General features: G+C 37.8%; 1 protein-coding gene across 4 annotated transcripts; it reads left to right on the forward strand.

Annotated features, from left to right (window-relative positions):
* The first annotated feature begins 2,991 nt into the window (after positions 1–2,991).
* On the forward strand, positions 2,992–57,206 carry LOC111866545 (probable phospholipid-transporting ATPase VD). 4 transcript variants are annotated; one of them, XM_023855593.2, is made up of 20 exons: positions 2,992–3,186; positions 5,919–6,123; positions 7,517–7,709; positions 9,659–9,915; positions 10,322–10,471; positions 11,450–11,563; positions 13,299–13,502; positions 15,351–16,017; positions 18,305–18,460; positions 20,172–20,393; positions 23,727–23,979; positions 25,155–25,301; positions 26,802–26,956; positions 28,874–29,076; positions 30,627–30,750; positions 33,203–33,360; positions 34,676–34,780; positions 35,837–36,024; positions 36,401–36,541; positions 54,103–57,206. In XM_023855593.2, exons 1-20 carry the CDS (start codon positions 3,158–3,160, stop codon positions 54,158–54,160), a joined length of 3,729 nt encoding a protein of 1,242 aa, XP_023711361.1. In that variant the 5' UTR covers positions 2,992–3,157; the 3' UTR covers positions 54,161–57,206. The 4 variants fall into 4 exon arrangements, with proteins under 4 accessions (XP_023711361.1, XP_023711363.1, XP_023711362.1 ...); XM_023855595.2 differs by lacking the exon at positions 2,992–3,186 and adding an exon at positions 3,249–3,348 and having other exon boundaries at positions 36,401–36,486; XM_023855594.2 differs by lacking the exons at positions 2,992–3,186; positions 54,103–57,206 and adding exons at positions 3,249–3,348; positions 49,765–54,096.
* Positions 57,207–64,597: the final 7,391 nt, after the last annotated feature.

The raw sequence follows: 64,597 nt of genomic DNA on the forward strand, positions 1-64,597 counted from the left end.
GGTAATGCTGTATTTCTGTTGTTTTATTACCCAGATTTATCATTAACAATACAGCGGCGTTGCCAGATTTCAGCATTCTTGCACTTCCGTTACTACCATAGTAGTACTATGGCTAGCTGGCTCATGTATGGAGCATAGTTCTTTAGAAGCCAACAGTCGCTCAACTAGTCACGAAATTTTTATGGAACCCGAAGAAGTTTCTTTATCGTGTTCACAAGAGCTAACCACTGGTCCCCATACATAGCTCTCTGAATGAAGTCCATACTCTAGTATCCCATTTCTTTAAGATCCATTTTAATATTATCTTCTCATCTGTTCTTAGGTCTCCCATGCGGTCTCTTCCTTTTAGGGTTTCCTATCAAAATTTTGTATTATTTTCCTCTTCCTTTGACCTAGTGGACCTTCCAGGGTTTCCCAGTTCAGAATTACGCAGAAACTACGAATCTTACGTGCAGTTGGTAGGACTCCTTGGACGGGGATCAGCCTGTCACAAGGCCATTACCTACACAGGACAACACAAACAGAGAAAAGCATTGGTGCTTCGGATGGTATTCGAACCCATGAGCCCAGTGTTCGAACGGGCAAATATTTCGTACCTCAGATCGAAGGTCACTGATCGGTTACGTTATTCTCTTGAAATAAAAATTAAGTGTGCTGGAATAGATAGGCAGTAATATGTGTACGAAATCTTTGTTGTGGACTGTATCCATGTTAGTTCGTTTCAGAACAAACTATACAATTTGAGATCAACAGCAAATATTTAATTTTCATCGAAGAATCCAGTTTGCATAGAAGCATTGCGTAGCGGGTCTACACCCTGTGACGGTTAATGCAGTCGCGGCCAAAAATAGATTCCAGTGCAGTCGTATTTTTTCAAGACAACTTCAGCATTTAGATCAATACAGAACCGGTCAATAAAAGTGTCCACCTTTTGGTCCCGTCACTGATTAAGCTACTTATGTACCATGTATTGTCATTTGCTTCTTATTGTCCATTGTAATTCAGTCTCTTTTTGAAGTCACTTTACTACTAATCACTTTTAAAGACAAAGGACTGACACTTCAGGGCACTGTAGGCCTTAGCCTTCGTGTGTAGCTTCAGCCCATCCTAACTTTCAGCACTAGAGAGAGGCAGTGGTCAGCTTCTGGGCGCACCTCCTGGGGCGAGAGCCCGTGCTATCCATTGGATTGGAGGCTGGGTTGACCCCAGAACCCATCTGGACACAGGGAAGGAAAAGAGACTCTTCGCCTTGCCGGCGATCGAATCCGGATCGTCGAGCCCACAGCCTAGTCATTATGCAGACAAAATTTCCGTGTCACTGATGACTTGTACGATCATAAAACCTAAGAAGGTAGTACAAGATATAAAAGCGTTTGTAGTCTGGCCTGTTCCAGCTCAGAATTAATTTTGAAACAATCTATTTAGACGCCCTCTGAATGGAAGATTAATCCATTTCAGGGCCTGTAAGAGACGCCGCCGGTCACGGTAGCTGAGCAGTCTAAGGCATGCACTGTCTTCGCTCATTTGGAAGCCTGCATCGTGGGTTCGAGTCCCACGCAAGGCATGGATGTTTGGTGTGTATGCGCGTTTATTCTGTGTTTGTATAGTCCTGTGTTTAGGTAGAGGCCTTGTGACGAGCTGATCACCCGTCAAAGGAGACCTACTGTTTGTAAAAATGTTCAGTGAAACTGAGAAATCAGCCCTATGCCCCAAAGTGGGAGCAAGAGGAGAAACAAATTAGACACCCCGAAAAATGGTGGAAGACATCGGAATTCGAATGCAAAGTCATAGAATGCTGGCTATCTAAACATTTGGATGCTCAATTGGGTTTCTGTCGAGCTGTATGGGAGACAGTTTTTCTATGCAGCAATGAAGTACTGATTGGTGCATAGGAGACTTTTAAACATGTGTTTTATTTATGATTTAACCTAAAATAGGTGTGCTATGGTGTGCCTTTCCCAGACTAGGGTGTGCTGCGTGCAGTGAAAGGTTGGGGAGCATATGCTTTCATAGTATCCCACCATACAGATTGTTACATTTTCCTATAACATTGCCGTAATAAAGACTGCATACCATTTCAGTTATCTATCAACATAACAAAATTAACCATCCTTGTGGGAGCTGGGGTAGCTCATTTAGTGTACCTATTAACTACAGGCTGGACAAGCGATTCCAGGCAGGGGCAAGAGATTGTTTCTTCACAGTGTTCAGACTGGCTGGCCGTTGTACCCGGCCTTCTGTGCAGGGGATGCCAAGGTTTCTTGCTCTGGAAGTAAAAGTGTTGTGGCGTGAAGTTGATCACCCAGATCCATCTAATGCTGAAGTTAAGAATAGTGGAGCCATACTTCCACTCCCCCCAGCATTTTAGCTTGGTACTTCCTTAAGCACAAGGACAGCTTTACCTTAATTTTTACATTGAATGACACTAGTTTTGCCCTGATGTCACATCTTGTATGTTCACCATGATGGGAAAACAACCAAGATGAGATTGCTTCCAGTGACATGGCATTCAAACCCAGTTTCACGCATGTTTTTCGCAATTTTCATTGTTTCATAATCTGAAGTCTGTTAGGTGACAAGAGGGGAGGACAGACAAATGCTGCTTGCTTCAGTGACTCTGAAGCAGTAAGTATATTACTTTGGAACCCTAAAAATGTAACGCAACGCTTTAAACATTTGACTGCTGCCTTCACATGCCTAACATAAGTGAGCTAATGCATGCAGAGGAACTGTCACATATGTTTTGCAGAATACTGTTTAAAACTTGCACATAAATCTTTCATTCTTGTAATTTACTGCCACTCATTGTAGTTGAACCCTCCATTATCATAAATTATTTATTTTTATCACATAGACACTTAAAGATACTTCAAGAACATTATCTCTCATATTAAAGTTTTCAAAAACACTAATCAGAAGAATTTCATTTTTTAAACAAAGCGAGCACATATTAAAGGTTTGCCGTGTACATGGTATTTTCAGTAAGAAACAAATTTAGATGCAGGAGATGAAAAATTAAACTTCTGAATTTCAATAACTACACATAATATTGTGTGCAATTTAACAGATTCTGTGGAGCAGAGTCCTTGTGAAGCTAATTGTTGCTGAGCTAGTTAAGGATTTTATAGCATTACACGGAACCCAAAAGTCCGTCACCATGTTCACAAGCACTCACTGTGTCAGGAAGTATGCTGCTTGCTGCTTACATGTTCAGTTGCTCTGGTTCCTTCAGAACCTCAACACTTCTATCAGACTAAACAGTGTATACTCTTCATGTTTGTTCGTGTTGCTATTTCACATGTCTAGTTGCAATGTTACAGTCTTTATTTCTGTCAAATGCAAAGCTAGGTAGGTACAGATGTAATGTGAGTGATGGGATGCAGATGTGGTAGTTTGCATCCTACACTTCCCCTGAAGAATAACACATTATTCTAGTAAAAAACAAGTGTGTTTTGAAGTTTTATGACCTCATAAAATTTCAGAGCCCAACCTGCACTGCTCCATAATGATGTTATTGAAGATGGCCTTCAGTAGCATGAAGACATACCAGGTTTACAAAATTTTAAATAGGGTCAGGTAAACGATTGAATTGTAAATACAGATTTACATATAAATCATGGTAATCTCTCCTTATACAGCAAGGAAAGTAAGCGAAAATAAGAGTTGGGTAGTAGAATGATGGATGAAGATTACCATTATCTGGAATGTGTTGCTGTATAGAATGGCAGAAACATACCAGAGATTCAGAAGAAATTGCTGGCTCAGTCTTCAGGGTAGAAGAGCAAAGGTGGAAAGAGCAGATTGCTCTCAAATGGTTGGAACTTTCTACCAGACTTCACAGCATCACATCTCTGAAGACAGTAATCTTCGTATTCACTGCCATGGTAACCTCAGATCTCTCACAGAATGGTGTATTTTCCAAAGACATTCTTTGCAATTTTTAGATCGCTGACTGATCTGTTGAAAAATCTGATCAGTAACAATAATATTCCAGAGCATAGGGGCAGATATTATATGTTCCTTTTGTGTAGTTAAACTATTAATGATGTTTAAATAAATTGCATAATCCCAGTCATGTTTTATGTTACACATTATATTTTTTAATTCAATATTTTCTCAGAAGTTTGATAAATTTATCAGATTTGAAGTAGTCACAGCAGTTGCTCTGAAGAGTTCTGTCTCTTGAGATGCTATGCTGTGTAGTCCAATGAAAGTCAACCAGTTGTTCACCAAAACATTGGTTGACTTTCACTGGACTGTGTGGCGTTATACTGCACGAGATAGAATTCTTCTTTGGTATATCTGAGGTAAATATTGAGTAAGGATTGTAGCGGACTAATACAAATCAAAATGCAGTTTGAGTAATTTTAATATAAAACCCCTGAGTGTTAAATCTTATCACAGTCCATTAAATGGTTTTAAAGGTGAAACATGGGCTAGCAAACCCGACAAAACTCTTGGGTGCGCATATTTTATGAAATCTGTGGAAAGCGCATGTGAAATACATAAGTGTAAGTTGCCTTCTGGATGCTAATGAGAAATATGCTGTGACCATTACAGATTCAATCAATAGTTCTTGGCAAAATTCAATATGGATGCATATAATAATTTTCGAGAGGCCTCCACTGCAATTATGTGCCTGCTTATCTGCCATCTGTTTCCTCTGTATGAACAGCTGTTTAGAGTTTGAAGTGCCTTGCAGTAAAGAGTATAGAGGGAATGAATGTGAACTCACATTGAAGCATTGGAGGTACATTTAGATCTGTGACGATGATTACTGATGAATCATTCAACTTGACATGTGGAATTCCTGCAGCATGTTATAAACGCAGCAGCAGCTAGTGGTATGAAAACTTCCAATGTAAAATTATTGGGGTCCCTAAGATGTACCATGCCATTAGCATACGCTTTTAATTATTTTATACAATTAGTAGTAGGTGTGAGCTTCTAAGTGGCACATAATGTATATATGGAGTATAGATCACCCAGGCAGTTGGATATTGTGTTAGTCTTGTGTGCTATATAAACTTTATGTTATTAGATGCGACATAACCCTCATTTTTCCTATCAACAATATCAGTATAGTGTCAGATTTTTTATGTGGAATCAGTACTGGAACTGTCCAGTGCCAAGCACCAAGATGCTACGATGTTAGAGCTCTGAAGAATATACTGATATTGATAAATCCACTTGTGTGTAAGATGAAGTAAGAGTTATGCATATTTAATATTTACTTTGAGGTGTTAAAATGGTAACTGACAAACCATTGTATGTACATTTGATTTGAATTATGAAGATATATACAAACATTGTGTGAAATTAAATTTTGTATTGAAAGCTGCAAGTATGGCAACATGAGGTTATGTCAGAAATGGGCAAAATGGGAGTTGTGTATTGGTAGGACTGCTTGTATACAACCTCTAAGTTTCTGTTATGGGTAAATAGAGCTTTGGCCAGGTGTATCATATTCAGACATGTGGTCACCGATTTTTAAAGTCCAAACCCATTTTTTATTAAAGTATGAAATACTTTTATTGGATTAGTCTCTCTGCCTTTACTAGTTCTATGTAGTTTAGGTATAGCAAGATTGCAGACTTATCTTCAGAAATCATTATGTATGCTGGAGATTAAACAGAATTATTATGATGCTATATAATAAATTACCTCATCAATAGGTTTGCTGTCTTGTTACTCCATAAATATACATAGAGTAATTCTCAACAGTGGATTCAAACATGACACAATACCAAAAATGCTGATGTTCTTTCTAAGAATTTACCTGAATTTTTCAAGTATAGCACCTCCTTATTTTACTGTCATTTGAACAGTGAGTTGTTACAGTTGGTGTTTCTGACAGTATCATGCTTGATCTAATTAAAAATAGTAGTACTTTTAATTTTTACTGTTTGATTTTGCAGTGATGAAGAACGTTATAAGAAAGTCCTATGGAAGGATGTGAAAGTTGGTGATCTCATTCATCTGTCCAACAATGAAGTGATTCCAGCTGATATTCTCTTGCTGCGATCACGTGATCCCCAGGGGCTGTGCTATATTGACACATGTAATTTGGACGGAGAAACCAACCTCAAACAGCGAGAGGTGGCCAGAGGATTCACTGAACGAGTAGGGATCAGCGTTTGTTTTATTGTATTGTTTTTGTCTTAAAATTACTCGTATATTAAGATTCTCGTAGTTTGTACATACATGCATGAACTTATACACACACAAGCGCACACACTGAACATTGTGATCAAGTAGTTAGTACTCATATTTAGGAGGTTCTGACTTCAAATCCTGTCCTCAAGGTTTGCTGTTCTCGATCATTAGTTCTCCCTTCCACATCCTTTCCAGTCTGTTATTCAGTGGTATATAATTTGACGTCGTTAAATAAACCACATGTGAATGAATCACGTGCACATGCAGACACAAATACAGACATTGACACAAAAATATTAATCAAAGATAAAACTATTCATTGTTTCCATTGAATAACTGACAATGCTCCAGTGAATTAAGAAGGATTTTCTCACATATGCAACTGAATGTCTCAATTGAGTTGTTAGCGCACCCGCCTCATATATGGGCTTCCATTCTGTGCCTGGAGACTACCTATCATAAGTAAGGCTTTTCATTCATGGGTATCTTGAGTTCTACCAAGAGAATGTTGGGAGTGTACCCCATTGCATAATCCCAGTCATCCTGCCATTTGATGCAATATAACATATGCAATTGAGAAAACATTAAATTACCCAAAATACAGTAAGTGTGGCATATGCAGGTAGGTCCTAGACATTTGTTGTTTATTCTGAGGTGGGAATACTTTATATGAATTGATGTATGCCAGTTGTAATATTTGATTTTATGTGGGATGTTGGTTATCAGTTACGATTGGGTGCTGAATTGTAGGAAGAATTACCTTCAAAATATCATTAGTAGTGAAATACACTTTTGTTATATCTAGATATGTTTCAGAATATCAGAAATTCATTTTTTCTAAGCAGTTTTGTCCCACTGTTCAGCAAAACCGGGTCAGTAGGCAGAAAAAACAAGAAGTTTGGAGGGAAGGAGTGATCATAAAAGAAAGAAGAAAACAGCATTAGAGTTGAGGTTATCACGGCAGTGAAGATTTTTATATATGTGGTCTTGTCATACATGGCACAGTGTGGTCTCATAGGTGGTTATCAAGCAGTTTGTGAGGAAATGTTGCTTCCATATTCAGGGTAAAAGGCTGTATGGTTCATAACCCAGAATATCATGATCTGTGAGTTTGAAGGGGTGCTAGGACAATGGCCACAGACTAAAGTGCAGATCCGTGAAATTATTGAAGCATATGAAGAAATGAAGCAGCCTGTGTGTCTGTAATCATTTTGGTGGTTTTCCAAAGAATCATGTTTAATTTGTATTGACTAGTTTGCATGTATGTAATTGATAGTCTGTTGTATAATGATTAAGTGATATTTGTTTTAGCAGCAAGTTACGGTTATTATATGCCGGTTCCCATGTCATATTCTTACAGCAAGATATGTTTGAGCCAAGAAAGTTCAAGTCAGTCGTGGAGGTTGATGGCCCAACAACAAAGATCTACAGGTTTCATGGTGCTATTGTTCATCCATCTGGTGAAAGAATCCCTGTTGGTACTGAGAATTTGCTACTTCGAGAATGTGTTCTTAAGAACACAGATTTTGTTGAAGGAATTGTTGTGTATGCAGGTAGGATTCAACATTTTTTGCCAGTATAGTCATGGTTTAGCTTTTATTCTGAATGGGTGTGAAACTGTTTCTCACTGTGAAGGAACAGAGTGTTCAGGAGAGGGTGCTGAACACGACAGTTGTACGAAGGAGAAGGGAAGTTACAAAGGTTGGAGAAAATTGTATTTATAATGTGGAGTTTCATAATTTGTGTTTACCAAATATTATTGAGCCAGGATAGCTCAGTTGGTGTAGTATCGGGCTGCAGGCTCTACAACCGAGGGGTGGGAGTTTGAGTCACAGTAATGTCAAGAACTTACTCCATGTCGTCCAGACTGCCTCTTGGGTCAACCGAGTTTTATATCCAATGGGTAGCACGGGCTCTTCTCCCCGGGGTAAAGCGGTCGGGGCGTGAAGCTGACTGCTGACCTCTGACTAGTGCCAAGGCCCAGAAAATATGGCTCTATACATCCACGTCCCATGTGCCTTCATGGTGTAGTGCTTGATTAGTTAAGCACAGGGTCAGCTTTACCTTTTACCAGATATTATGGTGGTAAAAGTGGTAAGATTCAAATTGGTGGTGTGTTAATAGGGATATTAATAAGGCATGCAGAGTTTTAGTCAAAGAATGTGAAGAGGGATGGGAGAATAATGTTAAAGTAGATTTAAAGATGAATAGTCTTAGGATATGAATTGGATTTGTCTGGCTCAGGATACTATCCAGTTATGTCTTTCTGTGAACATGCAGTTAACCTCTGGCTTTCCATAAAGGGAAGGAATATTTTGGCTAGCTGATCAAATGTTATCATTTAAAAAATTTGGAGTTATAATAAGAATAAATTTTGGGTACACAGTGATTGATTTGCATTACCCTGGCATGTTGAAAGGGTTTTTTTTTTCAGTCACTCCTTAGCCATCCCTGTTCTGTATTTCTTGCTGCTTACTCCATGAGACTAGTTTTCCTAGCCTTTCAAAATAGAGAAGGATTCTTTATTCCTTTCTCAACAAGGCTAGAGGCTGACTATGGTAGAATAACGGTCAAATGAAAGTTTTTTCCTGTACAAAAGTCTCCACAAAAAATTGGAAGTGAAATAATTATAATTTTTATAAACTTGTTTCATAATATTTTTGGATGTTAAGACTCTTTAGGGTTTCATTTTTGAACGGAAGTTGTTAAGAATAACATTATGGCATTTTACAGTTAACCCCAAGAAAATTTATAATAAAATTCACAAGTATTGGTACCAGCCTTAGACTATGTTGCCTCTGATGAAAAATAAATCCAAACAAAGTGCCCCTTATATTCAGTGCAGGAAAAATGCTATAATTGGTAATTCCCAAAGTATGGTAAAGTTACTGGTGCCATAATGAAATATTTCTTGTGGCATATGAAACGTTAAATGTTTAATGGTGTGCCGAGGCCCTGTTTTGCACACTCTACACCAAACAAGTATTGCATTTGTAAGATACCTCGCTTGAATTCCGGTTGAGGATTGACTGCCTTGACAGGATTCTGTTGTTTTTTTCTTTACAATGTATGTAGAGATATTCTGGTTTAAGAGACATGATGTTCGTACACCAGTGACTATGAAGATCACTGTCCCCTGCGATGTAATGTTGTGTACTCCTGTAGATTGTTGCCAGCAATTCAGAGGCACCTGCTTTCTATATCTCCAGGATAGCCTGAAGACAGTAATCTTAAACTTCCATTGTACTGCCTGTAAATAGTTCATGCCCAGTATCTCCCACAGTCCACCCAACTTGTCATATCTTATTCAGCACTGCATTGTCTTAATAGTTAATGAAGCATGGTAAATTAACCAAGTGACCGTCCATCTCCCAACATAATTCTGAATTTTATGTGGTTATGCATCTTACTCTCATACTGAAGGTGTCAGCTGTGCTTTGCCTAACCTTCAGAAAATGTTCATTTCTTGTTATATATTCATATTCTCATCTTGTGTTGGTAGGTCATGAGACCAAGGCAATGCTTAATAATGGTGGCCCTCGCTACAAGCGTTCAAACCTGGAACGGCAGATGAATTTGGATGTCATATGGTGTGTCTTGATCCTGTTTGTGCTTTGTGTGATTGGTGCTGTTGGCTGCAAGCTCTGGCTGTCTTCCTATGAAAACTATGATAACCACTCAGTGCCTTTTATTCCTCTTGCGGAGAGTCCCATTACAGAGGGATTCTTGGGGTTCTGGACGTTTATAATAATCTTACAGGTATGTTTAAACATGGAAAGTGGTACTAGTCCAAATTTACGATTTTAAAGGTTCTCATGGTAGTGACTATTACAGTTATTGTCTTCTGGGATGTAACACCATATAGTCTGGTAGACGTTTACTGACGTCCCCCAGAAGTTTCAGTAAACATTTATCAGAGTACACAATGTCGTTTGCCAGAGGGCAATAATTTCTCTGAATGTAGATATTTGTTGTACAGTGATATTGTTTGTTTGTAATTAAAGGTAAAATTTTGTATAGTTTCATGAATGTTAGACAGTGTCTACAATACTGGCATAGTAGCAAGCCCCTTTTTTACAGGTCAGTAAGAGAAATTCTCCTGATCGTTATAGGTTATGTATCATTGCTTTGGAAGGAATGGACAAGTGCCTTTTCTCTGTTTTAGGTTATGATTCCTCTGTCTCTGTACGTGACATTAGAGATGGCAAAACTGATGCAGGTGTACCACATTCACAACGATGTTGATATGTATGATCCTGAAACTAACAAGCAAATTGAATGTCGTGCTCTCAATATCTCTGAAGAATTGGGACAGGTAAGAGTCTCTCCTGTAAGCAGATTATTGTGTTCAGGAAAGTTTCATTTGTCAGAAAATGGAAAAGATATATTTATGTTGGTTATCTAGTTTAGCTGACGACACAGAGAAGGGTGCCACATTTTTGTGAATCACAAGTGAACGTCATATGCATGTTCTTGTTTTTTTAAGTTCACCATTCCTGAAACACGAAAATCTTAAAATTGTACAAGTATATTTCCTCTGCAGTAGATTTATTGTTCATGATCGAATATATGCCAGTTTCTAAAGCAGGTTCCACTTATATTCTTCCCCAGACAAGAGAGCATAATGTTTGTAAGAGTGTAAGAAATGTTTATTGTCAGAGCAGAGTTATCTGGATTTTGTTGAGATAAGGGTGATGTTATCCTTTTGCTTAATTTGGCACCGTACCATGATATGATCTTGAGAGTATAACACCATGCCTTCTTAACCCCATTAATAGACTGAGGTGAGTGATCAGCACTTCATGTCCCAGTTGCCTTACTTGTGGTGAAAAAATCCCAGTACCCATGGGATAAGAGGCTGAGTGGGCCCCAGAGCTGGTCTGAATGCTGTAGAGGAGAGAAAAATATCTCCTCCTGCTAGAAATTGAATGCTGATTCCATGGTTCTCCAGCCTGTAGCCTAGTCACAGTACTGGCTGAACTATTGTGACTCCTGGATTGTGCACAGAAACTTGCTATAAATGTGACATTGTTTCAAATTTTTGTGTTCTCTGCATTATTTAATTACCATAAAGCATTGTTACTTACTCCACAAAGCAGAATCCTCCTTGAGAATCTGATAGATATTTTGCTGGTCAAGAAAATCCATTTGTTTTGTGGAACCAAAATTTCATTACTGTGCTTACTAGAGTCCATCACACACTGGATCCTACCCTGAGCCATTTAATTCGGTTGAATCCCTAACACATATTTATTTACTGTTACATAAATTGATGCTTCTTTATTTTTTGTAGGTGCAATATATTTTTTCTGACAAGACTGGTACACTCACAGAGAACAAGATGATTTTCAGAAGGTGTTCAATAGCTGGGGTTGACTATAACCATCCACCTCCTGAAAATGTCCAGGTGAGTATTCCAAAGTCTGAAAACATGCACATTGACATTTCTTATATGTTAATTAAATGCAGGGATTGAAGTTGTACAAACACTAAGGAAAACAAGTATGAGAAAATGAATTCTGTGAAATATGGGACAGAAGTAAAGTTGTCTCTGTGCCTAATTCATTAAGCACCGCACTATGAAGATGTATGGGGAGTGGCGGTAGGTCCAATATTCTCGACCTTGCAGTGGATGGAGGTGAGTTGTCAGATTCACGTCCCTGCCTCTTTACCTTTGGGGGCAGCTGTGAGATGCCATAAAGAAGACAAACAATTGGCTTTCATGCAGTTTATTTACTGTGTATCAAAATATTACTCATCAGTACTCTTACCTGATTTGATTTTTAATGATCATAAAGACTCGATGGCCTGTAGTCTGCCAGCAAACTATACTGTCCGAGCTAGTGCCACTTGTCAGCAAAGTTAGTGCCAATTTTTGTGGATAGAGGGTGTCACATGGTCAGTGCAACAAATCCTGATGGTCGTAAATTTTCGGTTTTCTAAACCAGAGCCACTATTTCCTTGAAGTAGCACCTCAGTTGTCCTCATGAGGATGAGTGGATCCCCATTTCAGACCTGCTGCTTCTCATAGGGATATGAAAATTGTTGTTTCGCGGTATGTTGAGTGTACTTAATGCAGTATTTTTCAAGATGTTTCTTAGGCCAAGAATGCCAGTCTCAGAAATATTTTTGAACACATTATCATTTATTTAATGCTTCACTGTTCACTCTTATTATGTACATATGCTGAATAAAAATTATGAAGTCTCTAAAGACTTTTTTTTTTTTTCTGCCTTAAGTGTGATTGCATTGAGGAGGCCATAGTTGGTAGCTGAATACGCAAGTCTGAAAATTATCTCAAAATCCTTAAGATATGTATGTGGAGAAGTTATACTTGACATTAAGATATCATTTTTCTCTGATGAATGTTTAGTGAGATGTGCACAGACATGCACATAGGTCTACATGTAATGTGGTCATTAAATATATCAGATTTAAATGAAAATTGAAAACACTTCATAATTTTTCCTGTTCTTGAATATCAAATTTTACGAAAGTCTACCCAGAATTTCTGTAGTTGTAGGCTTGATTGGTGCTCTGCAGCATCTTAGACATGGATCAAAGCTTTTAATTTGCAGCCCAAAGTTATACTTTGGCACTGTATACCTGAGACCGAGTAAGTCTGTGGAAAATGTCACTCAAGACATTTCAAGCAGCTGTTCTCTCACTATGTAGCAGTGAAAGGATTACTGTGCCTATATTGTCACATGTACGGGGTTCTGTGACAAATCATTAATGGATTGCGGCTTTAGACGATGCTGTTTATTGGAGAATTACTCGTTTACCCTCACAGTTTCTCTCAAATAACGCCCTTTCTGACGAAGTGACCTGATTAGTCCATCATCTCTTTCGTTTCCTCTTCAATGGAGTGTGTTTGCTCTTTGTTCTTCTCTTATCTCGCATCAGATCTGAACTCCTATCTCCTGTAGCTCTTTGCGTACCGCTGTGAGAACACCTTGTCGAAAGGTTCTGTTTCGCATGTTAGCTAGAATATTCGTTAGCAGATCTGTTCGTTGATTAGGAAATGCTAGCTGTTGATTGCAATGAACGCTAGTTGTCAGCGCCTTGTCTTGACATTGTGTTACCTAGGCAGTGACATTTCTCTATGCAGTGGGTTCACCTGTCACAATATTTTTGTGCAGAATCTGAAATTGCGACCAGGAGCCCCAATGCCACTCCTTGTGAACACACAGCTGCAGGAGGACTTGTGTCAGGTTGACCTACGGCAAGCACCTGAACGAAGTGACTTGCGACAAATCCTCCATGCGCAGCGCATCCAGGAGTTCCTCTTGCTGCTATCAGTGTGCAACACTGTAGTTGTCTCTCGGCACCCACATCATGATATGGTGAGCAATAGCCAGATAATCCATACACCACCAATATGGTGCAGAAGAGTCTCGTTTCAACTAAGCGTATGATTTGCTTATTGATCTATAAAAAGTATGTGATTGCCAAGGAACACCATTTTCAAGTGTCAGATCTTATTGGCTCTATTAGTTGGTACTGAATGGTTCAAGATATGTATTTTGTTATGAACATATGGCCATAAGCAGTTGAATAGGAATTTTTTCATATGGGTGTCACCTCTTCCTTGAGTACATTGCCATATGTTTTTTTTCTGTTGTTAATTTTTGATAGCTGTAAGAATAGTCTATCAGTGTCATAGAGCCATTATGTTTTGTTAAGAGCAAAAATTATACATTTTCACTGAGGAAGAAAGATAACTTTATGGGAATTAGTATATAGTTGATATTATTATTTTAAAACTTTAACAGTAGTTTAAGTTATTTGTGTTCATCTTAAAACAAGTTTGCTTTTAGTAAACAGTTCGAATAAAGTAGATGTAACTACTATTGCCATGGCTGAACAGCTGCTGTGACAGTTATGGACATATATGCACCATGATAATTTCACAGAATATCTTTAAAAACTAATATCTGTCAACTGCCCAATAATACGTAGGTCGTACTGAAACTCATGAGCAACAATTTTTTGTAAAGTAACATGTTTTATTATTGACAAACCAAATACACCACCTTGATCTACAGACCTTTCTTTATTTTTCCACATAATCGCCACTTCTTTGTACACATTTCTCCCAGCGTTCTGGGAGTTTGAAAATTCCCCTTCTGGAAAATTCTGTTCCAGCCATCCAAAGACACTGATGCACTGCTTTCTGAATTCACTGTGCTTATGGAAGTGTGTCCATGGGTGCGCACAGTGTTTGAAGATGGCTGAAACATTTTAAAGATGGGAACACCAGCCTCAGAGTGGTCGTCCTCGAACAGCCTCAACTGAACACAACAAGGAAAGAGTGGATGAGATCATTGAAGATGACACGCATGTTGCTGTGGACACAATAGCCCGAAAACTTGGAATAGGGCACAGTGCAGTACAGGAGATGATTGAAAGCTTGGGCTATAGGAAAGTTTGTGCTCGTTGGGTCCCGCGGTTATTGAGCGAAGACCACAAAGGTCACATTGGAAGCAATTGCAAAGATGGGGTGGGAAGTTCTTCCACATCCCTCCTATAGCCCTGATCTGGCACCTTCCGACTACCATCTTTTCGGATTTGTGAAGGATCAGCTGCGTGGACAAAGTTTTGAGACAAGGGAGGCAACTCAGAAAGCAGTGCGTCAGTGTCTTCGGATGGCTGGAATGGAATTTTATGGAAGGGGAATTTTCAAACTCGCAGAATGCTGGGAGATATGTGTACAAAGAAGTGGCGATTATGTGGAAAAATAAAGAAAGGTCTGTAGATTGAGGTGGTGTATTTGGTTTGTCAATAATAAAGCATGTTATTTTACAAAAAATTGTTGCTCATGACTTTCAGTATGACCCTCGTATATACATGGTTAATTAATTAGTTGTTTAGTTTGTTTCTGAGTTAGGATGTTGTATTTCAGTTGGAATGAAGGTATATGTAAGACAACATTTTTTTCAGAACGTTTTTCTGCCTTCACTGAGTCCTGAAAATTGCTTTCCTGCACTCTTTAGTAGCCTGCAGAGAACGCTATCCCATGGTAGAATCTTCATGTACGGATGACTTTGTCTAAGATTAGGATGACAAATGCACAAATATTCTTGTGTTACACTCTGCACTGTATCATGTGAACCTGTAATGCATGGCCATTGCCATCAATTTGATTAAATGAAATTACTTACCTCACTCCAGTTTATTTATTTGACTTCCAGATGGATGCTAGTGGTGTGATAGAGTCAGTTCCAAGTGTGCTTGGCAGCCACTCAGGAGCCAGTGTTAATGTGGCATCTTCACATGCTCATCGTGATAATAACTTAAGCTCCATCACAGCAAGGCAGTCGGTCGTTATGGCTGTTGGGAGCACACAGACTGACAAGTATTCTCGCCTCTCAGAGTCCCGGTCTGTAACCCCTTCCCCTCCTCCTCCTCATGCTCATTCCTATCCTCCGCACACATCTATCAACTTTCCCACTTCTGATGCAACACCTTTTGGTAGGCGGGCACTAAATTATCCTGGAAGTGGGAAACCCCCAATGGAGTTCCCTCATCAGCCCATTTTGTCTCCTATTAACTCTTCTTCTGAATCAACTCCAACTGCTGACTCACCCACAGCGTCCCAAGCAATCAAACAAGTTAGTCGACCAAAGCTTCTAAATGTACCATCTCTGCTGTCAGTTTGCTCAAGTAAAAAATCTTCAATTAGTAAATCAGGAAACTCCCAGAATTCACAGCAGAGGTCAGCCACGCCTTCCCCATGTGAACTGAAGCCAATTTTTGAGGCAGAGAGTCCAGATGAATTAGCATTGGTGGATGCTGCCTACAGTTACAATTGCCGCCTGGTGAAGAGAACGCCACAGTTTGCTACAGTTGCATTACCAGGTTAGTATATTTCTGCAGAATGAAGCAGTGCAGCGTGTTCTTGTCGGAAAGTCGTTGACACTGATCAACATACAAGGGTAGGGACAGATGGTAATGATACTGACATGTCAGCTATGCAACTTATGAAGCAGAACTACCACTATCACCACATAATATATCTTGAAATTGTGTGCTGTAGCATACCTTTAAGAACTCTGCAACATTTGTTACAGCAACTCTTGTAGAATGCAAGAGAAGAACATGGAGCCTGCGTGAAATCTGTATTTATCTTATGGTTTGATGGCAGTGACTAATGAAGCATTGAAGCTAAATGTGCAAGGTATTGAGTGGAGATGGAACATAACTATACCTACAAATTCTATATGAAACATTTTTCTAATGTTGATAATTCCCAGCAGGGACAGAGTTCTTCTCTCCACCACCTTGTTCAGATTGGCTCTGGGACTTATCCAGCCTCCAGTCCAATAGGTACAGCGGAGTCTTTCCCCTGTGACACACAAACCTCTATCTAGCACTGAAGTTAAGAAAGTATCGAACTTTATCACCTTTCCTCCATATGTCTTCATGGCATGATGCTTAAGCACATATTCAACAATATGTTCTTGATACGTAGTTATAAACATGGCAGCAGTGGAGTACTTAATGGATGTATTTGACAAATTTCAAGTAGTTATATAGGGGGCTCATGGTAGCGTAGTTGGTTGAGGCACTATGCTACAAGCGGGGAGGTCACAGGTTCGAGCCCCAGTGAGGTGTATTTCTTCAGTTTACCTAATCCTTCCAGCTGCACTATGGCACTATGGTTGACTCAGCCTCTAACAGAAATGAATACCAGGGATCTTCCTGGGGGGTAAAGGGAGCCCGGCACATAAGGCTGACAACCTTACCACCATCTGTGAGCCAATTGTTTAGAGACTATGTGGGAGCCTCAGTGTCACAATCCAGTGGGCCTTCATGGCTTATTACAGCGATAGCTTTACCTTACCTTTACCATGTAGTTGTATTTGGTAGTGTCTGACGTATTTCTCTTCTAACTGATAATATATAAATTAAGGACTGCCAGGGTGCAAAGTTTCAAATCATGGTTAATTGCTTTTCATATCAGTTCAGTGAAAAATTTGTGGCTAAAAGTCAGATTTAAAAATATGATATTTCATTTTTTCTTAAATTTCTTGTCTTAAAGTATGAGTAAAAAAGTAAAAAGTGAAGGTTTCCCTGTAACAGGCTGTGGAAGCCCATGGGGTGTGAGATGTTGAAGCTCTCACATTTTCTAGACATTCGGCTTGCAGATGGCGGTGAGGTTGTCAGCCTTATGCGCTTGCCACCCTTTACCCCCGGGAATATTCCTGATATTAATTTCTGTTAGAGGCTGAGTTGACCCCAGGGCCATAGTGCGCCTAGAAGGATTAGGTAAATTAAAAAAATCGACCTCATTGGGATTCAATCCTGCGACCTTCCAGCTTGTAGCATAGTGCCTCAACCAACTATGCTACCGTGTGCCCCCCTTAAAGTATGGGTTCTAAAGTTATGTGGAGTTCAAAACTATGCAAGTAAATATGGTAATGTAGTCTTAAGGGATGCACATGGATCAGACTGCATATGATCCAGATGGTCCAAATGGAATACTTCTAATGCAGTTTATAAGTTAATTTTTCTTGGATATGTACAAGTACATTTTGTCACAGTTTCACAAATTTTTATTGCAAAATACATAACTGAAACATTTTCAGAAATTTTGAAACTTGGTTACAGATGTGTAGCAAACTTCTTTATAATGTATGGAAAGTGTGGTCAACTAGGAATTACTAGACGATTTACACAGATAATGTTTTGCACCTGGGCAATCAGAGGTATGGATCTTGAAATTGAAGGTTGGCTAGACTGTGCATTGTCATCTGTTCTCCCATTTGTAAAATGAGCCATTTATAGTTAATTATTTAACTGGAGAGATCATCGCTGTAAGCTTCATGCAACAAGATGTTGGTTTCTGGAGCTGCTTTTCCCTACTTTGAAACAGAATTTAATACAAATACTTCGCTCCTTTACTTAGTCCATGCTGATTGCTACAACACAGCAACACGCTTGATCATAAAAAAAGATTATAAAAACTAAACAGAATATCTGATCTACTTGGAACAAAATGGTTTGCATAACTAACAACAGGTTGCAAGGTCACATGAGCAACATATAATGTGACTGATTCGCTTCTGGTCCACACCACAATTTTGAGAACTTTCTGAACACATCTTGTATATGTGTATTTTTTTGATGTTGTGTTTCCTTTCAGGTGAAGGTGTTCTTGAATTCGAAATCTTACAAGTGTTTCCATTTGATTCAGCACGAAAATGCATGTCTGTGGTACTCAGTCATCCAATTACAAGAGAGAAAATCCTCTACTGCAAAGGAGCAGATTCAACAATTCTGCCTCAACTTGCTCCATCAGGTTAGTTCCCAAGGGTGCAAGGAAGCAACTTGTGATCAATCATAGAAATAGTTTTTTCTTGCAAGTTGCTTGTGGTAATAATATGCGCAGGACATGATAATTCCATGATCGAGTTGCTGGAGAATGCTGGTGCAATTTGGAGGAAAGAAAGAACTTTGACATTCTTTCAGTGACTTGTGTCATGGGGATGAGCAGCACACTGATCAGAGAAGTGAAATCTTCCTCTTTTGGGAACTCATTTTGACATCTAATGCCCTTAAATAGTAAAGCTGGCCTGTGTAACCCATGCTTTTCTGTTGGCTACACGTTTTTTGAGAAACTTTTTGACATTCTTGAAGTGGAAAAGGTTATCATCCTAATAATTAATGGTGGAGTTGTCAGCCCCATCAGCACTGCAGGATAACAGAACAGTTATCCTCTGCTTGGAATTATTTCCCCCATTACAGGGAACCCCTCCTTTCAGATTCGATGTCTTATTAGGTGGATACCTGAAGAACAGCCCAGTCTCATCAGCATTGTAAATATTCTTAGGTTTGTAACCCTCAGTAATTTTGAGTAACTGTTCCATTCATCATTCCCCACTGTTGAAGAGTCTATGCTTTTGCGTTCTCCCACTACAGTTTTGTGCACAGTGCACATGTGCTGCTTGAGACCAATGAACCAGCCATCAGTGCCCAACCTTGTGGCAACGTGTAGAGCCTTTCCCTCATCAACGTGCCACTGATACTGTGTTGCTCTCTCTGGCTTCTTTAAACCACATGGCCTAGACTTCTCCTATTTCAGGTTCTTCTTTTGATTAAAGAACCTGTAGCATTGTAACACACTGATGGACGTGAATGAATTGTGTGACTGGATTGGTTTGGAGTTAGCAAGTGAAATATTTATTCACAACTCAACTCCAAACAGCAGTCAGAATTCAAATTTGGAAACCGATCTAACCTAAGGTTTTTGTAGTAGCAATTACTCCGCCTGAAATGCTATATTTATAGCGTTTAGACTGCTATGACCAAATACAAATATTATGATTGAGAGGTTTGAACTTCTGCTTCATATTCTGGAGTTCCTGACCCAGATACTGACCATTCCACCTGAAGTTTTTATGGCTTTCTACAGTCCCTCAGGGCACATTCCAGAGTGGTACCTCAAATTATGCCATGATCACTTCCTTTCACATACTTTTCAATTCATTATTCACTAACCTTATCATTCATTGCCATTGGTAGTTGGAAGTTTCATCAAGCAAACTGAAACTGACTATTAGCATACACCTAACTAACTTTTGAAGGTCCAAGGATTATTCAGCCTAACTGATATTTTTGTAATTTTCTCACTTCTTTTCCCATGCATTCTTCTTTAATTGTAAGCCTGGCAGAGAGTTGTATGTTTAGAAACATAAATGCAAGCGGCATTGCTAGATATGGCAGGGAGTTTGTATGAAGGATTGTTTTAATGTAAGTGTTGATATGATTTATGCAAGCACCTTTTTGTGGAATTTGTTGTACATATTGGGAATTCATTCATGAAGCCTTTTGACTATTGGAGAGCCGTGTTAAGCAAAATGTTATGCTTTGTTCGAAGTGCATGTCTGCTAAGAGGCTAAGGAAAGGGGTTGTATGATAGATCATGAATGGTCATTGCTGGGATCAGTGAAGACCCCAATTTCTGCCTCATATAATTGAACTGAGTCATTGAACACATTGGTTTGTTCCAGATGACTTCATGATGCAGCAGCTCATATTCCGAACTCAGCAGCATCTCAACTCTTATGCCCGTCAAGGTCTCAGGGTTTTAGTAATGGCCAGAAGAACCCTGTCAGATGTGGAATATAATGATTGGCTGCGTAAACATGGTGAAGCAACTCTAATGATTGAGAATAGAGAGAGGAGGTTAAGAGAGAGCTATTCTAGGCTTGAAACAAATCTGACATTGCTTGGTGAGTATGTTAAACAGGTTTAATATTTAACATTGTGATTCTGTTCAAAATGATCTTTTCTGTCATGAGATTGCTGCTTGTGTTCATGCTGAAAGCATATTCTTTCATTACCAACACATCATCATGATATAGGAATTAGGTTAACCATCAACACAACAAATGTACTCACTTTTTAATGTTTTACAATTTGACTTATTTAGCATTAGAACCTTAGTTAAGTTGGCATACATATTTCTTAACCTCCCATGCTAAATTTTTAAATACATTTTTTTACATTTTAAAAATAGTTTTAATATTTTTAATATACCATAATATATTCAACACTATAAATTTTGATATATGGTATATTTTTTATCTTTTATCTTATTTTGTATCTTCTACTTTAATTGTAACACCAACTTGAGGCAAAAAAAAATATGTTACTGTATAACGCAACACGTTGCACTGGTATGGATCCATATCGGTAGTTCAATAACTATATGTATTCCTATATATAACTGCCTGATATGACCGGAACATGTATCAGGAGTGTTGACAGTTAAGCTAATTCCTATATATATCTGGAAGACACAACAGGATGCAACCAATGAAAATTACATCATCAGGATGTTAATTAATATTTAATTTTTTACATCCTTCCTTACTCAATGGATCTACAATCATCTAAGAATTTGACATCCTTTATGACATGCCCATTCTTTTCTGTCATTTGTATTTTGCCTCCATCTATTCAGTTTCAGCTCTTGCAAATCATTCTCTAGTCATTTCCCCAAATTAACTGTTCATTATCCATCATTAGTTTCCTTAACATGCATTGCCATCTGAGGGACGGTTGTTTGCCTCTGTCTCCCCTCCCCCCACTTGAAATGTCTAGCGTGGGTATTTGTACAAGGAACTTAGCCCCTTCTAGTGTGGCTCTCCATATAATCAGGGCGTTCATCCCTCTCCACCATGGTAACAGAATAGCCTGGAGAGAAATTATTATAGAATAATTAAAACATATGTTGTTTGCAAACCATGTTTTGACTATTCTGTAACTGTTACTTGTCATTACACATGCTTATGTTGCACTTGTTGTGTTGGCAGTGTTAATTCAAGTTGATGAATTTCTTGTGTTTATTTTCACATCTTCTGTTTAGTGTTCTAAACAACTCTGTTCCATTTTAAGGATGCCATTGTTTATACTGACTACACTACATTTTTGTGACATAATTATAATGGGACATAAAATATTTTCACTGAATTAAAATATTTTATGGGAAAAGTCCTGTGGTGGTGTTTAGTCTGTATTATTAACTTACTGGTGTAGTTATGTATGATAATTTCAGTGAGGTTTTTAATGATCTTGATTGTGATATCATTAACAATGGTTTGTAAGGTTTTCTGTCATCTGTCAGTCCCTTTGGAGTGAGCTTTCTTTCTTTTATTTCTAGTAATTATAATAAATATTAATAATCACTGTCTTCATTACTTACTAGCTGTCTGGACAGCCAGCTAACCAATTGACTGACGGACCAATGAATGAACCAGTTAACAAACAAGCAAACCAACAAATGAACAAATCAATTCCGTGGATCTGAGTTCTTCTTGAAAACCTAATAATTTCTAAGTTACTCAAAATATTGCCAGCAATTTATAGAACTGAAAGGCTCAGGCACATACTCATATGTGGATATTCATGTAGAAAGTCATTCATCGAGAGGGGTGCTGCTTAATTCAGTACCCTGTGGTAATAATATATTCAGAATTTTTCATATTTAGATGAGGTGTTTACATCCTAAATTGTATGATAAAGTTGGCCTATAAAAGCCTCTGTTCATTGCTGCATTCTTTTCCATGTCCTGTAATCTGCAAATTAATTTATTTATTTATTGTGAAGTTAAGAAATTTACACTTTTGAATGGGTAAATGGCGCTCCCTAATCTTATCTGTATTTAATATTTTAGCTGAGAATTACAACTGGCTCCATAAGGTGAACACACAGTAGGGTGCCCATAATAGTTGTGCCATTTGTGTATTCAAATTTATGCAGCCAGTTAACATATTTGTTTGATTTGTTGATCTCACTGTGGTGGCTTTAAGGACTGTGGTGTTATATACCAGCTGATGAACACTTCAGTTAATGGTATTTGAAAGGCATGAAGTTTCCACTAAATATTATTGGGTGAATTTCAGTTTGGTCCTTGTTGGTCCATTACAGCCAAGTACTCGTACTTTAAATGAAAATCGGGTTAAAATTAATTGATATGTGACATATGTACAGGTATGATTAAGATTTATAGCATTTATTTGAAACATATAAATATTCTGTTGAGCAGCTCCTCTCATCTTCACCCTAACTGAATTTCCAGGAAGTTGCTCACTGCTGTTGTCCCTGATTCAGTCGTGTTCCAAATCCCCCCCCACGAGTAGACTGGGGTGTCCAAGCTAGCAGTGATTCAGAGAAAGGCTCCTCAATTCTGAGTATTTAATGACAATAAGAACAACAGTAACACAAAATTGACTAACATAAACTAAACACTTGTATCAACAAATCCAATATTATTGCACACTTTTGTGCTTGGCTCCTTGTAGAGTACAAAATAAATCACAAACAAAAGTACAATAAGAGTATGCAATTGACAAGAACTCGGCACATTGAACAACTTCTCCTGTAGAAATACCTACTTACCTTCATGACAGCTAGTAACCCACTGAGAGAGGTTCCCACTCTACGTATCCAGACCAAGCTGGCAGAATATACAGGGAGTTCAGTCATTGAAGAAACCGGGGGATCACCATGAGTTGGATACAACATTGCTCACAGATTGCTGTATTTCTATAAATGTGTACATGTACAGAAACTGGTGTGAGGGAATCAGTGACAGGACTGCACTCTCACTAGCAAGAAAGGACACAGTAGTTGCAGAGAAACGATCCATCCACTATATGCTAGCGAGAGTGCGCGCATTTTTCAGCCCTGATGACTCATTCTGCTGTCGGCAGTTACAGCAGCAATCTATGAGAATATTGTATGCGACCCACGCCACTTCCCTGGTTTCCTCAATAGTTGAATGCACTGTACTAGAACAGCTGGAGGAAAAAGGTGGGGGAAATCATGTGATAAACTGGAACACAGAAGGTACAACATAGGAAGTGGGGAGGGTGGGGGGGGAAATAAGGAAGGTGAGCGCCTGGCCGTCCGACAGTAGCAAAACAACTACAAATCAAGTCATACCTAAACATGGCTCACTATATATGTATGTTACACTGCAGAGTCATATATTGTCTTACTGTGCTTGGATGTATGTGTGCTTTAATTAGCTATATGTTTGGATGACTGCTTTAATGCAGGAGCCACTGGTATTGAAGACCGACTTCAGGATGGAGTTCCTGAAACCATCAATGCTCTGATCAGTGCTGGGATAGTCGTGTGGGTGCTTACAGGTGACAAGCCAGAGACTGCCATCAATGTAGCATACTCGGCCAAACTCTTCTCCCCACAGATGGAGTTGCTGAAACTATCAGCCCGATCAAAAGATGCAGCTGAGAGCACAATAATGTTTTATCTGGCTGATATCGAGAGAGAATCTCCTCCAGACATTGGGTGAGAGAGAACATAAGAATTTTCCTGTTACAGAACATTTGTTATACAGAAGTGAAAAATTTATAAATCCATGTATCTTTCGGGGACCTGTTGTGTAATAGTTGGCTAGGTAAAGGTTCCAGTTTATTTATATGAGAATTTTAATGGACAATGAAAACTAATTCATGAAGTTAAAATTGTTGTTAATTTAATTTTCTAATTATTGATATTTTGTTATAATGTTCTATAAAATAGATATTTATGTCATTTATTATTTTACGTACATTTAAATACACTTCAATTTTTTGTCTCTCTGGATTATAACATTATATGTTTTATCAATGGTTATTTTTAAAAACAAAATTTATGCTCCTAGCAAACACTTTCATGACTGCAACTAAGTTGTGGCACCTATTTTTGGGTGACCTCCCATATGAAACATAGCTAGTTTTGTGTTTTGATAAAGAATGAAAAGCAATTATTAAAAATAATCATGGTTTGGGCATGCATTTGTCATTTTATGTGGTTTTGATCATTTGGACTTGAATGGGAGATGAATATCTTTGGTGTGTTGTAATCCAATGTGATAATAAGTACAAAGATAGCAAGCAGCTGATCCCTAGGGCCATGCAGAATCTTAAGACACATGGTTGAATAACGTTTTCAAGTCTGGCATGCCTCTGTTTGTATTGCCATGGGCTATGGGCTGAATGGTTGGGGTGTGATTCCTGGTAGGAGTAAGATTTTTTTTAACCCAGTGTCCAGAATGGCTCTGGGGCCCACCCAGCCTATCCATTGGGTACCAGTGGCTCTTTCCCCGGGTGTAAAGTGGCCGATGTGTGAAGTTGACCACTCACCTCCATCTAGTGCCAGTGTTAAGAATGGTGGAGCCATACCTCCACTTTTCCATATGCCTTCATGGCATGGTGCTTAATTAATTAAGCACAGGGACAGGTTTAACTTTACCTTGAATATGTATGTTCATGTTTTTCACTGTTGTCCTCTGGAGGTATCAGCCTTGAGATCCCTTTTTTAGGCAGTTGTGTGCCTCCCTAAACAAAATTTTACAGAACCTCTGTAACCAGAGGAGCCAAAGCTTAACTTAAGCTACAGCAGCAATGGAAAATTAAGTGTGGATGTTCATACAGTATTCTTAACAACCCATCTGTAAATTATCATAATTATTATTTTTTCAGAATTACAAGTGGGCCCCCGGGTTTGAACCAAGTGGGAGTATTTGCACGAGCTAATGTTTCTTCTGGAGATGCTCCATCACAGCATCAGAGGGGGCCGCTTCATTCCAATAAAAAGAGGGCCTTAGTTATTGATGGCAAGACTCTCACGTAAGTTATGGTGGTATGTTATAATGTGATGTATTTGTGAGAGTTTGATGCCAGCTGTAAGAATGAAAGAAGTTCAAAAACAGTACCTACAAATCACAGATACTCATAGTTTACACAACATAAATTTTTCGTAGATAAAATTGTAACGTAACGGTGAAAAGCTAGCTGAGGGCAATTTGCAGGCAATTAATATATCATTGTTTGAGGTGTGTACCTAGTAATGGTCCCTATGCTACAAGCCGGGAGGTTGCGGGTTCAAGTCCCGATGAGGTCATTGGATTTTTTTCAATTTACCTAATCCTTCCGGCCGCACTAGGCCCTGGGGTTTACTTAGCCTCTAACAGAAATGAATACCAGGAATTAATTAAATAATTTTCCTGGGGAGTGAAGCACGGCTGGCGCATAAGGCTGACAACCTTAGCGCCGTCTTTGAGCCGATTGTCAAGGTAATGTGGGACCCTTAACATCTCACAACCCTATGGGCCTTCACGGCCTGTTACAGGGATAGCTTTACTTTTACTTTTACTTACCTAGTAATGGTCCATAACAAACAGAAATAATGTCACTTGAAGCAACAAAGTACAGTGTTGTTTCTCTTGCCAATGGAAGTGAGCCTCATCAGAGAAACGTGAAGACTCAGAATTTTTTAGTTTTTTCAAATAGCACACCAAATTCATTTGCAAAGGCTTGTTATGTTTATAAAATGTCTTGCAAGTGCTTACTCAATTACTGTGTTCTGCGATGTGATGCAGTGTAAACTGGTGGGATGTCGGTAATGATCTAATAGACTGCATGTCACCTCCCAATCTTTATAGTCGCCTGTAATCTGACAGTGGTAAATCAGCACAACAGACTCTTCATATAGTGCTGTTTGACATAACACTATTGTGAAATGTCAGCAAATTTTTCTCAGACTACTAGTTGTTTCCACCCTTGTCTTTGTCATATCTTTAACATCCTCTGTAAATAAAAGCTGCATTTGTATCCCCTTTGCATATTTATTGCACATCCCCCCCTTTTATTTGCTGTCTGATGGGTTGGTAAACTGCCTGTAGTTGGTATATTGTGAACAGAAGACTCTGTATATTCTCCCTGCACAGCAACACAGTGACTTTGGAAAAAGTTAAATATTTTGAAGGGAAATACTTCCTGATCCCGTGTTTACATCACCATTTTAACATAGAGTTCAGCTTTGCCAACACATTAACAAAATATTCCCTGTATACTCAGTAAGGTCTATAAGGGCTTCATGCTGTTTTGATCACTAATAAAATAGTTAAATAAACATTAAAGTGTCACACTGTATTTTAATTCTGCTTATTTTGTTTGGGAATGATGGAACTCTTACACAATTTATTGTTAGAATATGTCTTCCAAACTTCCATTGTCTGTCTTGAGCAGCTGTTCTATGTTTGTCCAGAGGGAATGAGGTAAAATGCTAAGTAGACAATTGAAATGGGCTATGTAAATGCAATAGATATGGATGTTGTTTTGTTTCAGGTACATTCTAGATCAGCGTTCGAACCTGCAGAAACCATTTCTGCAGCTGACCCGTTATTGTAGTTCTGTACTTTGCTGTCGAGCCACACCCTTACAGAAAGCCTATATTGTGAGGGTTGTCAAGGAACAGCTCAAAATGAGAACTCTTGCAATAGGTGTGTACAACTTGTTCATATCAATTCTGAAGGCCCATGTATATTCAAATGAGATATACTGGGCTGTTTTGTAGCTTAGATGGTTTGTCACAGGCTTCCCACCATGGTGGCCTGGGTTCAGTATGAGATCAGGTCATATGTGATTTATGACGGACAGAGTGGTACAGGGACAGGTTCTCTCCGATTGCTTCAGTTTCCCCCGTCAGTTCTCATTTCACCAGCTGCTCCATGGTCATTAATTATTCTGTCATCAGTACTGTATAGTCTTGATACTGACAGCATTGTTAAACAAGAAATTCTTGGAAGAACCAATTGCCCACTTTGCTTTGATACAACATGAACCGCATAGAAGACACCTCCAACAATCTTTGTTGCCGCAGGAATGTCTTTACTGAAATGTTACATAGCAATGATAGGAGGATACACAGACTGACATACTCTCTTTTAATAAGACATGGACCACATAGAGAATGATGAGTCCAATAATTATTCTATTGTTGCATATATTTGTTGCCATGGGAACATGTTTGCCAAGCCTTTGCCTAGCACCAAATGGAAGGATGCACTGAACTGAGCTGTTGCCTTGCAGTGATAGGAGGAATATGCATACAGACACACAGACTGATGGGAGAGATTCATCATGTTTGCCACTGAGATGGGCTCATTTGCCATGATACCTATACCAAGTTTCATAGAGATGGTTCAGGCATACAAAAGTTGTTGGGAAGGGGAAACAGACACAGACAGGAGGGAGATTTTGTGAGTCTACTTGAGGGAAGTAGGCTAATAACTAACTACAAAAAGACAAAAGATGTGGTGAATCTGTGTCTTTCTGGTTTTATTTGTATAAGTAACTCAGGAAGTTATCATATTTATGTTTTATTTATGGCAGTGTCAATAGCTCAGAGTGTATAGCATCAAATGGTATGACTTAAGGCCACAATTTGAACCTGGGACATTCTTAGTATGAAGTATGAATTCAATGCACTTGACCTCAATGTTTATTAAGTTTTTTACCACTCAGTGCATAAACTGTGGGTTAGTTGTCATATTTTTATATAGATCATATGAGTGAATTACCATATATATATATAAAAACCACATTTTGTAGATACTATAGGGTTCTGATGATGGTGTATAACACACAGAGATACTGGGTTTTTGGACTTTATCCATCGTCTGGATTCTAAATAACTAAGAAAAAACAACATTTCGAAAACTGGATCTGTTTCCGTCCTCATGTGAGGGAAGACACGTACTATGTTGGGTCCCTTAGAAAGAGGTAGCCTCACAATTCACCGCTGTGGAAAGTTCATTCAAGAAAATCTTCAATGAGCAGGGTCCAGTGATTGAGGCTAGCTCTTTCTAAGGGACCCAACAGAGTGGGTGTCTCCCCTCACCTGAGGACGGAAACAGATCCAGTTTCTGAAATGTTGTGTTTTTTTTAGTCATTTAGAATCTGGATGACAGATCACATTTTGTTTTGCTTATTTTCAGTCCAACAACAGAAGTCCTATGTATACACAGGCCCATCCATTCTATCACACTGAAAACCATTTCAAGTGAGAGTGAGACTTGTAGCTTATGTCACAGAGGTTACCAGTGTTTTATGCAGTGAGTCAGTTTTTTGAGAAATTTATTAAAGAGTTGTTTGAGTCTCATGGGTTTGTAACAGAACAGTACAGACCAAAGTGAAATGTTCCTCACTTATATGGATCCACTAATACTATATTTGATTAAAATTTCATAAATTGTTTTGGAGCTGTGGTTGAACGCAGGCATGATTTCCTCACTATGTTGATCTATTGAATGTCCTCAAAATACAGAATTGCACCAAAAGTTATTTCATATGTGGGCATGGAAAGAGCAAAACTAATATTTCACACACTCTGAACTAGAAACAATATGTTGTTGCAGGTGATGGTGCAAATGATGTCTCAATGATTCAGACAGCGGATGTTGGAATTGGAATTTCTGGACAGGAAGGGATGCAGGCTGTGATGGCATCAGATTTTGCACTTTCAAGGTTCAAATATCTGGAAAGGTTCCTCTTGGTTCATGGTCACTGGTGCTATGATCGACTCTCACGCATGGTGCTTTATTTCTTCCATAAGAATGCTGTAAGTAGATTTTTGATTTGCCCACTTGGTGATCATTGAAATTAATTGATAAAATAGATATGCATTTTTTATCGCAAGTGAATAATTATGCTGCGGGCATGTGGGACCATTAATTTTGCTGCTACAGACCCTATCCTTGTAGTTTCAGTTGTGCCGCGATAGGTTAGAGTGCATGGTCGTGAAGCTGAAACCCTCTGAGGAAGAACTCCAGCTTTGTGCCTTTTGTCTGTAGCAGTAATAGGAGATGGAAAGCTGTTAACCCTGCTTTGAGAAAATACCCCCACACAGGGCTTTCAGGTTCACTTATGTTGGTTCTGATTAAGTGTGGTAACCAGCAGAGATAGTCACTCAATAAAGTCATTTTGCAATTCATGACATCAGTGAGGATATCAGGAGCATAAAACCAGTCTGAAATATTTAAGCTCTGAGGACGATGGGCCACACCAAGTGGTATACCATAAAGAATTGGGTTTGAGAGGTCAGATGCAAATTGGTACTCAAGAAAGAAATGTTAAGATTATGGTGGGAGATATAAAAATAATTTATTAGGATGATTTTGTAGATATACCAGTAAGGCTGAAGCTGTTGCACAGCATATGTGTCATAGTGGGAAGCAGTTTCTTGTTGATTCTGTTCTGTTCTCAGTCCCTGCATGAGGTGAAAAAGGATGAAGAGTATCTTCATAGAAACACAAAATACAGTGATAGAGAGATTAATACTTGGTTTTCAAATGTCTATGAATATGATGATTTTGTGCTTTTATAAAATGTCAGTAAATTAAACAGGCTAAAAAGAAAAAAAAATATATATAAAGCTATACCTGTAACAGACCATAGAGGCCTATAGGGTTGTGGGACATCGAGTAAACAGGCTAAAAAGAAAAAAATATATATAAAGCTATACCTGTAACAGACCATAGAGGCCTATAGGGTTGTGGGACATCGAGTAAACAGGCTAAAAAGAAAAAAATATATATAAAGCTATACCTGTAACAGACCATAGAGGCCTATAGGGTTGTGGGACATCGAGGCTCCCACATTCTGTCTAGACACTTGGCTCACAAATGGTGGTGAGGTTGTCAGCCTTACATGCCCACTGCCCTTTGCCCCCAGGAAGATTCCTGGTATTCATTTCTGTTAAGAGGCCGAGTTGACCCCAGGGCCATAGTGCGCTTGGAAGTATTAGGTAATTGAAAAAAAAATCCACTTCATCAGGACTTGAACCTCAACCAACTATCTTACCATGTCAATTAATGACATTAATACTTGGTTTACAAATATCTATGAATTTAAAGAATTCGTGCTTTTATAAATTCAACATGTAATAAGAATTAACAGAAAAAAAAATTGTTTGGATAATCCAGATAATCCATTCAGGAATACTGGAGAGTGAATTGCAGGTAGAAGACTATGTGCTGTAGATTTTTGCTCACTTAAGTTCATACTAGAGCATGCTGCATATTCAAATATGCTGAAGGTGAGAGTATTCTTCGATGATTCTTTTTTATTTTGCATCCATGAATGATTTATTTTTTGTGTTTTGTTTTACAGACTTCTGTATTTCTTGTTTTTTGGTACCAACTGTACTGTGGGTTTTCTGGATCAGTAATGATTGATCAAATGTACCTGATGTTATACAATCTGCTTTTCACATCCCTTCCACCAGTTGTCATAGGTAAGTGGGGCTCAGTTATGGAAATCTGTATTTGCTTGTAACAGAAGATACAGGATCTCAGTGGTTTCATCTGAGATTTGTGGCCTGAAGGTGGAGAGTAAATCAGTTCATTGTGCTAATATATTTGCTTTTGAGGTTCTAAGCTTCAACTGCTTTGGAGATATTGTCAGAACTTCTCTGTGATTCACTCTCTCTCTATTTGTGGCAAACTTTTGGGCTGGGTGAACTGATGGGTTTGTTACATCAGGATGTTCTTATGGACTACAGCAGTTGTACATGGATTTATGTGACCCCAAAGAATACAGAACGATGTGGAATCACTTGTCAGAGTTTTCTTGTTGCAGTAATGATATATTGCATACATTAGGGAACAAATTGGGTTTTAAGTCATCACTGAAGTGGTTTTTAGTTGTCTCCATATGCCTGTTCTGAATGAATTACAGGCATGAATGTCATATACTCTAACTGACAGCTTTCATTTATCTTGGCTGAACCATTGTGTCTGAAGCCTCCTTTATCTTGTTACTTTATGCATTGAATCCCCCTTTTAAGGTTTCTTTGAGAAGCAGTGGGTTTGTTTGTTAAACCAAGGAAAATCTTAGGTGGAAGACATTAAACACTGAAGTTTAGACCCAGGATGAATGAAATTGAATGTTAATTGAGGAGAGAACATTTTAAATGAAGGAGCATTAAATGAGTATTCCGCTGTAATTGTCATCAACAGTACAAGTTTAAATTAAAACATGGGAACAGCTCCATTTTCATTCATTGTAACATCTTAAAACTTTGTTTGATGGTAGATCTTTAAACCGTGTGTAATTTTTAATAAGGCAGTTTTATTAGGAGATTTGAAAGTAATCCTGTGCTTTTCATGCAAAATGCTTTTATGTATTGATGGTGATTTAGAATTAGTGTGTTGGTATGTTTTAACCATGTGTTCTAGTAGTTATATATGCACATGGTATTAAATCTGAAGTTTTATCCTTTAGAACTCTAAAAGTAAACCATGCTAGTGACATGTACTTCCAATCCTTGCTTGGAATGATTAAATAGTAGTAAATACTCTGATTCTTTTATTGTATAGTATTTAGATGAGTATGAAAGACTAGTATTATGACCAGTGCAGATATGCTGTAGCAAGCTGAAATGGAACCCTACCATTTTTCTCCCCCCCCCCTTTTTTGGAGACATTTTATCCCTTTGTATAGAAGTGGAGTGAATATTAACCACTCTTCATGTTTCTAATTTACAACCTGCCATTTTACTGTCACTTTTCTCATGAGTACCTTTGGTAGGATTTTCTCAATTTAAGCAAGAGAAAGCTGCTTTCTGTTGCACTTTTGTTCTTTGAATCAGGATGTAAAATTCAAACATTCATGAACTGTGATAATTTTTATATAATTGTCATTCACATAATGAACAGATTGAACAAACTGTTGTAGAACTGCACTGTATTGAAATGTTGGAATTTTTATCATATAAGCTCTATGTTCTACATAGAAGACAACAGTGAATATGACCAAGCTGGTTGGTATAGTGGCAGTGCTCAGAATTTGTATTCAGGGGGTCCTTGATTTGAATCTTGGCTATGATGCTGGATATCTGGAATTAGGTGTCTCATGGTTCTCCTGAGTTCCTTGATAGGCTGTGTCCATTCTCTTCCAAACCCTTTCCAATTACTTATTCACCATAATCAATCGTTTGATATTTATAGTCTGAGTTGCTGACATCAGCATACAGGTAACCTCAAAAAGAAAATGCAGTTAATGTGGACTGCTGTGAAAATCTTAAGGCTCATGTGGAAATTAGTACTTTCACGAGGTCCAATGTCAGACTCTTATTGTGATGGTTACGATGAAACTGAAGATTATATAATAACTGAAATGTCTGAAAGGCCTAAATGCATTGACTGCTGAAGTAAGCCAGCATCAAGTGTACAGTATTGAAATTGTGACATGACATCACTAGGCAGTGACCAGTAAACATGTTAAACTTATGCAGACTCTTGTTAAGCAATGGATTCACATGCAGCAGTTAGAAGAACTGCTGGCAGTGGTGTTTTTTATGTCGTCCATGCTGGTGCTATATAACCAGACCAGACTGGTAGTTGATAGCCTGTGGTAGCCAGTGAGTGGACAATCATGGCTCAAACATTGACAGTTGGAGCAATGAGATAATTGTGAAACAGTTGTAAGCCAGCAGTCATACATTGAGGATGTGAGCATGGAAGCACAGGGACATCCACCATTGACATGTGCTACCAAGCAACAATTGCTGAAGACTTAGCAAACAGAGAAGATTTAGTTTGTGCTATAATGGGAAGTAGGTTGCATGAAGTAGTGAGAGCATTATCTGTGAGTTCACTAAATCCAAGTAACAATCCAAACACTTTGTCTAGTCACCTGTGACTATATTATGTGGCCTGCATTTTGTACTGTTCTTTTGCTTCTAGGTGTGTATGATCAGGATGCACCAGAAGAGCTGCTGTTAGCACGCCCGAATCTGTATAGACAAGGTCGTTTAGGTCTAGTGTATAAACCACATTCTTTCTGGATCACAATGGCAGATTCGCTGTACCAGAGCATTGTTATATTCTTCCTAGCTGAAGGGGTGAGTCAGTATTGGTTTCTTCTTAACACTAATTCCCATTAGTCTTCATACATAATATATAGCATAACTAATATTCTCAGCTTGGTGGCAATGCCATTAGGTGAGTTAGGTAAGTGCCATTCAACTGTAGGGTTTTGAAATTTATGTCATGACACCTATTAGAAATTAATGTAACTTTTATTAAAATCATATGTTAGAAATATGGAAATTGACACCATGGATGTTGATATGATGGCAGTAGTTTATCAGTCTTTGTAACTTGCAATGTAAAATTTGTATGAGAATGTGATATGATATGCTGACAGTGCAACTGGTATCAGAACCCTCAAAGGCTAATCATTTGAACCCTAAAGGAAACTGTACTGGAGTGCTTTTGAACACTTGTTCTGTGGTTCATGCTCCACATTTTTGTTACTTGATTTGAGTCTAGTGAAGTATAAATTCGTTGGAGGTCTTGTTCAGTATGTTGTGTCACAGCACATCATGTGATGGCAGTGTCATTTTGCTAAAGGGCTTATCCTGTTTAAAGATCAAGACTATTGAGCATGGAGAGAAAGGAATTTGTGGTATATATGGAAAAGTCCACATGTGGTCTCATTCAAAATAAACTTTCTAATCAGTCAATAAGGCTAGAAGCCATAATGGCTCTTTAGCATTATGCAGAGTTTCTTATATCAAATTTTTCCAAATTTTAATGAACAGTTTACAATATACACAAGTTCATTCATGACCTTATGTAAAGTAGGAGTTGTTGTGGATCAGTATGGCTGAAAATTGAAATAGCCCAACAACTTTGTCTATCTACCATCTGAAATTTTAAAAATCTGTCCAGTTGTTTAGACACTTGATACTGTATCACACATAACAGACAGTCCTGACTTTTGTATAATGAGTTCTTCTTCGCTTTGTAAGGAACATCTGCAGACTGAGGCTATTGGATGAGGTGTATAGAAAAGGATGTTATATATGGGAATTAGCGATTAGTACATCCTACACAGCATTGGCTTGCTTTATATACTTTTATGTATGGCCCTGTGAAATATAAATTCATAAAATGTTATAATATATTTGGCACCTTCAGAACATTCTGACACAGAGACAAATACTTCAGTAATGTTTTAAGACATTGTGTGTGACAGCTTCCAGAAATATTGTAAGTGTACGAAAGTTAGCGGAAGTGTACATCTGTAAGGCACTTGGTATTGCTGGATTCCACCTACGGCTCCTGTCCACAACTTTTTGAAGTTGCTGTGTGTAGTGAATAGTCATCTTCAGTGCTATTTTTCGTAATTATAAATTCAATTTTCTGTTGCAGGCTTACCATGACACAGATGTAGGCATCTGGGAATTTGGGACCACAATAGCTACCTCATGTTTGTTTGTGATGCTATTTCATGTCGCCATTGAAACTAGATCATGGGTAAGCTAGTTTTTATTGTTCTTTGTGATTTATGTGTGCATTGTTAGAGGCATTAGACAAGTTACCATGTTTTGGAGCCTTAGGAGCAGATATATTTCATCCACTTCACAGTTGTAGCCAGTTTCTTCAACTAACACATCTAAGCAGTTATAGATATAGTACATTTATTCTAGTAGTGGTTTTTACCATGTCTGCTTTGTGCACCCTACAAGGACAGGAATTCATATTACTATGTGGCCCAAAAACTCCTGTTATTATCTGAAATATTAACCTATAATTTGATGTGATATTTTAGGCTCTCACAGCAGTGAATATTGAAATTACAATCACTCGAGATGTTATGCCGTCTGCAGTTTAATGTAAGAGCAAAGCATGCCTCTAATGCAATGGGGCTCGTAGAGTTTTTAATGCCGTGAAACACACTTGGTGTGTTCATCATGATACCCCAACCTGTCTTCAGTTTGTTCTTCCAAGAACAGTATATTGTTTCAGAATTAAAACCAAGTATCTGATTTCTGTTATATTTGTCAAGAAGCATATTGATTTCCTAACATATCATTTATACAGTATCTAGCACATTTCAGAAGATTACTTCAGTATCTCACATGTGCACTTTAAGTTTTAATTGCAGGCAGTGAAGGTTAAAACTTGAGTATGAGTGGATTTTGACTTATGTACTTTGGGATCCAGTGGCAGGCTCTTGTATACACACTAATGAACCTTCAGCTTCTATGAAAGGCAGGGAGATCTCCTGACCAGCTGAGTGGTTCTGCTTCATGAGTTAGTCATGAGCAGGCTCTGCCACAGCTCAGGTAGTTAGTCAACACTGTCTCACTCAGGAGGTCAGGTTCAGGCCTATGGTACAATAGGCCCACATGAGGCTGCAGTCCCATTCTTATCAAATCAAAAGATAAAATTATGGATAGCTTTTATGTCTAATATTTAAATCATAAAATGTGCCAGAAAAATCAGATAATCTAAAAAACTATTATTTTCTTTCAGCATGTAAGAGTGGTTATATAGCATTTATAATTCTTTGTGTTTTGTTTATTGCAGACAGTAATTCACGTTTTCTCCATTTTCGTATCCATTGGCATTTACTTTGCCTTCTCGTTAGTGTACAACTCTTTATGTGTGCAATGTTTGAACTTACCAAGTAACTACTGGGTTGTGCAGCATGCGGCAAGTTCAACAACGTACTGGTTGGTTGTGTTCTTGTCTGTGGTCATGGCTCTTATACCAAGGTTTGTATATCATTCACGCTCTGAACATATTTCTCATTACATCATAACTTTCAGGCACTGAAAACCGGTGCAGTATGAATGCACAAGGCCTCATAGGAAAGGGAGACTACTTGGAAGACATGGGCATAGATGGGAGGCTAATAGCATAATAGATCTTAAAGAAACAGGATGAAAGGATATGAGCTTGATTTATCTGGTTTAGAATAAGAACCAGTGGCAGGCTCTTATGAACAATGTAATGAATCTTTTGGTTCCATATCTTGAGTGGCTGAGCAACTGTTGCCTCCTTAAGAAGGACTTCACCCCATTTACTCAGTCTCTCACTCAGTAATATCATTAGTGATGATGAAGAACATAAGGTCTGATGTCTGTACAGGTTTGTGTGGCGGACCATAGAGACGTCTCTTTTCCCCCGTGATGTGACGAAGGCTGTCCTGGACAAAAGAAGAGCTGCTCGCCGAGGTGAGGACTTCCTTGTCTCATGGTCGCGCTCTACTTCCACTTCGTCCATATTCAGGTACGTACATGCACACATACACACACACACACACACACTCCTGCTTTATAGTTGCTTGGCCTGCAGCAAATAGTTTTCCGAGCATAAATTGAAAGAGGCACTTTTTAATTTTCTGCAAAAGGTTATGAAACATTATTGTAAAATTTCATGTCAGTGTGTTGTTCTGAACTGTGCCTATTTTTTAGTTAGCTGAAGAGTGTCACCTCTGTACTTGTAACACAGTTTATGTCCATAAAACATCCAGTTCATTTTCACTTACAACCCAGATACAGACATATGTCTGATATTCTTAACCCTTTTGCTGTGGTATTCGACTGAAGTCCAGTGACTATCTGTTACTGTACAGTATGGCAGTCAACTTTGGTTCATGTCAAGAAATAATCCCCTTTCACAGTGTCATTGAACTCCAGTCACTGGGCAGTGAAATTGAGTTTTTGTTGCATTTCCCCTCCATCCATATTTTTACTTTAGAATTGCATTATTCTTTGAAAATGGTTAGTATGTACTCAGAGGGTTAAAATGTGAGCATCAGTGGTTTCACAGTGTTTTTGAAGTTACACATGTCTGAATATGCTTAAGAAAACAGTCAGAGAGAAATGTGAAGGCAGTTCAGCACCAGTGAAAATTCTATGAAGATCTGAGACACTGGAAGTCTCTACTCATAAGTATGAGTGTTTCACAGTCCATATAAGGAGAATTACGAGGGTCGTACTGAAAGTCATGAGCAACAATTTTTTGTAAAGTAACATGCTTTATTATTGACAAATCAAATACACCACCTCAATCTACAGACTTTTCTTTATTTTTCCACATAATCGCCACTTCTTTGTGCACATTTCTTCCAGCGTTCTGGGAGTTTGAAAATTCCACTTCTGTAAAATTCTGTTACAGCCATCCAAAGACACTGACACACTGCTTTCTGAATTGACTCCCTTGTCTCAAAACGTTGCCCATTCAGCTGATCCTTCACAAATCCGAAAAGATGGTAGTCAGAGGGTGCCAGATCATGGCTATAGGAGGGGTGTGAAAGAACTTTCCACCCCATCTTTGCAATTGCTTCCAATGTGACCTCGTGGTCTTCGGTCAATAACCGCAGGACCCAGTGAGCACAAATTGTCCTATAGCCCAAGCTTTCAATCATCTCCTGTACTGCACTGTGCCCTATTCCAAGTTTTCGGGCTATTGTGTCCACAGTCACACGCCTGTCATCTTGAATGATCTCATCCACTCTTTCCTCGTTGCATTCAGTTGAGGCTGTTCGAGGACGACCACTCCGAGGCTCATTTTGAATGCTGGAGTTCCCATCTTTAAAATGTTTCATCCATCTTTGAACACTGCTCACACCCATGCACACACTTCCATAAGCACGCTGAATTCAGAAAGCAGTGCGTCAGTGTCATCGGAGGGCTGGAACAATTTTACAGAAGGGGAATTTTCAAACTCCCAGAATGCTGGGAGAAATGTGTACAAAGAAGTGGAGATTATGTGGGAAAATAACGAAAGGTCTGTAGATTGGGGTGGTGTATTTGGTTTGTCAATAATGAAGCATGTTACTTTACAAGAAATTGTTGCTCATGACTTTCAGTATGACCTATGTATCAAAAGAGGCTGAGCTGGTTACATATGTAAACTTTAGTGCAGTGGATGTAATGTTTGCATAAGAAACTTCTGTTTAAAGCTTGTGTAATGGTACTAGTGCTAACATTGCAGGGATAGAATGTGAAAAAGCTATGCAATGATAAGTCATACCCATTTTGATAGTGAGAAGATATGTTTTTGTGAAACTTGATGTTCTCACAGGTGTGACTATAAGGAATGCACTAATTTTTGGAGGAATATACACTGACTCTATGTTCAGGGTCAAAGCGTGAGTGAATGAGTGACCCCTGACCTTGAAAGTGGAGACCCTAAATTCCTCCAAAACGTCTGTAAATTTGTACCAGATTACATAATGTCACATTCCAAAAGACAGCATTCTTCAGCTGTATTTTTGTTTGTCATGTTTGTAGTATGACACATTTTATTACATAAATTATTGCCCTATTACATGATTCTGTTAAGCATCATATATTTAGAATAATTGGAACACTGTGTTTATGTAAGGGGCCTATGTTTCTTGCAGAACAATTTTTTTTATTTTCAGTTACAGTCATGTGGAAATGTGCATTGTGCAGTTATTTTGTACCTGTTGTGGCATATGTCACTGTGTAAATAGTGTATGTTTAATATAACATTTCACTGTATAGTTAAAAACATTGTGCATGTATTTCAGTTGTATAAATCTGTTCAGAAGAAATTTGACTTGAAAATTAATTTTTTGTAACTATTTTTTAAATTTATTGTGTCATACCATTCATTTCCTGCAGCTGAATGGTAACATGACCATTGAGACTGGTGGGCTGTTTATTGAAATCACATGCCTGAAGGGTATATCACATATTTATGGTGGTCATGAGCTGTCCTATATTTTCAGGCTGAAAATTTTTAAAATTGTTACATATACATGGGTAAATGCAGAACCTCATTAAGTGCTAATATGGCAGTTACATCTCTTCACTTCACCACATACCAATTGCTGTACAGTCCAAAATGAGCCATAACCCTGTCTCTGACTTTGATGAGTCATTCTGTCAGAACAGGTATATTAGAACTATGTTCTCTGTTCAAAACCAAATGGTAGTGCAGGCCCTGTGATTGATACTGCACTTAAGGGACATTGCTTTTGCCTGAAAGTGGGAGGATGAGGAATTGTGCTCCAGATATTGGGAGGATGCCATGAAATATTGCTCCAGTAGCTTCTCTGAACTTCAAGCAGCTTTCAGAGAACATGCCTTATCCTTCATAAGAGCAATTTATGTTGACACAGTATGCAACTAAAACATACCAAGACCATCAGTATCTTCGTAACTTTAATAGTCAATGAAATAATACTTGCTGTGTGGTTTAAATTAGCTTTGCTCCTTGTTCCCTTGATTTCTGGAGCTTCTTTCTTTAATTTTGATGATACTCACTTGCATTTAGTAGTGTATTCACAATTGATTCTTTGTCTACTTTTGTCTGATGATGTTTTCATCCTGTTTTTTAGAATATTTTTGGCATCTGTGTTAATATGATGTAGAAATAAAGTATATTCCTGTTTACTCCTTGATTTAATACAGTTACATTATGTTTTTGTTCTGCAAGAAATATTTATTGTTTCTGGTACAGAATTTGAATACTTTTCATAAATTTTTGTGGTTAGACTCTTCTGCTAAAATACTATAAGGGCTGTTGGGAAAATGACCTCCAGTTAGCTGTCAACAAAACAAGCAGTGAGAAAAAGATATTTTATTATATACAGAAAAATCTAATACTTAAGCTGCTTCTCAACGTAATCACTGCACTTGTCATATCCAGAAATACGTTTTTGTATGCCTCTGTCAAAGAAGTCTGTCTGTGAGCTCAGCCACATTTTGACACCACATAGCCAGGACCCTGGTCTGAGATCACCAGGAGGTACCAGTGAGCTTCATGAATGCTACCCTTCCTGACAAGAAGCTCAAGAAAGGATCTGTGGCACACTGTGAGCCAGTCATGCTGAACAACCACAGGTGTAAAACCCTCCCCCAGAGTTGAAGGACATGATTACAGGACCCAGTCTGAACCTAAGTGACACTGAATCCTGAGAGTTGGAAGAGCTCCTCACCAAGTATGGAGACATCTTTGCTGTGAAGAGTGATGACTATGGACAGACTGACAGTATACCGCTGTATTGATGTGGGAGAGGCCCAACTGATCCACCAACTCTCAAGGAGTGCCCCCCCCCACACACACACACACACAAAGCAGGTAGATGTGGGTGAGATGCTCAAAGACATGCAGTGATGTGGGGTTATCGAAGAGTCAGACAGCCCCTGGTCATCCCATCCTCATCTGTAAGAAGAACTGGGACCTGCCTAGGCTACAGGAAACTGAACAATGTCATAAGGAAAGACCGTTTTCCTCTGCCTCGGATTCACTGGCTGGAGCCAGCTTGACCTGAAGAGCTGTTGTTGGCAGTGGATTTGCATCCTTATGACAAGGATAAAACTGCGTTCTCGATGGATTAAATGCTGTGGCAGTTCAGCCTCTGCAGCATTCCAGCAACATTTGAGCAGTTAATTGATACCACTGTAACAGGCCTCACAAGTCATGTCTCTTATGCCCGAATGATGTGAATGTGGTTGGTGCCAGTGGAAGCCGCTACCAGGCTATACAGCTAGTGAAGACACATCAGTCTTAGAAAACTTAAGTGTGTGAATTAGTGAAACAGTTAAAATTACTTATAGTGATGGACCTGTAAGAGTTCAATAAATCCATTTACTAATCTAAACCCCTCCTGTAGTCACAAAAATCATGACAATATCAACTTTATCAAAAAAAACTTTTTGTCGTCAATAGAGCTGTTTCATATTTTAGGATTAAACATTTGTCTTTTATCTCATAACTGTGTCAGTATAAATAGTTTGCCTTTACAAGGTATCCCTATTATTAACCCAGGTTAGTGTTCTAGCAGTAACATTTTTAGGTTAGTATTCAAGCAGTAACATTTCTGACAGTTTTCTCACTCTTTGGTTCTACATTTCCTTGTATACTATATAACCAGTATTTAAATACAGAAAGTTCTCAGTAATCAGAGCGTTTTTATGTCGCTTATTTTATAAATGGACATTAGTGTTTAACCATGTGTCAAGGATCATACGTACTTCTATGTGACTTTTAGTTTTCCTGTTACATTTTTCAAAAGCTGCTTTAAAATCATTAATTATGAAAGAATCCATGCCTGCTGATGCCTAAATATCTTCTGTAATTTTGTGCATATGGATAGGAGACTGTGTGATGAGTACCTAGAGAGAGTCTCAAGTAACTAGCCAGACATAGTTAAAGTACTGTCATCTAAAAGTATGATGCTATGTAGTCTGAAAAAGTGTACTGACATTTCATTGGAATATATAGTCCCCATCTTCATTGTTTAAGATTGAGCAGGGCAAGCAAAGAGTTTGTTTGCTTCGCTCATTCTTTGGTCCTGAAGATTGAAGCATTTTGTGTCTTCAAAAGTTAGTAAACATCTGTCAGACTACATGGAATCACTTGCCAGAAGATAGTACTCTTCCTGGTTACCACTGATGAGAACCTCAGATCACAGAATCATAATTTCATTACTAGCTACATTTGTAATACTGTCTTTTACATTAAGCTCGGCCAGCTATTTGCTTTGCAGTAATGTACACTGACCTGAATTGTTGGGAGTTACGGAGTGACAAGTGAGTGCTTTACACTAAAGACAACATAGAAATTCCTTTTTGTAGAATCTATGTAATGAAGTTACTTGTATTCTAAGAACAGCAGGTTTCTGTGTATCTTTTGAGGCATTGGTGCTCAGTTGTTATTTCAGCTACCAGTAACTTGCTTGCATTGCTCTAATCCCACTTCCTTATTGAACTCTAAGTATGCTTTTCCTTTACTTCTTGCATGCAAGAGTGTGAAAACAACCCAGAAATGATATCTTCTTAAACTTGATATGAAATCTCAGTTCATTTGAGTTAAATACTTTTGTACCCAGAATTTTCTTCTGCTGACATAGTCACAGCTACAGTGTTGGATGCCACAAGTAGCTATACCCATGTAATGGATATTATACAGATATGATTACAGGGCTATTGTATGGGATGTGTACATAAGATTTGGTAGATGAAACCTGGATCTCAGGGTACACAAGCATTGCTCAAGCAAATATAGGAATAGTGGCAGTGTATGTAGCAGCACAGTCGAAGAATTAACATATTGGATGTAGGTGCCAATGATATCATGAGTTTATATTGTAGTTTAGTTCTTGATTATGAAGTTTACTGGAGATAACAGTTCTTTATGGATTTAGTTAATACAAAAAACTTACAAGTTCATGATCAAACACTGAAAATTTTCACACATCTTACAGAAAAGCCAAGTATGTATCAACTATCATGCTACCAAAATTTGGACTGTGCTAAACAATAAGAATTTATAAGATAGTTATGATTATTTAGTTGCTGGAAATTTTTCTGAGTTCAAATTATTATTCAAGCTGTCGTGGACCTGTTGTTGGAATCCACTCAGCAGTTAATGCTTTGCCTGTCTACAAGTGAAGTATATTCTTATATTTCAATTGATCAAACTCAGAATATGTGATAATGTTTGGTTCCTCCAACCCACATCATGTTTAAGGAGCATGTCACCTCTTCCTTAGATCATTCTAGATCATATTGATAGACATGAGGCCAGTCTTAGCATCACTCCTGAACTCAGCATTCCTGGATAGGAGGGTGAAGTGAAAGGTTCTCTTTCATCAAATTTATAATGACTTCAAGCTGTCAGGCCAAATTTTCCAAAATTTTTGTAAATTTTCAAGCATATCCTAATACTGACCATGCTTAATTGTAGCTGATTTGAAAATTATCACTTTGAATTTTAAAGTTAAATGGTGTATGTATTTTACAGCTGAAGTTTATCTTTGAGGTGAAGTCATGCTTTCATTTTGAACATGTATGTTGCTTCAATCTTACACAGTTCAAGAGAAAATTTAGAATTGCAGTGGTCTCTGTCATAAAGTAAACTAGTCAAGATTCAAACCCACAGCCTGTAGTTGGTACAGTTCCTAAAATTCATTCTTTATGCTAGAATGTTCATTGAACTGTTTGTAGCGCAGAAATGTGGTTAAGTATAATGGTATATAGCCAGCAAATAAAAATTTGCGCCATTTGAGTCAGTCTTATTAAGTTTTTTCTGTTGTTTCATTAAATGTATAACAAATTGAAGAAAAAAAGGTAAAGCTATCCCTGTAACAGGCCATGGAAGCTCATAGGGTTGTGAGATGTCGAGGCTCCCACATTTTGTAGACAGTCGGCTCACAGATGGCAGTGCGGTTGTTAGCCTTATGCACTGGCTGCCCTTTACACCCCAGAAAGATCCCTGGTACTCATTTCCATTAGGGGCTGAGTCTACCCCAGAGTCATAATGCACCTGGAAGGATTAGGTCAATTGAAATATACAGCGATCTTATCAGGAATTGAACCCACGACCATCCAGCTTGTAGAATAGTGCATCAACCAGCTATGCTACTGCGTGATATCAAATTGAAAAATATTTCAAATAAAACTTATGTGGGAAGATTCACTTATAGTCTGTTTTAAAATATTGTTTTAGTATTTGCTTGGAGGAAACGAGCAAAACTCTGAAGAACCAAAGGGTAGCCAGCTTCTGGTCTGAGAATCAAACCCAGGAGTTTCTGAATATGAACCAGAAGTTTGGTTATTCAAGTTTTGTGTCTTTAAATAAATTGTTCTATGTGAACAGAAAAATTTCTTTTGTTTTTATAGATCCTCCAAACAATTGACTTAACCATTGTAGATTTCCAAAATGTAGTCAGTTCAAGTTTTACACTGAAAGAATTTTTTGGTTGTAGTTTATTTAATAGTGCTGTCAGTAGCACAGATTGTACAGGTATACTGTCAGATTATTTGAATGATAGTGAATGTGGTCTAATTTAAGGTACTGTTAGAGCATTTCTGTGGAGTGAGTGACAAAAACCACAAATATGTTAGTGAGTATTCTGTGTTCTGGCCAAGATTGAAACCAGGCACCTCCTAGATTCAAGGCAGGAGTGTTTCTGCTTGAGCCAAGATAAGATAAATTTACACTGTCAGATTTATTACATTTATAACCATTTAAAAGTTACCACAGTTTATTAGTCCCCTATCTTCCACTGCAGGTTTGGTATCGCATTGTAGCTTCTTCAAGTGGAAGTTCGTCTCATTAAAGTAATTTATACAAGAATCAGTGTCACATGTATTTGAAAGTAAGAGATTCTGTATAAAATTTTAATGTGGAAATCTGACTCACGTTTAATTGGTTATGCTGGGAAAGATTTCCACCTGAAGATATTACTGTGTGATGCAGAAATATAATGGAAGACAGTGGACTGATATATTTTACAGAATGTAACATTTTGACAAATCTCAAGAAACAGTACAGAAATGAATCACATTAAAATTTACACTGCATTTTCCTTCACTGCTTTAAGTTCATGCTTTGGTTTGATTGCTAACAATGGCAAAGGTGTTTTCTTTGTCTCTGTATCCATAATGGTGGTGGGGGTCTATGCAGTTTCCTATCCAAAGGTGAAATGGTTATCCTTGCTCAGAGGGTAAATCAGCCAGATTTCCAAAGTATGGAACAAATGGTGCTTTTTATTCCTATGCCCGCTATATGCCCTCATAGTGTGTGGTTGAGGTACAGGGACAACATTTCATTTACCTTAACTGCATGCTAAATAGCAATTTTAATGAAACACTATCAAGGTAGAGGTAAAGGGTAGAGGAATTTGATTGTTTCATTGGCTGGTTTGTCAGTCCGTAGGTCACTCGGAGACTAGTTATCAGCTGCAAAAGGTATATAACATCAGTACAAGGATTTCAGAAATGGAAACGTATTTATCATCATCATCATCATCAAAATATTGTTCAAATGAAGCTGAGATTTTATATCCTTAATAAAGGAAACTGGAATGTTTGTATTGAATACCACATAGCAAATATTTGACATGATTCTACACAGTGGCATAGTATGACCAAAAATTGTACACACACACAAATCTTAATTATTTATGGTTTATTTAATGACACTTTCACGTAGATTGTATAGTGTTGTACAGTAGGATGGTAACGAATAGGAAAGAATAAAGAAGGAAGAACTTGTGGCCTAATTGGAAGTACTCTCCTGGAATTTTTTGAGGAATACTGTGACAGACCTCAGTCAGGACAGTTTGTGTCCTGGCCCCAAGTTCTGCTAAACAGGAACTCTATTGCTTGGGCCAACTTGCTTGGCATGCATGTGTCAAATAAAAGTCGTGTAAAGTACATTGGAGTTTTTGTTAAACATTTCACTATTGAAGGAAAAATTAAGTTTTCAAGTGATAACTATATGAGTATTTGATTATTATGTTAGTTTGCAGTTACACAGTGAATAATGACAGAATTTCCATTGGGGTTAGCTTTTAGCTTGTTTCCTTATACAGAAAGGAAAGCAAGACATGTAAGTTCACTTTGTATGTTCTCTCTATTGAGAAGGCCATCGCAGTAGGATGAATATTGTGGGTTAACATCTGTGGACTTATTGATGATGGAATCTGTACTGACAGAGATTTTGCCCATTTTTACATCACAGAGTCACATAATCTTTGGCCATGCCACAGCTCAAGCGGTTAGTCGCTGGCTTTCCACCATGGCAGCCTGGGTTCGATCCTGGGTCTGGTCAAGTAGGATTTGTGGTGGACAAAGTGGCGCTGGGGCGGGTTTTCTCCAAGTACTTCAGTTTCCCCTGCCAATCATCATTCCACCAAATTCTCCATCATAATCACCCGGGGCAGTTAAATAGGCCAATCAGTGGCTGCCGTGCCAAGTGGACCCAGTTGGGACTCCACTCCCCACTAAGTGAATAAAAAAAGAATTAATTACATAATCTTTCATTTACATGTTTATAGTGCTTCATGGTTTAAATAGGGGTAGTGTTACAACTTTTATAGTATGACCTAAATATTTATGATTTTGGAAATTAACTTTTGCTTGCTGCTCTTTGGATATGGAATATACATATAAGCATAATGATTATGTTTCTGTGACATGGTTTTCTGGAATTTGGTATTGACATTTCCTCCATTACAGATGTAATGTGTATGCTGCCATGACTCAGTTTCCAGACCTTTGTTTGGGAAAGTAGTTTGTGCAATTTGAAGCTGACATCATAGGGCGAGTTCAATTCTATCCCTTACATCCAAGTGTGCTTGGATTTGAGAGGAACATATTTAACTGTCAGGTGTTACTTGTTATATTCTTTTGGCTCTGAGAGAAGTCACAGACTGATTACACACCCATTCAGATATCTCACTGATTAGTAGGGACCGGATTTTAATGCAAATGCATTTTTTTTTTGTAACCAAAAAGTATGCTCATTTGGATATGTGTATGAATTACTTAATTTCTTAAATTTTAGACGTGGTTTGATGGTGCATATAAATGCATATTTTGCTTGTTTTATGAATAAGCATATTATTTTCAAAGATTTCTATTTATGCTACATATTTTCTTTTTAAAATGTTTATCATTGTATATATTTTTAATTTTATGTTCAAATTTTCAATCGTTGTGTGTATACAATTTTTCTTTTTTGTATTAGAATATGCTGAATATTTGACTCTCAAAATTTTGTCATACAAATAACAAGTTGTCTGGATTCATGTTTCTGATTCAGTACCCAGGATGGGACTTCCCCGATCCCTCTACTCATAGCTTGCCTCATCAGCATACCATCAGTGTGGCTGCAAAGGGATTAGTCAGAAGCGTATTCACATATAGTTACTAACAACAGAATACTATTCAACCAATAATGGACTTGATTTATTTATTTCCAACATCTCCATCAGGTTCACTACTCTTCTTCATTTAGAGCTGGGCGTCATCCATATTAGTGGTGACTAGTCTCTGGTTAAGCTTGTTTGGCTTTTTGCAGTCGTGCCAAAAGTGAAAATAAGTCAGAAAACTATATTACAGCTGTATCAGCAGGAGTTTGGAGGAGAGATGATAACTACAGATAACAAAACTCTTTACTGCTGAGCATGTGAAAAGCGGTTGTGAAAACGCTTTCAAATGCTTCAACATTTGAACACTAGTATACACAAAGAGAATATTAAAATTATATCCATGAAAACTGCTCCTGTTCAAAAATTGATTAGCGAATTTTCTAATAATAGCTTTTCACAGTTCTCCTTTGACTTGTGCAAAGCCTTCTTCATGGCAGATATTCCACTGTGGAAACTAATCAGTCCTACTCTGAGAAACTTCATAGAGAAGTATACACAGCGCAGAATGCTGGATGAATCTACTATGTGCAAAAATTACATGAAGCAGTGTTGCGATCTTACAATTGAAGTCATTAGAGATAAGAGTCAAGATAATTATGTGTGGGTATCAACCGACAAAACACAAAAATGTGAGGGACGGTTTATTGCAAATATTATAATTGGATCCCTTAATAAGAATCTTCTTGTGGTAGAGCAGTTTGAAACAACAAATAGCTTCATAGTTCCTGAATTTTGTATCGATTCCATGGCTCTACTGTGGCCAATGGCATTCAGTATGAGCATGTATTGCTCTTTGTGACTGATGCTGCAAGTTCTGTGATCAAAGCCGATACTGCTCTTAAAGTTATATTTCCAGATATGACACATTTGACTTGCATCGCACCATGTTGCAGAAACAATATGTGCAAATGTTACACTTGTTGACAAGTTGGTATCTTCTGTGGAAAAGGTATTTATTAAAGCACCATATAGAAAAGGACCCTTTAAAGCAGTAGCGCCGGACGTTCCACTTCCACCAGAACCAATGCACTGGGGTGCATGGCTGTGTGCAATGAATTACACCGAACATTTAGAAACAGTTAGGAATGTTGTGAATACATTTGATCCAAAAAGTGGAGCATCAGCTCAAAGTGCCCAAGATGTACTAAAAAATATAGAACTAGAAATTAATCTTCCCTACATGTCTGCTCACTTCTCTCATCTTCCACCTGCCATTTCCTCACTAGAGGCAAGCAATGGCAGTACTACTACGTATCACTTGTTAAGTGTATTCAAAACCACTGTTTCCAAATTTAATTTGGTTCCTGGAAAAGTTGGTGAAGTAGTAAAGGAAAAGGTACACAGCATTCTTTCAAGATATGAAGAAATTTTAGCCGTTAAACATGCTGAAGTGCCAAGTAAAAAATCACTAGCAGTGGAGCAAGTAGCAGCTTTTGTACATGTGCCCTTAAGTTTCTGTGAGGTGATAATAATTTTTTCCCACTATAAGGACATCTTACAGGACAATAGGAGGCAACTAACTATGGGAGACCTAAAATATTTAGTAACTGTGAACCGCAACAGAAGAGAAGTTGAAAACTTGGAGATATATGTGTAGCACTAGTTTTTTAACTTGTCAGGAAAAATATTGGATTTGTTGCATGATTTGTATTTAAGTATTGCTTTTTATTGCAAGTGGATCATTCATTGATTACATAAAATCAATTTAAATGTTGTTTTGTTGGTCTTAAAATAATGTAAAATCAGTTTTAATATTTGGTATGTTCTTTTTATGTGCATATTTTACATACATATTTAAGGGATTATTAGGTCATAAAAATCTTGTCCATGCTGATTAGTAAGGGATGCAGTGGGATTGGTCAGTATGCTGGCTGTAGTGGAAATGAAGCAGCTAGTACATTTATGAGACTTGGAGGTCAACAAGGAAATCAGACTAAATTTGCTGTTGTACCAAATGCAACTTGATACTAGCCTAACTGTCATAACACATTATGATACTGTTTTTTTGTCTCAGTCTTACATTTGGAAAATTATGTTGTCCAATGCTGGACTGTGAGTGCCAGATTTAAAATGCAAACGAAATGAAGTTGACATCTTGGGCTGTCATGGTCTCTCAAGAGCTAGTAAATGATGCAGATAATTTTTAAGTTTGAAGAAAGAAAAGTGCTGATGAGAATATTTGGACCTGTGACAGCGGAAATAAAAAGAGAGTGGAAAAGAACTGTGTAACAGGAAGCTTCATAATTTTTACTCTTCACCTTATATTGTTAGTGCCATTAAATCAAGGAGGGTGAGATGGGTGGTACGTATAGTACACGTAGCACATATGGGGGAAGTGAGATCTACATGTACAGTTTAGGCAATGTAACCTGAAGGAAAAGGCCGCTTTTGAGGCTTGAGTATAGATGAGAAGATATAAAATTAATCTTAAAGAAATAGAGTGTGAAGGTGGGTAGCAGATTGAACTGACCTAGCCCAAGAACCGTTGTTAGGACTTTCGGAATTCAATAATGGACTACTGAGTTTGTAGGTTAGAATTATACCATACATGGCGTTCAGAAGTCAGGAACACTGTATGTACTGTTTCCTGTGATACTATGCCACTGAGTGCGTGTACGAGTATGTGGAGAAAAAATATGGTCTGTATTTAATCAGTTTTGTGCTCTCTTAAAATGTCTGAATGTTTTCACATAACTTTAAATAAAACTTAATATTTAGAGAAATTTTATTTTGTTATTGTAATGGGGTTTTCAGTTTTTGCACTCTGCATGCTTTCTATAATGCAGTTAGTCACTATCCATAGCTTTTACAGATGCTAACAGTCACACCTCACTCACAGTTCAAGTTCACCTCATAGCACAAGTGTGTCTTTTCATCGTTTTGCCAAGGTAAGAGCATGAATTTGCTTACTTCCTTTTATAAGCTGTAAAGATATTATGCTGCTTAGTAATCTTGTTATCCTCCCCCACAGATGTGTACATAATTTAGTTGCTGCAGAACACTATTTCAGTCTAGATATTTATCTATGAGCTCATTGAAAGCAGATTGAAAATAATTTGTAGAAGTAAAAATGTGTACCTACAATTTGTAAAATTTCAGTGCAGTCACTTTGTTTAATTTAAAAGGGGCTGTCTGCCATGGTAATGACTTATATGATGTTTTCAAAGTCACAGTGGGAATTGGCTGTGAGCCTGATACTGGGGAAGGCCCTTTGCTAGGGGAAATAAAGTGAAATTTCTGCATCAGTAACTCAGCTGTAGAAGTGTGCATGCAAGTGTGAGCTCATGTAATGTTCTAGAGCAGGTCACCTGCTTGCAGCAGAGTGCATTAATGATTCCTTGCTTGAGGCAGTCTGTTATAAACAAGAACTATGTATTATTGTTGGAATGATGCCATATTATGTTTAGTGAAAGAAAATGTGTGTTTATACCAGGCAGAACAAAAAAGTCAATTTCATTTTGTCCATTTGAACTTACCTATTGTTACCAGAGCAGGTTTTATTGCACACTGCCTTCAAATTTTTTTCTCATTTTCTGTCACACATTTCTCATAGTAGCCACATTACTTCTGGAAGCAGTCATGCAAGACTGTCTTTAATCTCCTTAAATGACAGCATCCTAGACTTTCTCACCTGCTGTGTTGACTGGAGCCTGTAGGACACAGATGACTAGTGCACTGTCTTGGTGCAGCAGCCCATTTCCAGACCCCTAGTTGTTTTATCCCAAGAGAAGTTATGTTTTATATTTTCCATTAAGGTCTGTGGATGATATTTGTAGTACTATAAAACATGTTAATTTTGCATCTTTAACCAATTCCTGATCTGTTTCTTTTGTCACTATGTCATGCCTAGAAAGACATTCAGTTCTGGGAAGATTGGCAGCCAGTAGACAACTGTTGAATTGTTTCTGGTGTTTGCCAAATGTGCATTTATCTGTGCAGTATCTTATTCGAGTGTATAATACTTATAGTTTGTAATTGCTGTTTCTGTATCTTTAAATTGCACAGATGAATCATTGTGTTCCATTGTGCAAGTTGCTGTTTCTTAAGCCAGTACACTTACACTTGTAAATCTAAGTGACCAAGGTGAAGTCTGGAAATTGCACATGCAGCATGTTTTTGTTTCCATTTTCATAAAAATTCAGATCCTGTTGTATACTGGTAATGATTGTGTTACTTAAGCAGGTTCATACTTTCTTTAATTTCATAACGGCAAAGTGGAATGGCTTATTAATATTGTTCTGAAATAGTTTTTGAAATTTTGGATTTGTATGTTACATAGTTCTTAAATTAAAAGTAAACCTCTTTATTCTCTATTTTGGGTACAGGTACTGACATGAAATGGATAATATGGGGTTATATGATTAATATTTTTTTAATGGAATTCATGTTTTTGTGTCCATGTTTTCCAGATTAGTTTGTGACCACTATGTTATTCTAAATGAATAAGACAGTGACTGTATTGTGCATGCATTCCTTGCCTTCATTGACTTGTAGCTGTTAATTCTGTATTTGTCACATGCCCGAGTTTTTAACAAGTGTCTTAACATATCTTATTGTATTTTTGATTTATTATTTTTAGTACATGTTACATGCCTAGTTATTTGTTCTGATACTCACATCATGAATATTCATTACCATTCACTTCATTAATTGGATATTTTCTTATTCATGTAACTGTTCTGATTTCACCTGAATTCTGTGTTTTCATTGTAATTTTTAATTATTTCCAAAAGACTCTTTGACTTATAATTAACTTATTTGACATACAGCACATAACTTTAAATTGTGTGTGTAGAACTGAAGGTTCATTTATTTTGTGCGTTGTTTCTAACACTTTGGTGTTCCTAATACAGTGGTGCATAGTACAATTATTAGGGGACCTGCTTCTTCTGATGTAGTAAAATATAGTAAAATCACATTTAAAACTGATATCATCGTTGGTAAAACAGCCCTCTTTTAGTCTTTGCCTTCTGTAGATTGTACCAGATTTAATCTGGTTTTCACTTCTTTTGATTTTGCAACAGTCATTTTTTACAGAACGAGGTTGTCAGCCTAGCATCCAAAATTGATATTCCAGACAAAAATTAGGCTGATAGCACTACATGCTATTTTTTTTAATGGAACAGGCAAATGGCTAAATAATATCCATATGTTGCTTGTTTGAAGGGTAAGATAAAAGGACAATGGGCCCAGACTGTCTCTGTGAAATATTGCTCCTTTTGTTTTAATGGAACTTGTAGTATATCCCACTGTTCCTTGTTTACATGTAATATTGTTTTTAATGATTCATGAAAGTTTCCAAGAATGAGGTACACACTATAGCATGTGCAGGACAGATGAGAAAACATGCACCATTTTAATCAGAAATCATGAAGGCAAGAGATCACTTGGAGGACCTGGAAAATGAGAGGGTAATTTTAAAATAGATGTGGAGTGGATTTTTCTGGTTCTGGGTAGATACAAGTGCTGATCTCGAGAACATGGTAATGAACCTTCAGGTTCCATGAAAGGCAAAGAATTTCTTGACTGTCTGAGTGACTGTTAGCTTCTCAGTGAAGGCTCCTTCAAGAAATTATTTAGTTTAATGATATTTTTATAATGTGCCTGTTCTGTATGTAAGTCCCTTGTCTTATTCACTACAAAATTGGCTATTACAGAAACACTTTTTATTTGATATTAAACTTGTGGTTATTAAATGCTGAAGAACTTTTGCTAGTAAAATAGGTGTTGATATATAATATAAATTGAGTGAGCATGTTATCAGCTTGTTGTTTTCTGGCTTTGAGATATTACATTGTTTTAGGTTTGATGTAAGCTGTACTTTCAATCATAAAATATAGAACATTTTCATGTTATGTGATAAATATATTGATATAACTCAGTCACTTTCTCATGACAGTTTAAAGAATATTTTATCTAATATTCCACAGTTACTTCAGATTCTGTAATGAAATGCTGAGACTTGACACTGTTTTTTGTCTGTGAAAGCATAGATTATTATACATAATATGTGTAAAATTTTCTGTGGTTTTGGGCAATGTTTTCTAACTCATCTGCTACCCGTGGCCACAGCATTAAGGGACCCTCAGGCTAGGTTCGCCCACCCCAACAATAAAAATATTTAAAAAATGCTCTACTCTCTGAAGCACATCTTCTTGAGCAGAGCTCCATGATTGAGATTAATTTTAGCAATACAAATAAGTACATCAGTCTGATTTTAAAGTATTTCTTTCTCCAAATCATTGGCAATTTTAGAGTTATTTTCACCCATGCTGCTTGAGTCAGAACCAGTTCACTTGTTCTGTCAGTGTTTGCTCCAGTACATTTATTTTAGGTTTTCATTCTGGCTGTGCCAGTACTACTATCATTACTACTATTATTCCTACTGCTGCTGTTGTTATTATTATTTTTATGTAAATATCTAGTACTTTCAACATATGCATGTTTGTTGGAAGATGTCAACAGCAAGCTGACAGCCCAGCTTAACTTCATAACAAAACAGTTTTGTACACATGTTAGTTTATTACACACATTCACCAATCTGAGTATGCTACAACATATATATGTTATATATAGCATGTTGGATGTGATATTGCATAGCTTTAATTTGCTTGTTAATGTTCATACTTTCTTAAATTATTGTAGAATTTCATATCAGATTTAGGAAGAGCAGTCTGGTATTATTACTACCATTGGGGTTTAGCATTTTCTGGTGACATGTCTTGAAACTGTTGCTGAAATGGCCCCAGAAATTTTGCCACAGTTACGTAAATGCTAGGATGCATATATTTTTTAGACTTGAATGCTAACTTTATAAACTGAAATTTGAGATGTGAGCGGTGAAAATGATGGTGACAGTCTACCGAGATGAGAACTCTACTACCAGTGTCTTCAGAGTAGAAGAGGGTCTCTTGTGGATGCAGCAGGTTTTACCTAGCTACCAGGTTACATGGCATCATCTGAGATGACCTTGATCTTGAAATTTGAGATGTTCCCATTGAATATTATACCTGCTATTTATAATGCCTGGAACTTGCACTTACGGAAATATGTTTTGATATTTATCGTTTCCAAATCTGCGATATAGATTTGCACATCTGTATTCTTTAATGCTGCCTATTGTTCATATAATAGTGTAATATCATTTCAGGACCACCGATTATGGAGCCAAGGATGTGAATCCCAGCAATCTGACAGTTGTGGGATAATGAAAAGACATAAGATGTGTAATAAAACTTTATTGGCTGTGAGTTTACTAATGGGACCAACAGGAGCATTTGTTATTAGTAAATGGAACATGTTGCACGCAGTGAAGAGACAAGTGTGCGTTTCTCCCAGTCCTTACATTTAAAATGAGAAGTTCCTGAGTGTCAGATTCGGTTTGATAGTTAAAGCGATTCTGTATCAATAAATAAATAAATATATATGCATATATAAGAGTGTCTGTAATTAATGTAAAGTGATGAAAGTTGCCAATTAATTTATTTTTTTTACCTATGATGCAGAGTAACACATGGTCACATGAGTTAATATTTGGTGAGTTATAATCTTTCACCATTATGCGTGTGTCAAGTTCACAACTAAGTATTGTCACAGTACTGGGTTGGGAATAGTGTTTGATATATAACTTTGTTGAATTCAGACTGTGTCTTCAGGTTGACAACAAGGGCATTTCTGTAGTAATGCTAGTACCAATAGCTCTTGGAATACTGCAGTAACAAGAAGGTCCTGTACTGTGAAGATAGTGAACTCTCATTGTTAAGTATTGTGGAAGGAATGGTTTATGTGTTGAAATTTGGCTAAGTTGCCAGAAATAATCTGGTTCCTGAGCAGAATAGTTTATGCCAAATCAGTGGTAATGTGTTTTATTATTATTATTATTATTATTATTATTATTATTATTATTATTATTAAACATCGTTTGTCAATACTGTTGTGAGTTAAATGGGGTAACTTCATATTTTAAATTAAATTGTATGTACAACATTTGAAATATCATAAATAATTTTGTGTTTGAAAACTCTCACATTCACTTTGTCTTGTCTCTTTAATTAGTTGTAAAAGCTTTTAAATGCTTACATTCTTTCAGTGACAGCTCCATGAGTTAATAATGTGATATGTAATATCCATGGCCTGAAATGGGAACTTTTTTTTTTTATCCACTGTGATAATGATTCTCTTTACAATATATAATATTTTACTTGTGACTGAAATTGTTGTAATAACATAGTGTACTTAAGAAATATCATGGCCTTAACCTGTCTTTGAATCTAAGATTTTGGGAACTTAATTACAGAAATTTTGATTGGATGGGATTTTATTAATATAGGATCAGTTGTTATGGGGCCAGTTATAATCTTGATAAAAATTTCATTAAAACGATGATGAGATTTCTATAAGCACAGCATCTGTAAAGTGCCACGGGTTTAGAGAATCTTATTTCATTTATTGATCTCTCTGTCTCCCTTTCCTTCCCATTTTATCATCACAGAATTTACATTTTTGCCTTCCTTGTGATGTTTTATTGACTAATAATCAAGCCCTTTTATGTTAATGTGATAAATGTGAGTTTTTATAATGAAACTGACTGGGGTTGTAACAGTAAAGGTTGTATTTTTTTGTAATACCTTGCCTCCTCCTTTAACACATTTAGTTCCAGTTTCAGAAACTTCAAGTGTAACTTTTCCTTCATTAAATGTCTGCAATATGAAATGTCCAGTGTGTCACAGTTAGCCTTTCTTGTAATTCTGTTAGTCAGTGCAGGGCTATCACAGTATGGTAGCCTAAAAGAACTACTCAGGTATTTTTTCAAGGTGTGTTCAAAACCTTGATTCCAAAATCTTGCCTGTTGGGAGGAAATGGCCAGGTTACTGGGAAAGTCTGATGAATATTCAAGCTAGGCCTGAATGTGTTAAGTGACCCACTACATGGCTGACTGTCAGGGTTAAGAATAATTTGGAAAGTTCAGTTAGTAGTACCAGTGGTGAAGCTGCTCTTTAGTCTGTCATCTCCAAATGAGACATGATGTTAGCCCTCTGTGCTCCTAAACATGAAAAGAGAGGAAACAAAGCAAGTGTGCTCTATACAGTATTATATTGTGACTCTTCAGACTGCTGGCTTGTGTTTTGTTGTAGAAATCCAATATGGAAATTTGACTCCCATTAGTCCCCCCCCCCAATGGATTGTGAATGATAACATTGCTGGAGCCTTAGAGATGTCTCTGGTTAGGTGATCATTTTATGTCAAACAGAGAGTGCTACATAAGTGCTATTTGCTTTAGAGACATTTTACATGGTTAATTAAAAGTGACATTAATTACATTAAACTAGAAGTTTTAGGTATCATAATTGTAATAATTTCCTATGGTTGAGAGACACAAAACTACTATTTCATGGGACTATTTAATAATTTCAATATTGTATGCATTAATTTATATTTGTGAGAGTTACATAGCTCGTATTTGTTTTAGAGACATTTTACATGGTTAATTAAAAGTGACATTAATTAAATTAAACTGCATATGTTAGGTATCATGATTATAATAATTTTTATGGCATAGAGACACAAAACTACTCTTTCATGGAGCTATTTAATAATTTCAATATTATATGCAGTACATTATATTTGATTATAGTGATTGTATGTCTCAAATAAGGCTCAGCCATTAATAGTAAGTGGGTCTCTGTCATAGAGTAAACAACACAGTAATGGCTTCGATGAAAATTATGCCTATGTGTTTCTAGGCCTGAAGTCTTATATGAAACTAGAAAGCAGCAGAAACAGAAAATAATATAATTTGTTTCCATAAACTGAAAGTGGTAGTTCATACAAAAATTCTTTTCCACTTGTCATACATGATCTCACAGAGACAGTAGCATTGATTATCTTCGTTATATTTACATGTGTTATTTCATGTTTTAATTATTGCCATATCAGTATATTAAGAATGGATGAAGATACCTGTAAAATGAAGGAAATATATTGGAGAGTAATGTACGTATACAGTGGAACCCCTATTTAATGTTCCTTGATTTAATATTTCCCCCAAATTTAATATACAATTTCATTAATCACAAGTTAATATTCTCAGTGTTAAATTACCACCATTCACGATTTTCCTCAGTTAATTGGTGTTATCCACTTCTCTCAGAAGAAACCTTAAACAGAGGTTCACTGTTTTTATTTTTATATCCTGTAGAAAACTTGTTGATGAGTGCTTAGATGTATCTTCAGAATAAAACATAATATAGTGACCATTAATTAGAAAGTTGTGCACCTGGAACAGTTTATTAATTTTGTTAGTTTACCTCATAGCTTTGTAAGCTGTACCCTTGCAGGTACTTCTTACTCTGCAGACTCTTTCATTTCCATTACACTTCTGATCCTTCTGTGTTATGTAATGAAATCACTAAATAGGCATTCTGTTTTGTTTGTCTTTTGTTTGTTGGTTTATTTAATGACACATTATCAAGTGGGTAGTCAGTTTCATATACTTTAACTGAGGAAAACAATCAGGATAAGCTGGTCTCCAGGCCAGAATACAAATTCTGGACTGCTTGGAGTTCAAAACGAGTGCTGAATGCTATGCAGTGACATCAGTTGTAGCCATAACAGTTTTTGTCATTTCTGTATAGTATTCATATCCCCTAACAGTTACTTTGACAGCTGCCATTTTAGTAATTTTAGGAAAGATTTCTGACAAAAATAACAGCTGCTACTGCTGCTGTTCTACCACCACCACCACCACTACATCACTGATGCTTGTTGGCTTTTTCATCACAGACAGATTTTTATACTTTGGATTCTGTTAATGAGGACTCCTCTGTCATCATCTCCATTGCTTTGTTGCAGACTGATCAGAAAACACTGCCACCCCAGCAGTTCCTTGATTTCTGAGCCCATATATGGTGATCAGGGGTTGTTGCTCAGTGTTGTCTAGCAGTGGGATGCCTCTGTTGACATTTCTCTGACTTCAGAGATTCTAACTTTTAGGAGTCTTATTACAGTATCACAGAGCTCTGTACACCTTCAGTGTTGGCCTTAAATATGCCTTTGAACCAGATTTCCAGGTTTTCATATATATATATATCTGTATATTACACTAACCACAAGAAACTTAGCATCATTCTCAAACATAAAGGACATGGTTCATATTAATGCAGAAACTCATACCAGATTCATTATAAATGTTAGCAGTCATTATCTGAAAACTGCCCAACTTATTAAGGAAGCATGTATAATGCACAAGTTTTTCTGTTTTGGTCTAGAAATTCTTCACTGACATTTATTTTCAGAAATGGGTTGGCATAGTGGTAACACTGTTTACATCTGTTTTGGAGATGCTCATTTTCAATCTTGGTAGGATGCAAACTGGCCTGTTATTTCATGATTTTCTTGTCCCTCCAGGCATTCTAGGCTAGCACCTCACATAGACCATGACCACTTCTTCCAAATGCTTTCCAGTTCATCCTACCATTCAGTGCTATATAGTCTAGCTAGTGAGAAAGTAAGCAAATAACCCACTCCCCAAAATTATTTCAATAACTTCTATTTCATTAGCTATTACATATTCTCCTAAGATTGTGTTACACTTCATTTAACACAATCTTACTTACAGTAAACACATGCAATTTTTTTTTTACTTTAGCTACCTGCTATTCCGCCTTTATTTACTGTATATATCAGTTTTCTAGTGCTGTGTATGTCAGTGTAAATTGCTTTTATTACCTGTATGAAAGTGAGCAGGGATAGATTAGTTGCCATAGCGATGGGCTATGGGCTGGATGGTCTGAGTTTGATCCCCAAGAGGGGCAGGAGGTTTTCTCTCCATTGTCTAGACCAGCTCCAGTTTCCATACCACCTCCTATCAAATGGATACCAGGGCCTCTTTCCCCTGGGGGTGCAGTAGCTGGTGCATGAAGCTGACTGCTCTCCATATAGTGCCAAGGTCAAGAATGGTGGAGCTTTATCTATGTACCCCTATATGTCTTCATGGCATGGTGCTTAAATAATTAAGCACAGGGACAACTTTACCTTTAGAGTGCCATTGAAGTGTAAAATATGACAAATGTACATACTTCCAGAAATTTCCATTATGTAAAATTAAACTTCAGTAAGGGTTTGTGGAACCAAACACTTCTGTACTTTGAAGACTGTCTATGTTTATTTTAAGAAAACACATTTTCTTTAAAATGAAGTGCTAAAGAAAATGGCTGAACGCAAGAGAGATGAAGTGAAGTCTGGAATCAAGGACATAACATACTAAGATATTTATACAGCCTGCTTATGATAGTTAAGCTAAACTAAACTTCACTTGTAGGAGTTTTTAATAGTTTTTGTGTGCACAAGATATTCTCCACTTTTATGGATCCCAAAACTTTATCATGTGTTAACAGAGATCAGTCATTAGACCTGTTCATGAGCTAATCTGTACTTTCTTTTTATCAAGATTTCTGCCTTTTTGGGTGTGACATCATGTAGTCATTGTTATGTCAGTCATGTAATATGGAAGTGGTATTTATTGATTCTGTACAGTTAAGAGGGACAACAGAAGGGAGGAATGGAAAGAGTGCAAGGTGCATTCTCTTTACTTTGATTTTAAACATCTTTACCCTTGTGCTTACATAACTACAATGAAGGTGATGGGAAACTTGGGGTATTTCATTGTTAACCCTGATACAGGATGAAGGCGAATGATCAGCGTTACACCGGGACCAATTTCTGCCCGGGAAAAGAGCTCCCTCCTCACCCCAGTACCAATTGGATGAGAGACTGGTTGGGCCCCAGAGTTGATCTGAATGGCATGGGGAAAATTCTGTCCCTGCTGGGAATGAAATGTTGATTCATTGGTTATCTAGCCTGTGACATATTATACAGACTGAGCTGCCCCTTATTGAATATAATGTACTGTATAGCAGAAGTCCCATTCACAGTAGATACAGAAGGTGCCTTGAGATATGTCTCATCAAGTTTTCAGTAGAATTACAGAAGACATTGCTGTGAGACCTTGCCCACATAGGAGGATGATAATGTGGCATCCAAAAGGAGACTTATGTGTACCTAGATGAAGGAGAAGGAACAATTTACTGGTAGACAATTGGCTGCTCTCCGGGAAGCACAACTAGGACCTACACACATAATAATAAGTAACATAAATTCTTTTGCTTGAAAGCAAATATGACCAAGCAAACTCCCTCAAGCATAAGGCTTCCAGCTTGCGTATGGGGGGTACCCGGATGAATCTTGACCAGGATTTAGACTGTTTAAACTCAGGATTTGGTGGTTTTCTGAGGCCCTCCAGGCCACTACAGTATTTGGCATGTATTATGTCGGTGTAAAATATATAGTTGTCTCGTGACGTGAAGATGTATATGGGAATGGAGTCATAGCTCCAAGTATTCTTCACACCAGCACTAGATGGAGGTGATTAGGGGAAAGACTCCCTGGTAGCAGCTGGTAGGACCCAAGGACCGTTCTCAGTATTGTGGGGAAGAGAAAAATCTCTTTCCTCCTGTCGGAAGTCGAACTCTACTCGTAAATCATCGGTCGTACAGCTTGTAGCTTAGCGGCTATATCACCCGAGTTTTCCCGGCACCATGACATATACACGGAATTAGAAGAAAATATATGTGAGCATAATCTATATTAAATGGAAGTGTCAGAAGAGAAGTAAAAACGAAGAGCACAATGTCCTCTTGAAACCGGATGTGATGTGTGGCACTGAAATATGCATGTTAAGGAAGAAAGATTCAAGAATAATGGAAACGGTTTGAAAATGAGAGATTTGACGGTGACTGTCAAGATTACTGTCATCTTGGATGCAGTTTCTTACAAACATTTCGAAGGAACCTGCTTCGAGGTAGGAAAGTTCTACCCTGAAGATGGAGGCAGCTGGTTCATCCGAAATTTTTGTATGATCCAGATTATATGACTACACCTTCTAGAAGTCAAATATTTACCAGAAATGATGTTTTATATATCAGTGATAGGAGTAATTCTAAGAGAGAGAGAAAAATGTAAAGGTATCCCTGTAGCAGGCCGTGGAGGTCCCTAGGATTGTGAGATGCTGAGGTTCCCTCAATCGGCTCACAGGCTGTCAGCCCTACGCGCCGGCCGCCCTTTACCCCCAAGAATAAACCTGGTACTCATTTCTGTTAGAGGCTTAGTCGACCCCAGGGCCGTAGTGCGGCTGGAAGGATTAGGTAAATTGATCGATCCCACGACCTTCCGGATTTTAACACTACCTCAACCAACTACGCTACCTCGTGCCAAAATTCTAAGAGATAAAACAAACAAACTCCGCGATTTTAGTCCTCAAGCGAACTATACCGACCGAGCGACCGCCGCTTGTCGGCGAAGTTTTGCGGATAGAGGGTGTCGCCTGGTCAGCGCAACGAATCCCCACGGCCGTTAATCTCGGTTTTCTAGACAGGAGCCGCTATTTCCTTGAAACAGATCCTCAGTTATCATCACGAGGCTGAATGGACCCCGTTCCAGACCCACTACTTGTCAGAAAATTAGGTAGAGTCGGGAATCGAACCCGGACCTCTGGATCTGTAGCCAGGAACGCTGACCACTAGACCACAGAGGCGGGCCCAATTCTGACAGATACATTTAGAAATTGAAAGATGTAAGAATAATTGGAAATACCTATATTGTGTACTGAAAATTATATGGGGTACATAGTAGTGTAGTTGGTTGGGGCACTATGCCACAAGCCGGAAGGTCGCGAGTTCGAGTCCCGATGAAGTGAATTTTTTCAATTTGCCTAATCCTTCTAGCCGTACTATGGCCCGGGGTTCGACTCAGCCTCTTAACAGAAATGAGTACCAGGAATCTTCCTGGGGGGTAAAGGGCGGCCGGCTCGTAAGACTGACAAAATCACCGCCATCTCTCAGCCAATTGTCTAGAGAAAATGTGTGAGCCTCAACGTCTCACAACCCCATGGGCCTCCACAGCCTCTTACAAGGATAGCTTTGCCTTTATTGCTGGAAATTACAGTACCAAAAAGTTGACGTGAACATTTAAAAGGCCTCCAAGTGACAACCGTCAAATATATATTTATGTCTCCATGAAGAGAAATACGTGTAGATCCTTCTAGATTAAGATGAAAGGACGAGCTTACTTAGCCTTGGAGCGGGTCTTTATGGCCCAGTCTTTGTTACGCAAAAATGTGAAAAATGTTGCACTAAGTTCCGATCTTGGGCGGGTGTTTTAGCGACATCGAAGCGATGGATAAGGGATGTACGATCCATTGAAATTAGTAGAAGACGACTCAGCGAAGTGTAAGCTAGATTTTGTCGGAGTATGGACATTAAGACAAGGGAGGAATGGACTTTCTCTAGTGGAGAATTATATGTAAAGTGAGGTTGTCTCTGTGCTTAATTAATTAAGCACTATGTCATGAAAACATACTGGTGAGTGGAGGTATTGCTCCACTATTCTTGACCTCGGCGCTAGATTTAGGTGAATGATGAGCTTCACGCTCCGGCCACTTTACCCCCGGGAAAGAGCCCGCGGTACTCACTGGAATAGAGACGAAGTGGGCCCCAAAGCCGGTCTGGACGCTAAGGAGAAGAGATAAATCTTACCCCTGTCGGGGTATATATATATATACACTATATATATGAATATTCCCAGCAGGAGTAAGATTTTTCTTTTGCCCCCGGGAAAGAGCTCGCGGTACTCGTTGGATAGGAGGCGGGGTGGGTCCCAAAGCCGGTCTGCCGGCAGAGGTAAGATTTTTCTTTTCTCCATAATGTCCAGACCGGCTCTGGGACCCACCCCGCCTCCTTTCCCACGAGTAGGGCGAGCTCTCTCCGAGAGTAAAGTGGCCGGGGCGTGTAGCTGACCACTCACCTAAATCTAGATCCGAAGTCAAGTATGGTGGAGCTATACTTCCGCTCCCCAATATGTCATCAAGGCATAGTACTTTTTAATTATACATACATATACACACACACTAAAGGAGGAATGTTAATTGTTTCTAAGAGGTATTTTTTGTGATGTTGGTGTCCTATATATTCGTAAATTGAAGTGTGAACTTCAGTGTGGCTTTAGATGTTAGAAGAAAGCATCAAACAAAGAGAACATAGGTACTAGAAAGTGAGGCAAAATGTCATGGCTTCATGTCTTGAAAATTAATGCTCTGAATTACTAGATCAAGTCGTACTGGCTGCGGAAAGCAAGTTCCGTGAATGGAGATAATTACATTAATTATAATACGTGAAACTTGTTCAATTGTATAGAAACAAAAGGAAAATGAACTGTAAAAGAGTCGGTAAGCTCGAAACAGATACTACGGAAATAATTTGTATGTGAAGCACAACCTAATCCAAGAAGGGCTGCTGACTCAGAATGGACTTTGTGCAGTGGTACTGTCAGATTTTCCAGACTTTTTTACATCTCTTTGCATAGAATTGCCTTAACTTACCTTGAATGCCGCTTCACACCACCAACAATGCACGAGGTGTGTGCCAAAGCCACTCCTATTGTAATGCCAACCTCAAATTGCTTAGTGCTCCTTGCTCTTAAGAACGAGACTTTGGTGGCCGATTTATGACGGCATGCCTGTAACCTTTATGTCTTTAATGAAGAAAGTATAATGAACAAAGTTTATTCGGCTTTAAACAAAGCAGTCAACTAACGAGACGCAGAAATTTGTCACCTGAATGAATTTGCAAGTTTTCTGGGCAGTGAAAATTAAGATTATGATCTGTTGAGCTATGATACCGTCTAGTTTGTAGGTGGTTACGAAACGTTTCGATTCAGCCCGTTGCTTCCATTTTATGCCATGAAGTTAGAGGCAAAAGCAGAACTTAGTCCAAGATCGCATATGAAATTACGCGATGTCATAATCCAGACGTTTGCACGATCAGTGTTCTTGTTCCATTTATACGAATGTTTTGCCTGCGGCCTTTGTTATACGCGACATTTCGGAATTTGTTCCTGCTCCCGTCATTGTGTCATTGGTTTTCAATATACTGACGGATTTTTAGCATTTTAATTGTATAGTATTCCGTCTGTAATGCAACGAAGTCACTCCTTTCTTGATAGACACTAAAATATATTTAATTCACTGAAAAGTGTTTGTTAAATAGTTGAAATGTCATTAACTATGTATATTTGATGTCATTGCTACATGTTTCGGCCACACGTGGGCCATCATCAGGCAACACTTTGTTATTGGGGGAGACCACTGCACTGTACCCTTTGTTCTTAGCATCCTTAGACACGTTGTTGTTGTTGTTGTTGTTGTTGTTGTTAATTTGCATCGTAGGGTGTTTTCGTCCTATCTTTTTAACGGCCGTTTCGCTGTAATATATATATGTATATATATATATTAGTATGATTTTATCTTTAAGCTAACTTTATTTACTTAGTTGTTGAGTTATTTTGTACTTACATGTTCCTTTTTAGTGTGTTGTTCAATTTAGCAGTGTGTGTTTAGTGCTCTTTTTTCCGTATACTGATCCGGGATTGATTTACGTTTTTTAAATACTTATGACGTTGGTTTGGATCAAACCCGGGACCTCTTGAATACTAGGATAGTACCTTAAACATAAGACCTTCGGGGAGACCTGTCCTACCGTATCTGTTCTTTCCTGTTGCGATTTCAGTGGTAAAATTTATCGTAGTTTCAGTGC

This window comes from Cryptotermes secundus, unplaced genomic scaffold (assembly GCF_002891405.2).
Source record: "Cryptotermes secundus unplaced genomic scaffold, Csec_1.0 scaffold571, whole genome shotgun sequence".
NCBI classification, from domain to species: Eukaryota; Metazoa; Arthropoda; class Insecta; order Blattodea; family Kalotermitidae; genus Cryptotermes; species Cryptotermes secundus.

Excerpts from the sequence above, each read along its gene's own strand:
- LOC111866545 (XM_023855591.2), top strand. The coding sequence starts at position 3,299 with ATGTCTAGTTGCAATGTTACAGTCTTTATTTCTGTCAAATGCAAAGCT. Across the intron at positions 7,710-9,658 it reads AGGAATTGTTGTGTATGCAG|GTCATGAGACCAAGGCAATG; the intron begins GTAGGATTCAAC and ends TTGTGTTGGTAG. Across the intron at positions 23,980-25,154 it reads GAATCTCCTCCAGACATTGG|AATTACAAGTGGGCCCCCGG; the intron begins GTGAGAGAGAAC and ends TTATTTTTTCAG.